The 71,260-nt window shown below is 38.4% G+C and overlaps 6 protein-coding genes across 8 annotated transcripts; 3 read left to right on the top strand and 3 right to left on the bottom strand.

The window, feature by feature from the left end:
- The first annotated feature begins 12,777 nt into the window (after positions 1-12,777).
- VAT1 (VALINE-TOLERANT 1) lies at positions 12,778-17,309 on the top strand. The gene is made up of 12 exons (XM_089600697.1): positions 12,778-13,100; positions 13,442-13,655; positions 13,735-13,818; positions 14,080-14,148; positions 14,618-14,701; positions 14,849-15,001; positions 15,189-15,272; positions 15,402-15,506; positions 15,583-15,705; positions 15,799-15,951; positions 16,409-16,474; positions 17,002-17,309. The coding sequence occupies exons 1-12, from the start codon at positions 12,853-12,855 to the stop codon at positions 17,089-17,091; spliced, it is 1,473 nt and encodes a 490-aa protein (XP_089456823.1). The 5' UTR covers positions 12,778-12,852; the 3' UTR covers positions 17,092-17,309.
- A 717-nt stretch (positions 17,310-18,026) lies between these two features.
- ROS3 (RNA-binding (RRM/RBD/RNP motifs) family protein) lies at positions 18,027-20,751 on the bottom strand. The gene is made up of 4 exons (XM_089601878.1): positions 20,470-20,751; positions 20,021-20,218; positions 19,559-19,924; positions 18,027-19,461 (listed from the first exon to the last, which is right to left on the bottom strand). Exons 1-4 carry the CDS (start codon positions 20,665-20,667, stop codon positions 18,442-18,444), a joined length of 1,782 nt encoding a protein of 593 aa, XP_089458004.1. The 5' UTR covers positions 20,668-20,751; the 3' UTR covers positions 18,027-18,441.
- A 10,392-nt stretch (positions 20,752-31,143) lies between these two features.
- On the bottom strand, positions 31,144-34,082 carry LOC149381147 (probably inactive leucine-rich repeat receptor-like protein kinase At5g48380). Of its 2 annotated transcripts, XM_089630686.1 has the most exons (3): positions 33,848-34,081; positions 32,835-33,704; positions 31,144-32,457 (listed from the first exon to the last, which is right to left on the bottom strand). In XM_089630686.1, the coding sequence occupies exons 2-3, from the start codon at positions 33,657-33,659 to the stop codon at positions 31,444-31,446; spliced, it is 1,839 nt and encodes a 612-aa protein (XP_089486812.1). In that variant the 5' UTR covers positions 33,660-33,704; positions 33,848-34,081; the 3' UTR covers positions 31,144-31,443. The 2 variants fall into 2 exon arrangements, with proteins under 2 accessions (XP_089486812.1, XP_089486814.1); XM_089630688.1 differs by having other exon boundaries at positions 32,835-34,082.
- A 7,902-nt stretch (positions 34,083-41,984) lies between these two features.
- Positions 41,985-43,389, top strand: LOC149381146 (uncharacterized). Its single transcript, XM_089601305.1, has 3 exons — positions 41,985-42,097; positions 42,410-42,740; positions 42,958-43,389. Exons 1-3 carry the CDS (start codon positions 41,985-41,987, stop codon positions 43,387-43,389), a joined length of 876 nt encoding a protein of 291 aa, XP_089457431.1.
- A 12,429-nt stretch (positions 43,390-55,818) lies between these two features.
- On the bottom strand, positions 55,819-58,072 carry LOC149381145 (Zinc-binding dehydrogenase family protein). 2 transcript variants are annotated; one of them, XM_089630489.1, is made up of 5 exons: positions 57,612-58,068; positions 57,344-57,524; positions 57,087-57,253; positions 56,667-56,749; positions 55,819-56,584 (listed from the first exon to the last, which is right to left on the bottom strand). In XM_089630489.1, exons 1-5 carry the CDS (start codon positions 57,849-57,851, stop codon positions 56,206-56,208), a joined length of 1,050 nt encoding a protein of 349 aa, XP_089486615.1. In that variant the 5' UTR covers positions 57,852-58,068; the 3' UTR covers positions 55,819-56,205. The 2 variants fall into 2 exon arrangements, with proteins under 2 accessions (XP_089486615.1, XP_089486614.1); XM_089630488.1 differs by having other exon boundaries at positions 57,344-58,072.
- Positions 58,073-64,831: 6,759 nt separating this feature from the next.
- Positions 64,832-65,813, top strand: LOC149381144 (protein VACUOLELESS GAMETOPHYTES-like). The gene has a single exon (XM_089630490.1). The coding sequence runs from the start codon at positions 64,950-64,952 to the stop codon at positions 65,556-65,558; it is 609 nt and encodes a 202-aa protein (XP_089486616.1). The 5' UTR covers positions 64,832-64,949; the 3' UTR covers positions 65,559-65,813.
- Positions 65,814-71,260: the final 5,447 nt, after the last annotated feature.

Here is a 71,260-nt window from a genome sequence, read left to right as displayed (position 1 = left end):
AACGAAAGGTTGGCTAAAACGAAATTGCTAGTGCTTTAGATGGTTACGCAGCCAATTATTTGTATTATAAATTACCCATTACGAGACCGCGGAACGAAGATAAAAAACATGACAGTGAATGTGGTAAAGGATAAGACTAGAGATGAATGTGAAACAGTGACAAACTTACCGATTATATCACGGGATCACCACCAACGACAAGTAGACCACAAACCACCGAGTCATCTCAAAGGTGTTTTTTTTTTTTTTTTTATGGGATTTTTTCGATTTATGTATTCCATGTAAAACAAAGATAGAGCAATCGCCGATATATTACGTAGTCACCGGTAAGGTGAATATATATTTTTTGCTACCATTGTCTATTGCTCATCGAAGAGGCTATTTTTGGCGTGCACCCAGTCAAACTGCCAAGCTCTGAGGGCCTTACAATATTCCCAAAAAAAATTGGGTGATGACTGGGCAAAAAATATATTCCGCATCTCTCAAAATTCTTAATGAAGGATAAGCATATCGTAGTTGAATAAGATAATAATCTCACTCATACCTAAGGGGGAGGAGGAAATGTAAGTCCAAGATTACCGACCCATAGTCCTTTGCAACTCTACAAGTTTGTATAAAAACTCTCGTGAAACGAAAGTAGCGGTCAACTTGGAAAATAGCACTGACTTAAAGGCCACTCGGCCCATAGTTCCAAGTTATTTTCGTGACGAGAATAGGGTATCTTATTATTATGGGATTATTCCTAAACTATTACCTCTACACTATTTTTTTGACCAAAATCCAATATGTCTAAATTAATCCAAATTTATGACTTTCATTTTGTTTAACTTACTCTTTTACCATTTTTTTACTCTCCCACTCATTTGTCATTCTCTCTCTCTCTCTCTGCTACAACGATTCTATCTTCTTCTTTTTGATGTGTGTTCTTCAATCTGTAGCCAAACCCTAAAATCAAAACCCAAATCCTTGCTGGAGAAAGCTGGTACTACTTGAAGAAGCTTATCAACAACGTCAGCGGTGCGGCTCGGCTTCCGAATCGAGCAGAAACCAGCTCGACGGAGACGATCGTCGAGCTCCAGCGCATTCGTTGCTCTGTCACGCTTGGCGGGATTCGAAACTCGCCGTCGCTCTCGACTCTTTTGGTTGGGCATGGGCGAAGAGGGTTCCGGTGCCGTCGACGGCGAGGTGGGAGGAGCTGAGGTGGGCCGGGGTCGAGGGCACGACAACGGTGGTCGGAGGAGGCATAGCTCGGCGACGTCGTTTGGGAGGCCTGGGATCAGCTCTTGATCTCCTCCTTCCGACGGTGATGTTTTTCTCATTGTTGCCATTTTTGTCTTCAATGGCTTCTCCGTTTGGCATGATATTTTTTTTTTCACCTTAGTTTGAACTGATTTGATTTTACTCATTTTCTTAGTTTCAATGTGGGCAAAGTTCATATTTTTTTTTCTACTGTTTTACATTTCATTGAGATTGATTTTTTTTTTTTGCTGCTATATTTTTGTTCTTCTTTATTTTGCTGCTGCGTTTTTATTCTGTTTGCTTTTGATTTTTTTTTTGTTATTCTGATGACCTTTTTTTTTTTCCTTTTATGTTCTTCTTTGCTGTGTCTCATGAGTATGATTACAACTTACAAAGGCACAATCATAAAATTTAAACGCCTAATATTTTGGTGATGCATTGTTGCGGATTCATTATAAATATCTATCAAGTGGATATAAAAGTCATTATTTGGTCTCAGGTGAGCAGCTCAAATATTTCATACCAACACTGTTTATAGTTTATATTGTTTTATTGAAATTTTTGTCAATTTATTGACATGAATGTCAATAATCTTCAAAATTCGGGAAATTTCTTTGAAGATTTATTGACATCATCGTCAATAAAATTTCTTCATGTCAATACATCTTCAACATACCAGATTCTTTGAAAATTTATTGACAACGATGTCAATAAATCAAATATATAATTTTGAAAAGTTTCTGAAAATTTATGGGTTTTCGTTGAAGATTTATTGACATTGATGTCAATAAATATGCATTTTTATTAGCATCAATGTCAATAAATCTTCAAAGGAATTTTCCAGAATCGTTGAAGATTTATTGACATTAATATCAATAAAAATGCATGTTTATTGACATCATTGTCAATAAATCTTCAAAGGAATTTCTTAGAATTGTTGAAGATTTATTGACATTAATGTAAATAAAAATGCATATTTATTGACATCAATGTTAATAAATCTTCAACAAAAACCCAGAAACGTGAGACGTGAGAGAAGACACAGAGACATGAAATACGCAGGAAAAGAGAGGGAAGAGAGAGGGACGTGAATAACCCATCCCGTTAATTCAAAAATAAAAAAAGAAAGTCAAATAATTAAATAAGAAAGAAAATCAAATGTTATTAAAAGTAAGGGTATTTTTGTATTTAGTGAAAATAGGTAGTCATAGTTTAGGATTTATTTGGGTTTAGTAGATTTTGGTCCAAAATCTTTGTACAAGTCATAGAATAGGAATAATCCCTATTATTATACCATCAAGTTACACATAAGCCCTTTGATTATGCTAATCGTATACAAAAATATGCGCAATTTATCACTTCTTAAATCAACTTTTAGGTGAGAAAACTATTAACTCTCTTTTAGGAGAGGCGGATTATGTATATAGAAATTCCATTCCGCAATGATTATATCTCGAACTCCCAAACATAACTAGTTAATCCGCGATTAACTATGAACAAATAAATCCAAAGAGCCCGATAATATGATCTATAGATTTAAGACCTTGTCTAGAGCATAGACAAACTATATGCATACAATTCTTCGACTAAGTGAATATAAACTTCATGTACTACATATGCGATTTTGAATCTATCTATTAGGGCATATGTATTCACCGATCAAGTTTAAACATTTTACTAAGGCTTAAACGTTTTATATTATAACTAATCATCTAAACTAGTTTGATGGATGCTATCATACTATGCTCTGAAATAACACTTCTAATTAAATAATAAAAAATGTAAAGTTATTATATTAATAAATCAACAATAAAAAAATGAATACTATTACAATTTTTGTGAGCAACATGCCTAACATTGATATAATAGGTTTTGCTGAAAATGGAACTTTTGGACTACATCATAGCAAAATAAGTGTCAATTGAGCAAAATTCGAGCATCATTGATGAATGCTCGATAATTTGTGGTGGAGTACATATGTGACAGAAAAACAATGGAGGAAAGAATGGAGAAGAAAACAAAATGATAAGGCAGTGTTTGGGGTAAGGAACGCACAAGTGATATAAATTGATGTTGCAAAAAAAATAAAAGTTAAAGAAAATGGAAGAGAGGTATTCACATATCTGTATATTGTGGTCGAGAGATGGAGGAACATGGTGTACACACAAGGATGAGCACATTAATGCCACCAACTCGTCGGGTACTATGAATAATATTACTTAACTTCTAAAAAACCATATAAGTTATCAAGTTTGTGACTTCTTTATAGGACAAACGTTAGGAAGAGATAGTTATTGGTGACAACGTGAGTTGCATTTGAGAGCTTGAAGCTCAATTCGTATGTGAATGCCTTGATACCGCCAGAGAAGGTCAATTTCGAATTTGCCATTGCCCGATGACCAAAATTCCGTATTTTTTTAGTTTTTGTTTAAAAAAAAGAGAAAAGAAAATAAGGGGCCTCACCAAAACATCTCCGTCTCCTAAAAAAGGTGCAGCGGAGAGGAAAGAACACCCTGAGAAAATCAATTAACATCAGCATCCGCCACAAATTTGTTGCGCACAAGGGGCGGAACATCCCTCATAACACAAAACCCATCATCTACGGAAATTCACACCCATTGGCACACACTATGAGCTCCTACATTCAGCTCTCTAGGAACCCATTTAAAATTACAAACAGAAAAAAACCTAGCCAGAGATACAAACCGCTCATAGATAGAAGTACAAAGCCAAATCGGACAATGATTTTTTTTACTGAAGAGCATCCATAATTACCGTATTATCTCCTTCAGTAATGATTCTCCGGTGGTTTTTGAAATTCCCCAACTGAACAACCATGAGAACGCCCACTAATTCTACCTCGATCGCTGAATTGACCCTAATCTTGCTCTGTTTGATCCATTAAGTAGCCGCGTCTCATCCCACGCCATTGATAGTTATACTTATGTCCGTAGTTCAAAATTACACAACTAATACACCATGATATATTTTGTCGGTATGTGAATGCTTAATAGAGAAAATTATAATTCTTTTCGTATATTATTATATGTATATATAAAGAGAAACGCAGTTTTACTGTTCACACAGACTCATTTTACTGTTACGCCTAAAAGTGAAGTGACGAATTTGCCCCTTAAAATTCTTATAATTACATAACTTACCATTTAGTGATATTACAAAATTGCCACTCAGACTATTAGATAAAAAAATGTCTGGAGACTTCCAGATACATAAAAATGTCTCAGATGCCAGAATGTCTTGAATTCTTATCCTGAAATTTCTGGATTTTTGGACTCTTGAGTTCTTATCCTGAAAATTCTGGAATTTTAACGTCATTCATTTTAGTCTATATAGAGTTACCAAACCTTACTCAAATCTATACAGAAAACAAAGCAAAAATCAGACCTTGAAAAAAAACCTCAGTTCATTGCCTACAAAATTAACCATAAAAAATCTTGCCTGATTCTCTTTGCCTGATACTCAAATATTCAATAGCTAAAAAAACAAATCAACATATCTGCCAACATAAATGTTTTCAGCAAGCTTTCATGTACATGTTAGGAATATTACCCACTAGAAGATGATGATTACTAAATAAGATAAGAAATTACTTTACTATCATCATATGATTAGTGGGTTGAGATCTGATAACTTTCAAAATCAATAACTATCATCCATAGTCTCCGTATCAAACTGAATCGCATGCTGGGCTTCCGAGATCGGACGGTGAACTAAAACTTGGTCGATGACTGATATGTGCCTGGAAAGCCTTATCTAAAGTCATATATGTGGAACACAAGTGAATGTTGATCACTTAGTGGGAGCATTCTGCACTTGTGGTAAGTGTACGACCCGGACAGACCTTGCCTGTAGATGTAGTCGTTTAAAGACCGTTACGACACACTAGCCAGGGTCACAAATGATGGTCACAGTGACGCTTGATCTTAATCCAGAAGTGATCATGGACTTCTAGGTCGTGTTTTCGGGTTCTTTGATTCATCAAATTAAAGGCCAATGAAGGTTGAATAAATGGATGTTTTGGAAACTCGGGACATGATTGTAGAAGAAAGTGGTTTACAGATATGGAATACAGCATTCATGAAAGAAGGTTAATGTTCTCTCACCTAAGGGTTGTTTCCAGAACCGATTGATTGTGCACACTTCCAAAGTTGGCTTACGTTCGGTTGAATCTTTCGCTGGGGAAGCAACGATGCTTAGGGCTTATATGTAACGAGAAGGGTATAACGGAACAAATTGACCTATCTCGATACGGGCAAAACCTGGAGGGTCTTGATCACGTACTGACTAAATCAGTGGACACTCGTTACGATGAGTAAATATAATTCTAGTATTAAAGGAGAGTTCAGTCTTAGCTTACACGGTGGAATATTGACTAAGATTAGACGAATCGATCGAAAAAGAGAAATGACTTTTTTCGTCTTTTTTATCGGATTTGTTAAGCTTCTACTACTAGGTCCATCTTCCCCGATTCGGCTTCGATAAAGGCGGATAAGAACGTTAATATAATAGTATGTATTATTATTATAATCTCACTTGCTGTAATAGTGATTGACAGCATTAAATTCCAAAAGGGTATTTTGAGAATTAAATAAATATTTATAGTAAAGCTGTTTATTTATTGCTAGATCAAGTAAATAAACTTATTATTTATTGTTGGACAAGTAAATAAGTGTTTAATGGGCTTAAATCTATTGAGCCTTAAAAAAGCAAAAAAAATCGCCTACCCCCTACGGTGTTGGACGTTTTTTGCACTGGTGTGGTAACCAGTATTTTTTCTGTTTTTTCAATTCCTAAAATATAGGAGAATAAATATGAGATATATTTTCATATATTCTCTCCTAATATTTAGGCTAAATATTAGGAGGATATTTAGGAGAATATCTAGGAGAATATAATTTCCTAGATTTTCTCAACAGAAAATATTTTATACTGTTGTATAAAATAAAATCCTAGATATTGATATGATGGATTAGAGGAAAAATAGGATTCACTTTTTGAGATCCAATGACTGAGATTTAATCCACTAGTGTGAACACAATAAAAATGAAATAATATATTTAAGAATATTCTGGAATATTCTTTAAAGATACCTTTTAAACTGCTATAAATAGAGGGCTGATGTGAAGCAAAATTGAACCTAGCAATACAGTTAAAAACGCCCACACCTCTTTCCTTGTGGCCGTGAGCTTCTTGCTTCTTTTTCCCCTCGGAATTGCTTCAATTCCATTCTTAGAAATAAGAGAAAAAGATCAGAAACACCCTGTTGCCAGATCTAGTGAGATATAACGAAGCCCACTCTTTTGTCTTATCTTCCTTGAAGATTACGTTTCGAAAGACTTTGCTATAGCTCCCCCTCAATTTTTTTTTCTTTGTATTTTTTGCCCATTTTTATTTATTTTTATATTTTTTTACCCTTAAAATTTACAAATCAACCCCCCCTAAATTTTTCCTTGCAAATTAGCCCCCCCCCTAACCTAAATTTTTGGCTTCGTCCCTGTTTGCTACATAATGTTTTCAACAAGCTTTCATGTACAAGCCTGATTTTCTCTTTGAAGAAAACTCAAATACTCAACATATAAGATGATACTCAATTATTCAATAGCTAAAAAAACAAATCAACATATCTGCCATGTTTTCAGCAGGCTTTCATGTAAAATAAAGAGCCATGAATTACAATATATTGAACAATGTTTAACATATTTCTATCACCAGGCACATATAAAAAATAAAGCATCTATTAATGAATCCGAATTCGTGAACTACTGGCTGATAAATATATAAATGCGGATGTATGACTAAGAAATCCCAATACCTGAAAAGCGCTTGCATTTCAACTAACCCATTTCGCCAAAGAATGTCTTTTTTACCACACATCAATCATATCAATACGAAATCATAACATGAACATAGAAACGAACACGAACAACTTCCAAATTGATTGAGATCTCGAGAATTCTGAGCTTTTTGAATAACACTTCCATACGCTTCCAAATATTAGAATACCTAATGCCCAAATAAAACATTTCCGATTTCAGAAGAACAATTTGAAAAAATGGGTTTCAATCTAAGAAGATGAAATCAATGGTTTTCTAACCTTTAACGAAGATGAGTTTCCAGCTTTCAATATCAAATTGCTAAATGCTATAACACACATAACAATTATCTATAAAAAAAATATTCCTTCATAATCATTCCAAAAAAAATTAAGTAGTAACAAAATCCTATCCAGTGAGAAAACATATCAAAAACTCTGATCAAAATATTTGCTTATAAATTGTCTGTTGGTGATTATTTCACCTTAAATAATCAATTAAATACGGAAAAGAATAATTACACTAACAAGAGCTAATTATTAACATGGTTATTAAATAAGATCTAGATTACTTAATTAATTAATCATAAGAAACTTCATCAAGCAACCATATCAGATAAAAGACGAGTTTAAGAAAACTTACAGTTTTTTGCTCACGAACTGAAAGCTTTCACAATCCGTCTTCGTCTTGCACGTACAAGCCTCCACACGATCAGATCTGGAACTCCTTCTTCAAGGACTCGATGTGATGACAGCAAAGTCTTTCGAAACGTAATCTTCGAGGAAGATAAGACAAAAGAGTGGACTTCGTTATATCTCACTAGATCTAGAAACGGGGTGTTTCCGATCTTTTTTTCTCTTATTTCTAAGAATGGAATTGAAGCAATTCCGAGGGGAAAAAGAAGCAAGAAGCTCATGGCCACAAGGAAAGAGGTGTGGGCATTTTTAACTGTATTGCTAGCTTCAATTTTGCTTCACCTCAGCCATCTATTTATAGCAGTTTAAAAAGTATCTTTATAGAATATTCCAGAATATTCTAAAAGATATTATTTTTTTTTTATTGTTTTCACACTAGTGAATTAAATCTCAGCCCTTGGATCTCAACAAGTGAATCCTATTTTTCCTCTAATCCATCATATCAATATCTAGGATTTTATTTTATACAACAGTATAAAATATTTGATGTTGAGAAAATCTAGAAAATTATATTCTCCTAGATATTCTCCTAAATATCCTCCTAATATTTAGCCTAAATATTAGGAGAGAATATAGGAAAATATAACTCCTATTTATTCTCCTATATTTTAGGAACAGAAAAAACAAAAAAATACTGGTTACCACACCAGTGCAAAAAACGTCCAACACTGTAGGGGGGTAGGCGATTTTTTTGCTTTTTCAAGGCCCAATAGATTTAAGCCCATTAAATACTTATTTACTTGTCCAACAATAAATAATATGTTTATTTACATGATCTAGCAATAAATAAACAGCTTTAATATAAATATTTATTTAATTCCCAAAATACCCTTTTTGGAATTTAATGTTGTCAATCACTATTACAACAAGTGAGATTATAATAATAATACATACTATTATATTAATGTTCTTATCCGCCTTTATCGAAGCCGAATCGGGGACGATGGACCTAGTAGTAGAAGCTTAACAAATCTGATAAAAAAGACGAAAAAGTCATTTCTCTTTTTCGATCGATTCGTCTAATCTTAGTCAATACTCCACCGTGTAAGCTAAGACTAAACTCTCCTTTAATACTAGAATTATATTTACTCATCGTAACGAGTGTCCACTGATTTAGTCAGTACGTGATCGTGACCCTCCAGGTTCTGCCCGTATCGAGATAGGTCAATTTGTTCCGTTATACCATTCTCGTTACATATAAGCCCTAAGCATCGTTGCTTCCCCAACGAAAGATTCAACCGAACGTAAGCCAACTTCGGAAGTGTGCACAATCAATTGGTTCTGGAATCAACACTTAGGTGAGAGAACATTAACCTTATTTCAGGAAGGCTGGATTCCGTATCTGTAACTTCCCTCCTACGATCATGTCCCAAGTTCCCAAAACATCCATTTATACAACCTTCATTGGCCTTTAACGTGATGAATCAAAGAACCCGGTAACATGAGCTAGAAGTTCATGATGACTTCTGGATTAAGATCAAGCGTCACTGTGACCATCATTTATGACCCTGGCTAGTGTGTCGTAACGGTCTTTAAACGACACATCTACAGGCAAGGTCAGTCCATGTCGTACACTTACCACAAGTGCAGAATGCTCCCACTAAGTGATCAACATTCACTTGTGTTCCACATATATGACTTTAGATAAGGTTTTCCAGGCACATATAAGTCATCGACCAAATTTTAGTTCGTCGCCCGATCTCGGATGCTCAACATGCGATTCAGTTTGATACGGAGACTATGGATTATAGTTATTGATTCTGAATGTTATTAAACTTCAACTCACTAATCATATGATGCTAAAAAAGTGAATTCTTATCTTATTTAATAATCATTATCTTCTAGTGGGCAATATTCCTAATATTGTCATGTTAATTAATAGGCTCAGTGGTGTAATTTTCTTGACTCCGGCATTAAAGCCCAAAACCTTTTCTATCCACGACCAAAAACACACAAATAAAAAAGGTTCAGATCCATAAATTAAAAAAATTCAGATTACTATCATTTTTCTTATCCTGAAAAAAAAGTTTCAAGTATTGCATTGAGCAAAAGATTCGGGCAGATGATTGAAAAACCAAAGAAAAAAAATGTTGAAGAGAGAGAGATAGTGAGGATGTGTGTTCTGATCTTCAACTAGGGTTTGGAGGGTTTTATATCAGCTCCAACACTGATTGTCAAGTGTATCTCAAACCACACGTTCAGTGTTCAATCTAATGGTTTGGACCTTTTTGTGATTTTATGTGGAATTGTTGGGCTGGGTTTCTGGGAGTTTTTTAAATGGGCTTTAAAATTATTTTTATAATTGAGATTATTGTGAAGGATTTTATTGCATTTCATATTTGTCCAGATTTTGCCTAATTACATTCCATATTTATTAATGGAATTTGAAATATATTTGTTACTTTAAATTTTCAAAATTGTAATGTAAATAGATTTTGATATTAAGGGACTTATATTAAAAAAAATATCTTTCAATTTGATAATTATAATGCCACAAAATAGTTCTAAGAGCTTTTCTTAACCATAATAATATTAAAAAAGTCCACAAACAATAATAATATTTTTAATATCTCTTAACTTATTGATATCAAAATATATGCAGCAACGCGAGATATTTTGCTTGTATCCGCAGCAATGCGTGGGATATTTTGCTTGTGTATATATCTTTAACACATTTTTTATACATCTTTTCTTTTGTGTATATTTTCCGGGGATGGCGATTTTTATTTTTTGCGGGGGGGCCAATCCGTGAACAGTAATTTGCCTATTTTGTTTTACATATCTAATACAATGTGTCGTATGTTTTGTCGGTGTGCTGTGAATGATTGGTTTGTTGGGATTTTTTTTTTCCCGCACTGCCACATACCATTTTGTTGGATCATGCTACATTTGCTGGGGTCGATCATGGATGCACTTATTTTTTGCTGGGGTCGGTGATGGAGTCTGGTTGAAGATTCTGCCCATTAACTTAAAAAAAAAGGATTTTTCCCACTATAAGTTAAATGAATAACGTGTTTGAAACTAGAAATTATAATGAAAAAGGATATCCCATATGACAAAAAGATATTCAATTCGTCAACCTCCAGAATAGCAACACGTGTTGGAGAGTATACTGTTTTATTTCACTATTTAGTTATATTTTTTGCTACAGCTGTTTAAGCTAGTCCTTAGTGTCATGGCAATTAAAAAACATTGGGCTAAATAATATATAAAAGAATAATATGACACTCCTGCCCTGTGATATGATATTAGTGTCAACTTGGCCTGTGATATGATATTAGTGTCAACTTGGAGGACCAACTCAAATTTGGTCGATTGGTGTTTGAACTTTAATATTTCTCTGTTTGGATCCTTCTGTTTAAATTTTTTCGAATCCGTTAGTTAAATGATCATGATTTTAGCACGTGATTGCATAAATAAGGAAAATTATTAAATTGCTCTGATCTTCCCCTCTTGTATCATTTTTATAATTTTTAATTTATTTTATCTCTCTCTTTCAGTCTTCTTCTTTTCTTCTTCCTCGATGGTACCTGGTACCCTGCACAAAACTAAAGACAAAATTGTACGAGCTAAATCAAACTCAATTTTGAATACTCACGTAAAGAACCCTAAAAACATTTGAAATTCCTTAGAACTGATGAACTTCGCAGGATCTCCAAATACCCCTCAAACATCGACATCGATCTCCGCAAGCTCTCCGGCCTTGCCGCCGCTTGAAATTTCTCCGACAAGTCGATAGTTCAAGAGGAAGATAAATTTGAGCTTCACGAGGAGGAGCGTGTCTTCGAGCTTCTCGGCGATCTACCCAAAATTCTTTAAAGTGACATTTTTTCTTGATGTTCATACACCAAAATATATTTTGAAAATGTATTACACAATGCCCAATCTTATAGCAACTAATAAATAAATAAAAATTAAAGCATACATCTTGAGATTAAGCTACAAATCTTATTTCTATGAAGCTTTAAGCTTTACAAAACAAAATGTGTTAAATATAAGGTTCTGTTTGGTAGTCATCTCCAAAACAATTTTTGACTTTTCAAATGACAAAAATAAAAAACAAAATGAAAAAAAGCTGTTTGTTTCTTCATTTAGAAATCTAAACTTGAGTTGTATTGCAATTGTTTTTCATTTTTCTTCATAAAATCTGAAAAGTGTAAAAAAGTGTTTTCATTTTTTTAACTCTTTTTTCCAAAACTCATCTTTCTCTCTCTTCTTCTTCATTCTCCAAAGCTGTTTTTTTTTTTTCTGAAGTCTTTTTTTTTTTTAATGTTAAAAAATGAAAACAAAATGAGAGAGAGAGAGAGAGTTACGGTACCAAACAACATTTTGAAAATAACTACACAAATATTTTTCACAACAATTATAGAAAACTAAAAAACAAAACTAAAAATGAATTGAGTAATAACCAAACAAAACCTAAGTTTTTGTAGTTGTTGTCGTTGGTTTTGTTGTTTGACGTAGCATTTCGAGCTGAGATTCATGGTCTTAGTGACGCCAAAGAATCCGCAGTTGTCTGCGTAGAGAAGGTGACCTTCCGACACATAAAAGTTGTTTTCTTCCGCCATTATCTTGGTTTGTTCTCCTTCGATCGATCTGTGAGATTTTGAATTGGAGATTGGAAATTTCTTTCCCACCCAAACACCATAAAAGAAGAGAAAGAGAGAGAAATTTGTATGTGATCATTTATTTTATAATTATTTTATTTTAAATTAATTTTTTATTATTATTAATAACATTGTTTATTGAAGATTACTTATTTGTCCTTTTTACACGACTCACATGATAAAAGTATGATCAATTAACTGACGGATTCTCAAAAAATTAGACGAAAAGATCCAAACGAAAAAAAATTAAAATTTACAGATTTTTAGAGTTTAGAGGCCGAATTGACACTATTTTCGTAGTACAGGGGCAACGGTGTCAATTTTTTCTATATGAAAAGTCCCCAGCTTTTACAAAAGAGACCACCACTACATTTGTTTGTTTCCCTGATGCAGTACACTACTCTCTCAATACTCTCACTCACTCCAATCTTATTTTGCTCTTTCCCTAACACCCTCTCTCTCTCAAACTTGCCATCCATGGCGGCTGTGCCCCCCCCTCCAATGGCGGCCAGAACACAACCCTCCTCCAAAAGCGATTTTGGGTTCTCAAAAAGTTTGGATTTTGGGCGGAACTCTCCGTGGAGACCCTGCAAAAGCCATTGCAGCTTCGAGTTAGGGAAGAAGAAGAGGAATAGGAGCGTGCATTTGGTATCAGCCACGGCGAATGAGAAGGCGGTCTCAGTCAGCAGCTTAGCCCCCTCAAAACCCCCGCCTTCTCTCTCCACGTCAGTCTCCATTGTTTTGACTTTCTCTTCATGACTTGTTTGGGAAATTTATTTGTTGTACGACCCTTTTTTTTTCAACTCATTTCAGCTTTCCCGATTCACATGTTCTTATTCATCGCGGTTAGTGTTTGTGTTGGGGTAAATGGATGACTCATGGGATGCTTAGTAAATCATTTTGTGATTATAGTCCGAACGTAAGTGTGTGCGTTGGCCTGGTGTGTGTGTGTGTGTGTGTGTTTTTTTTTTTTTTTTTTTTTTTTCATTTGGGTCGTCTTTGAATTTGAATGTGATAAATTATTCAGAAGAGTGACTTGTTCCGTATTTTCCATTTTTTTTAATAGGGTGAAACGACATACAATATCGGTGTTTGTTGGGGACGAGAGTGGAATAATAAACCGGATTGCTGGTGTTTTCGCAAGGAGGGGTTACAATATTGAGTCCCTGGCTGTTGGGCTGAACAAGGACAAGGCTCTCTTCACCATCGTTGTGTCCGGAACCGAAAAGGTTCTGCGCCAGGTCGTAGAGCAGCTGAACAAGCTTGCTAATGTCATCCAGGTTTGATATCCATTTCCTCTCTCTTCCCCCCCAAAAAAAAAACCCAAACGATGGTTTGAATTAATGCCCGCTTTATCAGGTGGACGATATCTCAAGAGAGCCGCAAGTGGAGCGGGAATTAATGCTGGTTAAGCTCAATGCGGATCCGAGTACCCGTGCTGAGGTATGATTTTTGTCTAGCTAAGCCTTTTGTGTGTGTGTGTGTGTGTGCGCTCGCACGCGCGATGGGTTCTATTTCAGTACATAGTCTAATTTGTGACACTCTAATCCAACTAAATAATAGGTGAAGCTGGTATACATGGTACCGCGTTTATGATTGATATATCTGTACCTTATCGTATGAGATCATCATGTGCTAATTAATTTGAACGTATTACCGGCTAAATACAGTGTTTCATTTGCTCTTCCGTTGCTTTGACTTCAGATCATGTGGTTGGTGGATATCTTTAGAGGAACAATTGTGGATATCGCTGAAAATTCGCTGACGATTGAGGTGACTTTTGGTACTTTTGCATGTACTGTTGTGTTAATGGACTTTTCACTTTACTTGAGTGTGAATTTAGTGGATCAACATATTCTGAAAAATTGAATCCATCGAATCCTTAGTTTCCTTGTACACCAAACGTTAAGTAGGTTCACTGAAAAACCTGTTATAGCACATATTGAGTTCCTAGGTATTATCTTTGGGGTGTTACTCGGAACTGGCAAGAGAGTTTTGAGTGTAAACAAGAGTGACACTTGTGTTGGGTAAAAGAACAAAAAAAGAAAAAAATTATGGGTATCTCCATAACAAGCTTAAAGATTTTTGTGGGGGCTCTGTCTTTGGAACTAGAATTTCTAGGACTCTTTCTCTTCTTGCATTGTGTTCCTAATTATAAGCTAAACAGAGTTGGAAAGCCTGTTATAGAACTGAGCACACTTATTGGCTTTATGAAAAGAACTGATTTGTGTGAATGTGTCAGGTCACTGGTGATCCTGGGAAGATGTTTGCTGTCCAAAGAAACTTGAGCAAGTTTGGAATCAGAGAACTTGCAAGAACTGGAAAGGTGAAAATTCTCGGTCAAACGCTATGCTACTGATATTTTCATATATAAATGAGGTTATAGAACCTTACGTTTGCTCAATGCAGCTCATGAATCTCTCAGTTCATTTATATTCTTTTTGACCGGTTTCAAATGTGTCTCTACTCTCAGATTGCTTTGAGACGAGAAAAGATGGGCGAGACAGCGCCATTCTGGAGATTTTCGGCAGCTTCTTATCCGGATCTTGAAAAGGAAGTGCTCGTTGATACACTTAAAGAGGCCACAAATGGTTCGGCTAATGTCTCTCCTACCTCCTCCTCTAGTGTATGTCTCTCTCTCTCTCTCCCCTGCCTTATCCACATACTCGTGCTGCTATTTATGATATATATATATATATATATATATATATTATTTTTAGTTATAAATTTTTTGAATTTTTGTGAAAACACACTCCTGTAAAGAAATATTTGTGACTTGTTGTTTCTATGATTGCTCTGTTTCATTATTGAAGGGAGATGTTTATCCTGTTGAGCCATATGACGACTTTGCGAGCAAAGTTCTTGATCCACACTGGGGTGTGCTTTACGATGAAGATGTAAGTTCTCTTGACCTTGCACGATCTTTTTTGCACTGTACAGATCGTAGACGTGTATGTAGTAAGCGGAACCGTAATGCATTGGAAATATTAGACCAAAATGCTAATCTATCATGGTCAATGTTACAGTCAACTGGTCATCGCTCGCACACTCTGTCTATGCTTGTGAATGATTGCCCAGGAGTGCTCAACATCGTTTCCGGGGTAATATCCAGAAGAGGGTATAACATTCAGGTCAGTTTGAGTTCGATTCGCGTGGTCCAATAACATTTCTTCGAACGGAAATGGAATGAGTGGAAATGTAACACAGAGTCTTGCTGTGGGGCCCGCTGAAGCCGAGGGGCTTTCTCGTATCACCACTGTCATTCCCGGCACCGACGATTCGATCAGCAAGTTGGTACAGCAGCTTCAAAAGCTGATAGATCTTCGCGAGGTGAGATTCAGAGTTCCACATCTCTAAACAATATTACCATTCTCTAAAGATTCAACTTAGTTTCTTTAATCTTCTCTTGAATTTGGTGTTCAGGTTAGGGACATAAGTCACTTACCTTTTGCGGAGCGAGAACTGATGTTGATAAAGATTGCCGTGAATGCTGTTGCAAGGAGGGACGTTCTTGATATTGCCGGTATTTTCCGCGCCAAAGCAGTTGATGTCTCTGACCACACAATCACTCTTGAGGTCTGAATCTCCCCGTTCCTATCCTAATATTTTGTGACCACGCCATCTTTGAAATTATTTTATGGCCCGCTCTACTTTCTAATGGGTCATAGTGTATGTGTGGTCAGTAAACAACAGTAACAGACTAAGCCATTTTCAACTGAATTATTGTTTTTCACTTTTAATTATAGAAAATAGAGAGTAAATGAGGAGAGGGCAGTAAACTTGACAATGCTCCAGATTGGAGCGAGTTAATTATGTGATATAACCATATTAGTAAAAGCTGTGTTTGCTTCCAATTCTTGTCCGATGTCTGATTCACCACCTGTATTCTAAACTGAATTCTGGATGCGAATTCGATGATAAAGCACCACATGTACATCGTATCATATGGAGTACCCGGATTTGGTTTGTGAGATGTTTTCATGTTATTTTATTATTTGAATGACATGGGACTTCTCTAACATTGATTCTCCAGCTTACCGGTGACCTGAGCAAGATGGTTGCACTTCAGAGGTTGTTGGAGCCTTTCGGGATTTGCGAGGTCGGTCTTTTCATTCTTTCTTTATCCACACATCATATACTTGAATATTATTATTATTATTATTAGGGTTATTAAGTTAAATAGCCAAACGGTTATAGTGAATTGAGATATAGCTCACCTTTCGTTAATTTCTTGTAAATAGCCAAGTTAACTTATTAACAGATTAGTAAAACACTTATTTAATCCAGTCAAACATGTAAAAATGGTAGTTAATAGGTTGCCACGTATGCAAGTTGGCTATTTACAAAGTATTTACCAAAGGTTGGCTAATTTACAATTCTTATAGTTTAGGTGGTTTACGTAGCCAATTTTTTGTTATTATTATTATTATTATTATTATTATATTATGTTTATCTTTACGTGATCATATGAATCATCAATGATCCGACTCTGAGCATAACCCACTCGCTGCGCGTGTGGAACAACCCAAATATACAGAGTTTTGGCTGGACGGTTTATCGCAATATGCTATATTTTTTTTTCTCTGTCGAAACTTTTTTTTAAAATTGTCGAGACTTCTGTCTTAGGTTGCAAGAACGGGGAGAGTGGCATTAGCGAGAGAGTCGGGTGTTGATTCAACGTATCTGCGTGGTTACTCGCTTCCATTGGATGCTTGAATTCCTTGGCCTTACCGAGTTCGAATGTCACCGAATACTAAATTCGGTTTGCAGATTGAACCTGTACACTAGTCATGATGTGTCGTTATGTTTGTTTTTTCATGTATCCTCAAGAACAATTTCTGGATGTTATTAGAGGTCGGAATATCTATAAGCCTGTTGTAACATAAGCTTCGTTTCTTATGAATTTGCACCTGCGAGAAGAAAACAGAAGATAATGGTTTATCCCCCCTATAAAAAGGTATATATAAAATAGGCTAACACATGAAATTAATAAGTAGACGGCGAAATCTATGCCGATAGGTGTTCAACTTTTTTCTAAGCTTATTCCACAAATATAATGAACTAACTTTATTATGGAGAGAACCAATAGAGCCACAGTCGGTAACGGTAACCTATCACTTTTTCTAGTTTACTTGCAGTTTACAATTGCGGTTTGACTGTAAATTCATAGTTGTGGCATGCTATTCGGTAATGGTATCTCAATAATCCTTTGTTTTTCGACATAATAGAAATAAATAGGCAAGATACAACATATTTCTCAACTCACGTCAATAATCATTCAAAAACACGATAGATATTGGACAAAATGAGAGAGAACGATGAGTAAATGGTGGTAAGAGTGTTTTGTTTTGTGTTTTTGCAATTAACGGTAATTGTGTCCAAAACGTTTTGGTTTAATCTAGTGTGTGTGTGTGTATATATATATTTTTTTTGATAAAGTGTGTGTATATATTTACTTTTGTTATGTTATTGTGTTTGTTTTAATAAACATTTCCCTAGAAATCTATGCCAATAGGTGTTTCTTTGTAGTTGAGCTTGAGCTCGAATTAAATAATTTACTTTATGGTTTACTTTAGCCAAAGTTCGTTTGCTGCCTAAGTTTGGCAATGTGATCATGGAAAGCAATATTCCAGCTCCTTCATATGCGTTTGATAATGTTCAAAACTCATCAGAGGATTCAAGAAGTTTAAACACAGCCGAAGTGCAAATACAACAAATTCAAAGTCAAGCTTCCAAAAGTCTATCAGGAATCTATGATACTTCATTAGTAATCATGGTTTTAGAATAAAATAAAATAAAATAAAATGATGGTTTCAGAGGCTATAACTGCTCAAAATTCCCGGCTTAATTTAACCTTGTACAACATTCTTAGCAATTGTATGCTGGTATTAGGCAAAGTTAAGCTAAAAAAAAAAAAAAATTTGAAAGTTTGTCTGGGGAGTAGCAAATTCAGGCATTGCTTCTTAGGTGTGCATTTTACAACATCGCTGTTTGTTTGAGGCTCGCACCAATGATATATCACTGAAAAAATAAGACGCAGCGCCGAGACATTCCCGAACAATGTCTCTACTTCTGATTACCTTTCCTTTTCGATGACCCACTCAATGCAGCCTTTGCTTTTGACCATTCTTTCAACGACGTGGCGCTTCTCATGAACGTGCACGTCTCGCTTACCTCGACTCTCACCGGAGATATCTGCATCGCCGCAGCATCACATTTTTCATCTGACAACGACTTCAAACACTCGTCGCCCGAAACAGCTTGTTCTGCGTCTTTCAGAGAACACTTCACAGCATTCTCTTTCGTTCGGGGACTACGAGGAATTTCGCTAGCTTGGTTCTCTCTCTCATTGATACTTGCATTGACCGAGCTCAAAGCATTCCCTTCATTGGGCTTTTCTGCTGCTTGTTGAAAGGAAGTAAAAGGGACACTCTGCGATATGCTAAACGAGCCATTATCGCCAACTAATTGTGTCCACGAGGATTTTTGCATCCACGAAGAGCCTCGCTTTGTCTGAGACGATACAGCAACGTTGGGCTTAGCAGTCTGAGCCTCTACTGGCTCCTCTGTATTCATTTCGGAGACTTCAACTTCACTCTCCTTTTCTAAGTTTTCATGTATGGAGTCAGAGTCTGGTACGTTTAGATCATCAGATATTGGCTCGGATTTCTCAGTAGAAGCCGGGACATCACTTTCCAGGTTCTCCTTTGTGCTTTCGGTGACTGGCCCATTGAGAGGATCTGATCTCGGCTCACCCACCTCGGTAGAACCAATGCTGAACGTACTGTTGACTTTATCACCAACAAGTTTCTTCCACGAAGATTTCTGAGACCACGACACATGAGCATTGGACTTTGGTTTACTCGTTTCTGGCTCAACCGACTTAGCTTCAACAATTTTTCTTGGCTTATTTGAATCTGTGTACAAATCTCCCTGGCCTTCCGGGGTTGCAGACTTAAACCCGTCCCCACCATTCTGTCCCCGAGCCATTGGCTTTTTCTTCTTGTTTCTAGGCTCACCGTCATTGCATTTTTGCTCTTCAGAACGTCCCCTTTTCGATCTCTGCTCCACGGTCCCACTTTCGACCTCAAATACGAGAATGCCGAGCGTTGTCAGATTCAAAACTAGTCAAGAAACACAAAGATGGCACGTAAAAGTACAGCTCACAGACGAAACAAAATACCTGATTTTGGGAGGCTTGACAAAGTTGTTTCATTTGTAGCAACGCAAACTCATCACCACCTTTGGAGGCAAAGTTAATGACAAGATCATCGTCATCCTCCTCTTCGATCTCCGGCTTGTTGTCGACGATAGCTTCGCATTTTTGCTTCTGAAAGAGCGTGTTCATGACTTTACTCATTATATCGAGCTCTTCCGGGTTCACAGCACCACCAACGCTCTCCGGCTCCGCATGAGAAGCTCGTGGCTTCGTCTCAGCAATGGCAGAGTGCTCTTCGCAGTCGCAGAAATACTTCGGGGGAGAAGTAATATCGATGCGCTGGAAGCTGTACTTGTGCTTCCCAGATCCTTTAAATGGCACCACTCTCACCTGCCACAATAGAAACCTCCATCGTAAGGATTCAGCGATCGACACAGCACAGATATAAAATACGCTAATTCAACAGTAAAAAGGGAAAATCCGGACCGTTCTTAATCTGGGAAAAAAGAGACGAAGATCTCTCCTTTCGGGCGGGATGAGATTCTGCGGACTCTTCGAAGATTCCTCTTCCGTAACTTGATCGCGATTTGCTTCTTCTTCCCATTCGCGCTCCAAGCGTTTGAGATAGTGTTCTTTGGCCTTCTCAAGCCTCAGCTTCCCTCCCTTCCACACACATCCATTATACTGCAAACCACATATTTAGTCTTACCTTACCTAACTAAAACTTATACAATCCATGTGATTATTATAAAAGCTATATGAACTTTATTCTAATACTCCTATATATATATGATGAGCTTATTTTTGCGAGAGGGACAGTAAAGGCAAAATTGTTAAAATGATCCAATTCTACATCTACTTCTTCAACAAAATTCTCTATCTACATTCCAGTCTAACTTGTTATATATTAATGCAAGTCATTGAAGAGAAGTGACCTTAGCGAAGAGTATGGAGAGGGATTTTTCGGTGGAAGGAGAGAAATCAACGTAGGCAAAGGAGCGTTCTTTGGAGCGGACAAACTCGAGCGCTTCCACGGAACCGCCGGACAACTCGAAAATCCGTCGGAGCTCGTCACCGGTGACGGATTCGCCCAATCCTCCGACGAATATTCGAACCTTCATTTTCTCTTCCATTGTTTTGTTATGTTGTCTCTCACTCTTCTTTTTTCTTAAACCCTATTTTTGTTTCGAGCTAATTACTTAAATGTCCCAGGGCAGTTCAGCGAAAAATTTGTCTTTGATTTTATTTACTTATTTATTTATTTATTTTTTTGCTGTGATATGATTTTGCATATTTTTTAAATTAAAAAATAAATAACAAAATATTATCGGGTGGTTTCAAACTATACAATAACAAGCAATAATTTTATTTGTGGAACGTTAGACTTGTGGAAATTAGTCTGGGTGGTGATGGAATTTGGACGGGTGATGAAAAATAGCAAGGTGGCTTTATTTATTTATTTTTTTTTGAATAGTACGGATTTTCCATTAAAATAGGGTAAAAAACCCATCAATACAGGAGAAAAACACCTTAGTACATGGATTACCAAGACCTAAGTCGAGGTGAATCTAACACTAAATTCCGGTAAAAGAACGATATGTGCAAACTTCCGACAACGGGAAGAATTACAAGCACCAATAGAGCACACAAGAGGCTCGTTAAAAAACCCAAAGAATGGCGATGAAAAAATCCAACCAAACTCGGTCCGATAACCACGAATAGAGTGGCTCTTTAACCTGCATAGATAAAAATCTAACAGGAAATCCACTACGGGAGATGCGACTACGGCTAATCCGAGTCCAAAACAAACCAAAACAAAACAAGCATAATAAAAATTAAAATGATCCATACTCCAACAGAGAACCCTGTAGCTAAACTGAAAACAAAAAACCAGCCACCTAAACAGTAAACCAACCACAAAAACCGATCCAAACAACCCAGATCTACAAACCTTCATCACTCTTCGAAGCGCCCCGCGAAACCCCCCTGGACCCCGCCGCAGAAGTCGGCTTCCTCTTCGACCACCGTCACGATCTCGGGGTTGAGCGCGCGCAGCGCCGCCACGAGGGCGTGAGGCGAGCGTGCCCTCCTCAGCGCCCCCGCGCAGCTCACCGCCAGGGCCTCCCCTTGGCGGAGCCCCCGGGCTCGGCGAACTGGAAGGACACTCCCATGAGCGTGGCGAACTTTTCCCTGCGGCGGCCCACCTCGGCGGTCATGGCGGCGCCGCCTGCGGTGGGATCTAGCACGGTGAGCCTCGTGACTGGAGCGTCCTCGTCGGAGGAGCGCGTGGCGAGGGCCTCGAGGAAGGTGGGCCACCGGGTGCAGAGGGTGGCGCCCAGGTCGAGCACGTGGAGGGCGGGGTGGTGGTGGAAGGCCTCCAGGAGGGCGGCGTTGGAGGCCACGTGGCCGAAGGTGGTCCAGGGCGGATCTGAACCGGCGGTGGCGAGCGGGCTCGGCGGCGAAGAAGCGGAGAAACGGCATCCACTGAGAAGGGGGTCACGTGGAGGATCGCCCTCCCCTCCGGACCGGAGCCGCGACAATGACGGCGTCCGAACCCAGAGGGGCGGCGGCGGCGATTCAAAATTAGGGTTTTTTTTTTCCCTGTTCTGTCCCGTACTTTTAAAAAAGAAAATAGGTGGCTTTTTTTTTAGTGGGATAAGGTCTAAAAGCAAGAGGCTCGTAAGGAATTTAAACTATGGTGGAGTTAGATAAAATTGAATGAAGTCTCACGTTTTGACAAGGAAATGGTTGAATTTGAGTCAAAATTAACCAATTATACGGATAGTCATGATTTTAGACTGGGGACTAATTTTGCTGAGGTAGGGGTATTTTTTTTACTATTTTTTTTTAATCATGAACGTCGTGATCAGGAAGATGAAGAAGAAGATAGAAGATGTGATGCGTGGGCATCATCTTTTTTTTTTTTTTTTTTTTTTTTTTTTTTTCAAATTTTGTTGTAAAAATAGTGTGAATTTGATATAGAAATGTGAAAAAAATAAATGTGTTGTTACGTTGGCTCATTTTTTACTGCAAGTTAATAAGGAAAGATGTCGGACAACATGAATCATGATTTGTAGAGATAACTTTTTCTTTTGTGCACATAATGTAATTCTGACAAGTTTTCTGTTTTGACAAATCTTATCGCTGGAGACTTTCCTTGATGATCTTCACGCGTTTATGGGTAAGGAAACCTTAGATTGACTTCCAAAACGTGTATGACTGCTATAAAAGCCGCAGGCTACCCCCTTAGCAGTTCTTGACGCTTTTGATCAAATAATCAAGGTTCCTAGACGTGCTCGACTGACGGATTGGGAAACTGGTTGTATTGATCTTCAGCGGTGCATACCTCTAAACACATCTTGAGATCTGAGTGTTTGAGAGATTGTGGGTTCTTGTGCATTCGTGATTGAATGTTTCACGGAAATTGACATTGAAGGCTAGAAAGCATCGGAGAGTGTTTGAAGAGTGGAATTGAGAGTGGTTTCATATTCAGAGGGAGTCCCTGTTTAGGTAATCAGTAGTAGTAATAGACTTAGGGCATTGATATTTGTATTGTTCAAATAAGTCATTGTTTGTACTATTGACCACATTATAGTGAAATCCTATCCACTGGTCGTGTGCCCCCCAGACATAGGTGACGTTATACCGAACTGGGTAACCGTATTGTGTGTTTTTACTTTTATGCATTGCTTTATTGATTATCCATTATTTTTGTTAAAGTAAGTTGTCGAACATATTGCTGCTACATTGTGTTCGACATCTTGCCTTTCATTCTAAACATATGTGTTAAAGCAAGTTGCCGAACATATAAATATGGATAGGAAATTACTCTTTTAAAGCTAAACCAATTAGATTTTTCATTGCGTGATGATGATTCATGAGAGCCAATGGTGATTAAATATAAACACATTTCTTTTGCCATTTGAGTCCAATATCGGTGTGGCATGTGTACTCTAATATACATGTGACTACTTTTCTATCATTTTACACTTTTGTTTTCAATTTTCTTTTTCTTTTTCCAATAGTATGTGATATATATGTGTTTATGTTTAGACTTTATTTGGATGTTTTTTCAATTTGTTACAAAATTGATATAATTATCAATTTTTTTTGGAAACTATTTAATTAGTCAACCAGTTGTAATGCTGGTGAGAGGAGACCAATACTTTTAAAATTTTAAAACATAATGTTTATGATTTGAAGGCGTCTTTTAAATCAAGCATTAGTTTTGATCATTATTAAAATGTAATCTAGTATCTAGAAGATATACACAGACTACAAGAAAATAATTAATAGCATTAATTTCACTGTAAAATTAATTAATAGCGGCATAATAGAGAATTTAAAGTTTATTGAAATGTTGTTTAATTTGATAAAAGTATATATTGGTTGAGTAATATATTATTTAACAAATTATGGTGCAAATATTTATCTTATAATAAATTAAAATACATGTGGCAACGCGTGATATATATATATATATATATATATATATATATTTTTTTTTTTTTGAGTAAAAACGCGTGATATATATATATATGTATGTATATGAATTTACATATTTTTCCCCTGAACTACGTCACTTGTAACAACTGGCGTGCGTATTTTTTCTGTCTTTTTTGTCCTTCACACTATGATCTTTGTCATATTAACTCCTTTTGTCTAATGGGTCGGCATACATTCTGTTATGTTCAGTGACCACGTATAATGCACGTGATTAGATCATAAAGGAGAAAATGCCCCCACTTATTATTAAATGTGTTTTATTGAGAAGTTTATTCTATTTATCCTGAATATTAGACTCCGGGAAAGAAATTTAAATACCCAAATGGTCTTAAACTAGAGTTCTTCTTCTTCTTAATTTCTTCTTCAGTTCGTCCGAGATTTTGCGATGGAATCGAGTTTCTGTAGTTCGTCCCAACGCCGGAAGTTGCGCATAATTGGAAGTAAGATTAGAACGGTTCATCGACGAGCTCTGACGTGCGGTCTTAGCGGCGTCGAGAGAACTTCATGGACCGCGGATAACCCTGGAAGGCGATTCCATGGATGCCCAGAGTATAAGGTTTGTTTGTATGTGATTATTATTTTTCGTTTTCAACATTAAATTGTATTTGAAAATAATTTGCAATGTGCATCGTGCTGGCTTATATCATAATAAGAAATCGAGAGTACGTGGGTTTTTGGAGTGGCTGGACCTACCTATGTGCTCATCCGGTCTTGCTGAAAAAAGATAAATTCATATGAAACCAAAACGCCAAATTTTGTTGATGAAGACTTCGAAGACGAAGAAAAAGTTGTAAACGTGAAATAATGTACTGAAGGAAGTGAATTGAAATAGTTGATTCTATCTGAATCGTTAAAGATTAAAATGTTGCTTCTTGTTGTTTTGTTTGTACTTGTTGTGATGTTATTCAAATAAGATGTTGATTTCTTAGCATATTTAAAGTTTTACTAAATGGCCTGAAATCGTAAATGCGTTTTGATTTGTATTCATTATAATATGGTATTGACATGTATCGAGAGTATGGAATACCTGTTACATGTGCAGATCAATACTTAATCACATAAACAAATATAATTTAGTCAGTCAAATAGTTTAGTGAGTTTAAATACCTGAGAGGTCCCATCACAATTTCAGAATCAGTATTCAATCACATGAACCAATATCAATTCTCAAGCATAATTACATAATACCTTTGTGAAGTTAACCTGTGTTCTCCCACATGCCACTTGAAGCTTCTACAAGGCTACTTTTCTAGTTTATAATGAAGGTCCAGTGGTGGTCATTTCCGATGTTAACATCTTCTTTCTTCAACTGTAGGAACCGGCTCCATGACGTTTTACATTTTGATTCAACAATAGCATACACAATAGAAATCATGTTGTTTTTAGCATAAATTCCTATTGCCGCTAAGAGTTGACCAATATGGTGCCCTTTAATATGGCAACCATCTAGACCGATGATAGACCGACAATGCAGAAAGTCAGACTTGCACCCTTGATAATAGATGTATATCCGTTTGAAAATAGGTATGTCATCAGACCCAAACTCAGTGTCGATCTCCACGGATGAACTTGGATTAGAACGTTTTAGTTCTGCAACATCGTCCCATAACGCATCATACTACTCTCTGAAAGATCCTTCAATGATTTAGTTGCAAGTTTTTTTGGCTCTATGTGCGTTGACTCTGTTACACTCCATAACGTAATCTTTTTGTACACGGTTCATGAAGTTTGCAACTGACCAGGACTCGCTATCTTTGAATTGTTGGGGATATGGTTTTGTTAACCACTTACTTGTTACAAACTTGTTCCGGTTGACTCTTGGACAAGTATGGTTAGGGTTGTAAGTCTTTATGATATACATCTCGGTATCCCTAGCAATGACGCATAGCAAACCCATTTGCATTTCAAATCCTCACATTCTGCTCTAACACGCCCTGGGTTATGTTTCTTGAAGTAGATGTCTTTTCCAACTCGAACTGCATACTCTCTTATCAAATTCTTGAAGATACTTGCATTTGGGAAACATAATCCCAACTTCAATGTGACATGCCTTAAGTCTGTGCCATCTCTGAACTCATGGAACTTAGGCAATTTTTTCTTACCATTTCTCTTGTTTCTAACCTGCTCAAGACACGAAGCCTCTTTATTTGATGAAGAATCCACTCTTGCGATGTCAGCATCAATATCGTATTCACTCCCTTATTAGAACTATCTTAGTCTTCACACATAGACATTTTCCCTTATATTAACCTTGCAGGACCCATGTCTACAACTTTACCATCCACATTGACTTCATCTTCACTCAACTCAAACCCGAACTCCTGCTCAATAGGTTCATCAGGTTGGTCTATAGTTTCAGCATCCTCATCTTCATTTATTGTATCCTGTGCGTGATAATATTGAGTATCAAGCTCTTCATATCCATGTACATGGTCCTCGGCTTGTGTCTCTGCTTCATCTTCAGGATCAACACAATGTTATGGCTCTGTCTCAGCATCAAGTTCAGCAACATCTTCTGGAGCTGCCTCATCAACAGGCTCAGATTCAACTTATGTCTTGTTCTCATTATGTTGCATTAGTTCATCTTGGTCCTGCTGTACAAGCTCATCATCACAAAATATGTCATGATCTTCAACCCCAATCTCCTCTTGAACATCGCCATCATCGGATGTGATAAAAATACCCGCTCCTCACTTGTCTCACTACGAACGAGGGCATGAATTGGGTGATCACAGAACATGTCAACCTCCCGACTGAGTTTTCAGGGTCTCAGACATGACTTCAAGTAGATCAATGTCATTATAAACACACTTCATCCTCCTATACCCTGGGGACCTCATGTAGTAAACTCCACCAACGGTGTAACCTATAAATCCATTATTAGTGACTTATCGATCTCATTAATAGACATCCTATCTATGTCTGCGTAATCAAAGTGTGCCATAGAACCGCCTACGTACTTGACTCCGCTATCAGTAAATGCTATCCAACCTCCATGGTATACCCTTAAGACGAAGTTGTTTAGCAGTTCCTCTGACAAACAAATACACAAATAGGCAAAAAAGAAAAAGAATTCATTAAATAACACCCACCAACACGAAAACTGTTGAATATGCTTTTAATACAATGTAATAAATTTGATATTCAAACCGAAATACCCCACACTTTGATCAATATAGGAATCACTAACAATGGGACCCATACACAATCCAAGAAAACTCATAAAGGTTTCACACAATCTTCGACAAACATAAATCGATAAATACCTACTTACCATAAGCACCACTTTGAAGAAGGGGTCCTATTTCTACTCCCATAATATTTTCAGAATGACGAGTTCCTTTCCAACGGTGATTTCGTCTTCTAATGCAATTCATCTTTCGGTCGACGCCATTAGGGTTCACCAAACTTTGAAGGAGTTCTATTTTTCTGTCCCGAGCAGTGTTCGAATGACATGATTTCGGCGGGTCTTCTTCAGTGGAGATTTCCCCTTTCAACTTCACCATTTTCAAACCCTAGAGTTCAAACACTCAATATTCTCGATTTAGGGTTTGTAGTTTTCTTTTCGATTTTGATTTTCTTTTCTTTTCTTTTTGGCTTATATACTTTGATTTTGGTTAAAAAATTTAAAACGTTATTAATCCTATTTGTTTTGTTTTCATTTTAATCTCATCGGTTTGAACCAAGGATCGAAATACCGTTACCGTTCCGAGCTTTCGAATTTACTGGTAACCCCCCGTACCGTAAAGGAATACCGGGGGAAGCGGGAAAAAAAGGAAACTGGTACCGTTGAACTTACCGTTACCGTAGAGGAATACCGTCAAATACCGTATTTACCGAGGGGAATTCAGAAAAGAAATATACAAAAAAACATACAAAGTACGTAGGATAAAATTCATAAAATTAAAAATAGTGTAGATTGTTTCAACACAGTATCAAATTACAAACACAACAAAAAGTAAATTCAATAGTACAAACCAAAATGATAAAGTTCAACACAATCCACCAAATACTATAGTTCAACAAATTCAACAGAGGAATACAAATGAAATGACTACTCAAAGCGATCGTACGCACCGGTCATACAGTAATCATACCAAGTCATATAATGAGCACATGCATGAAAGTACCTGTCCAAGTGATAGTCGTACAGCGGCCATGTGTGTAGCGACTCGAAATTTTAAGCTTAATGTTGTAAATTAAGTACGTCAAAAGGACGAGAAAATTATGTAAATTAATTTTCTAAGAATTATTTTCATCATTTTGGGTTTGGAATAATGAGTTTATCGAATTAATTTGAAATATATTAAGGTAAGGAGAAATCTCGGAATAAAAAAAGAAGGATTTATCGAGTTCGTCTCGAATAAGAAATTATTTTCCGATGAGATATTCCGGAATTTAATTTGAGAAAATAAATTCTCAAGGACGAGAATGAATTCCGAGAAACCTTAAATAAATTTGAATCAATCGAGAACGAATGAGAAAATTCTCGGTTCAATATCATTTAATTAAAAGTTCGATCGGTTACGGTTTTAGTCACAAAATTTTGTGACAAGGACGTGGTTGTAATGTTTTTCTGGGCTCAGTTGAAATAAAATGTGGAGCTCGGGGTCAGTTTACAAGCGGTGGAGAATTGAAGGTTTTCATGAGCAAATATGGAATTCTCATTTCATATTAAAAGGAAATTTTCTTTTTCTTTTTCTTTTTTCCTTATTTTCTTTTCTTCTTCTTCTTTCTTTTTCCTTCTTCTGGTTCTTCTCCTCCCTAAACGACCTGCATCAAAGAAGAACAGAAAAAAAAAATTTAAACAACCACAACAACTCCACATCACCGGCCGACCATCATCAACCTCACCTCCTTCACTCTTCCTTTTTCCTCGCCCGTGCTCGGCCAATAGCTCCAGCACTGAGCCATCACCACGCGCCTTGGCCGAGAGAGAACGAGTGCCGCGAGCCGCTGTGGACGCCGACCGGGAAATGAGGAGACCGGCGGGATCTGGGCAGAAATGGTCTTTGTTGCGTCGGGAACTAGGCGGGTCGGCGGGATCCGGTCGGGAAGTGGGAAGTTTTGGTGTGGGTCGCGGCGGTTTTTGGGCGAGCTCAATCCGACCCGGTTTTTTTTTATTTAACTGGACCGGACGGGGAAGTGGGAACCAGGTTCCTCACTGGTTCCCGGTCCGTTTCCCCCGGAACCACCGGAAACTTCCGGTTTTGGTGGTTCCGGTGCCGGGGAGTTCAAAAAAGGGGGAACCCAACCGGTTCCCGTCCGGTTCCCCCGGGATTTAAAACCCTGGTTTGAACAAGACTACAGAATGTCATTTTTGGGGTAATCACGTGCATTACCCGTGGTCACTTAACATAATATTTGACGACCCATTAGACAAAATGAGTTAATTTGACAAAGATTAGAGTGTCAAGGGCAAAAAGATAGAAAAAAGTACGCACGCCCAGTTGTTACTAGTGACGTAGTCCATGGGACAAATATGTAATTTATTATATATATATATATATATATATATATATATATATCTACGTATTTGAAAAGTTGGATTCGATTAATCGTAGATTTCAACCTTTTTTTTAATATACTTTTTCAATCAATTAGACTTTTTTGAATATATTTTTTCGATCAGTTAGATAGATGTCAGACTCTGACAGTCTCTCCAGCGATGCTTTGTGCAAAGTTCTTCATTTCAGGTTGGCTTCCACAGCCTCAGTGTTGGACGGTTGCGCGTGGACCTTGCTCGATGCCTCCATTTTTTTTATCTCGGTGGTGAATGGTAGGGGTGTGCACGGTCCAGTCCGGTCTAAAACCAGCCTCCAAATCAGACCAGACCGTTAAAGAAAGGGTAATCTAGCAACGTAGCCAATTTCAAACATAGTTTTAAGGATGTAGCCAACGTTTGGTAAATTTTACAATCTAGCCATTTACAGAAATAAACGGTTAGAAAATATCAAAAATACCCTTATATATGTAACATAAATCATAGAAACCAAATACTAGCCAACGTTTCAGCCAGCCGAAGTTTATCGTGCGTAAAATAAAAGGAAATTAACAGAAATTAATCCATTGTTAATGTAATAAGAAAGGAAAGAAATATTAATTGATTGTAGAAGTCAACTAAATAAATGCGTATTGCAAATTTGATCGGCTTGTGAATAACACCGTATTAATGCGTATTAAAGGAAAGGAAAGAAATATCAAATGATAACACCGTGTATTAACTTCGAAAATTTTGGTTGATCAAAAGTGGACTACAAGTTTTGTAAGCAAATTCTAGTAGAGGATTTTATAGTAATTAACATATTACATAATTAAGACACGTCATCATTTTTGGCTTGAGTGAAAATTTGGACGAAACGTTGGCTATATTACAATTTCAACGTTTCAGATGGCTTAGTTCGACTAATTTTTCTTAAAGAAATTTGGTAACAAAAGCAAAATAAAGCACATCTGCCAGCCGATTTATCGTCGAATTTTTGCAATTTTTATAATCCTTATTGTTACTTGAAATTTTACTTGATATATTCCAATAAATAATTTTGTTTACTAGAAAATAATTTTAAGAAGCTGAAATCATGATCCAGGTCACTCAAATGCTGGTTAAAAAACAAAACTTCTTGAAACGTCAAAGTTTGTATGTCTCTCATCTAATCCCATCCTAGATAAGCTCGTAATTTTTTTTTTTTTTTGTCTTGTAGTTAGAGCATTTCAGACTCGGCTACATTTAGAGGATTAGGTTGCAATGGTTTCCAATGCTACATCAACATCAATACGTATTCGTATGCTACATTATTATCAACAATTAGCTAGAGCAGAATTAGCTAGAGCAGTTGGTGCTATAACCATTGCAAAAGACTGGAAGATCGGCCACATTAAAATTACCTTTAGGGGAGGGCTTCGTCCATTAAAATAAATTAAACATCAAAAGAATTCAATAGTGGGGATGGTAACTCGCTTCTAATTTCAATCCTATAGAAGGCAAGCGCTTTGTTTCTGATTTAAGGTACAATTTTCACTAATTAATTGATAGTTTGACACGTGCTATTGCAAAAAAAAAAAAAAAAAAAAAAATCTTCAAACAAAATTATACGAGGGCGAAAGGGCAAAAGACAAAAACCTTGCAGTACTTTTCTTTGCACTTCAAAAGCCACAATCACAACAGCAAAAAAAAAAAAAGAAAAGAAGCATTTCCTCTACCATTCAACATCTAGAGCCAAACTAACCTCTTACTGATATAATACACAAGACTGTAACTAGATGTATTATTCGTCCAAAAATCACAGAACATGATACTAGATTCTTACGTATAATGACAATGGACATACATATGTATATATTTGAAAGCTTAGGCGTGATGAAAAGTGCAGGCTGTAAAAAAATATAGCTTTAGCTCATAGAGCCTACCTAGCGACGATGAGATCGTCGGGGAAGCTGACTTCGTCGGTCTGTACGGGGACTAAGACGTCGTCGTCGGCGGTGAAGTGGTACCGCTCACCGATGGCCCTCAGAAGCTGGTACACCTCGAACATGGTCGGCCTCTCCTTGGGGTTCAGAAGGACGCAGCGAGAAGCGACTTTGATGAACTGAGTGAGCTCGTTGTCTCGGCCGGGGTCGTGGCCCTCGAGCAGAGCCGGGTCGAGGGCGTTGCGGAGGAGAGAGGCGGCGGAGAGGTCGGAGACCCACTCGACGAGGCTGCCCTTGAAGCCCTCGGCGGAGGCTCGGGCCACTCGGGTCGGGGTCTCCCCCGTGGCCAGCTCGAGGAGGACCACCCCGAAGCTGTACACGTCGCCCTTCGGCGTGGCCACGAGCTTCTGCGGGTACTCGGGTGCCACGTACCCCAAGTCCCCGAACTCGCCGTTCACGAACGTGCTGAGATGGGTGTCGATGGGGTTCATGAGCCTCGCGAGCCCGAAGTCGCAGAGCTTGGCGTCGAAGTTTTCGTCGAGGAGAACGCACTTTGAGCTGATGTTGCGGTGGATGATTCGAGGGTTGCAGTTGTGGTGGAGCCACGCGAGGCCTTTTGCGGCCCCGATCCCGACCCTCAGCCTCGTGGGCCAGTCCATCGGGGGAGTAGAGCCCGGGTCGTGGAGGCGGTCGTAGAGCGTGCCGTTCTCCATGTAGCGGTACACAACGAGGCGCTCCTTGCCGGCCACGCAGTAGCCGAGTAAAGGGACGAGGCTGGCGTGCCTGAGTGTGCCGAGCGTGCCCATCTCCGCCGCGAATTCCTTCTCGAGGTGCCGAGAGTCTTGAAGCCTTTTCACGATCAGGTTCTGCCCGTCCACAAGGGTCGCCTTGTACATCGTCCCCGTTCTGCTCCCTCCGATCGCGTTGTCCTTGTGGAAGCTGTTCGTCGCCTTCATCAGATCGCTGAACCTCATTTTCATTTTCGACAGAGACTTCTCGAACGTCAACAACTGTAAAACACGGGAACAAAACTGTATCAGTACTTCAATCATGGAACAAAAGACAAGACCAGTGGTTTGTTTGTTGTTCTTATCAGTTACCCTATGTTTGGAAGAACCCAGAAAATCTTAAAAGAAAAAGAAAAAAAATATTCCGAGCAAAGCAAGTTTAATTTTTTTTTTTTTTTTTTTTTTTACATATAAAGGAGATGGAAACATAATGTCCAAAGAAATTTGCAATCAGTGGAAGATTATCAATTTCCTAGGTAAAAATGACCATGAAAACATCAACAAACTTTACCAATGGTTAGATTCATCGTCTCAAAACCAATTGACAATCAAATGAATAGCTCTAGCTCGTAAAACAATTGGTTAAGAAAGAAGCTTGCCTTGATTCCTTTAGTGCCCTTGATGCTCTTGGCCCACTTGTTCCCTTCCGGGTCATCGTCCTTCCTCTTCTTCATGAGAACCGTGGGCGTGAGATAGTAGAGGATGACCGCGATCACGACCGCGACCGCCACCACCGACCCGGCAGCGGCTCCGGCGATCACACCCGTCCGAGACTTCTCGGGCGGGCCCACGCAGGCCTTGAGGGGCTTTCCGCAGAGGCCCGGGTTGCCCGCGTAGTCGGCCGTGACCTGCGTCGCGTTGGAGAACACAGGGACCGGGCCCGAGAGCTGGTTCCCCGAGACGCTGAACGTGTTGATGCGGCTGAGCTGGCCCAGCTGGGGCGGGATCGTCCCCGTCAGCTCGTTGTCATCGAGCTTGAGCACGTTCAGGTAGGTGCAATTGGCCAGCCCGACCGGGATCTCCCCCGAGAAGTTGTTCGACGAGAGGTCGAGGTTGGTCACGAAGACGAGACGACGCGACACGTCAGCGGGGATGGGTCCCGAGAAGTTGTTGTTGGAGAGGTCGAGGCCCGTGAGGCTCGAGCAGTTCTCGAGCCCGCTCGGGAACGGGCCGCGGAGCCCGAAGCCCGATAGCCGGAGGTTCAGGACCTTGTTCTCGTCCGGATGCCAGCACTCCACGCCCGTCATCTTGCAGATCACGCCTTCCGTCCCGTTGGCCGAATCCCAGCCGTTCAAATACCCGTTCGGGTCTTGCACAGAGCGCTTTATTGTTTTGAGACAGTAAATGTCTGTGACCGTTGCGCTGATTAGGGTTAGACTCAGCAGCACTGTCACTGGAGCCACAATCCAAAACATCGTACCCATCTCTCTCTGTATCACACTCTTCTCAGAATTGCCCAATTTCAATTCCTAATCCAGTGTGCGAGGATAAAAAGGAGAGGGACACAATTCATTTCCAGTCAGAGAAAGAAAGAGGATAAAATTCTTGCTATAAAGATTTGAAATTTCCGAATTCAGTTCCAAGCATGAGAATTACGAGATTTGAGACATACCCAGATTATGAAATAAAAAAAAATGGTGTTATTGAAGCAGAAAGTGGAAAGAGGCGCAACGGAGATGCGTACAAGACCCTTCGAAGCGACGAGAGAGGTGTTTGATTGGAGAGGAAAGAGGAAACTTCAGCGAAGACTTGTTGTCCTGGGTCTTTGTTTCCAACAACGAACCCACAGTGCACAAAAGGTCAATGGGACAGAGAGAGACATGGAAAAAGGTGAAAAGAGAAGGGAGGAGAAAACTGAGAGCCTTGGAATTCAAGGCCAACTGTTACCGGTCAATTTTTTTACAAAACTTGGACTCTGGTGGGGCTCCAGATTTGATTGCTTTGCTTTTTGGGTGGGGTAAAAAATAAAATGTGAATAACCAAGTCGTTGGTCGTTGCTGATTTGGCGTAGTGGTCGTAGGCCCATCTCAGGAAAAAAAAATGAATGTTTTATTTATTGTAGCCTAGCCATGGTTGGTTAATAATTTTATATTCACACATGTTCACTCACGGACACGAATGGGCAATTCTTATTGTGCTTAGGAATGAAGAGAACCCGAAATGGGACGGTCCTAATAAAAATTACTTGTTACAAAGTCATTTTTCCAAGTGAAAAAATGGCACTTACTAAAAAAACGATCAACGTTCATGTCCATAGACGAAAACTACAAATCCGAATTTAAGTGTGATATGTCGTTTTTACTAAATTTTCTGCGTAATCGCAGAATGACTTTAAAAGCGATATGTCACTTTTAATATACATTTCTCGCGAATTGGACAAGGTCTTAAATGCGAAACTAGAAGCGACACGTGTCGTTGTAATCTTTAAAAGCGATTTTTTTTTGTCGATTCTAAATGACTTAGAAGCAACTTTTGTACCTTTAGAAGCGATTGTGTCATTTCTAAATGCACCATTTTCCTTTCGGCCGGAATCCAGACAATGCTATGCTTCCACTCAGAGTCGAGACGCCAAGTATTTTTTATTCCTATGATAAGTAACAAAGGTCTTGGCGCCAAAACCTCAAGACCCGTGCTATGACATCGTGCTCCCAACATCACGCCTCGTCTCATACTGCAGACTCCCCACGCGGCGCCGAAGACCCCAGTGGCAAGATACAGTGCACCTCCTGTCATCATGCATTCCCTTGCATGCCGCGCACTTCTCATGACAATGACTCCCCCACTCCGCGCACCTCACGTGATGAAGACCCTTTTACACACGCCGCAAACATCTCATGTCGTTGACCAACATGGCCGCAAACCCATTTTGTCTCCTCAATCCAATTGCTTCCAAGGTCCATCTCCCTCAATTCTCCAAGGCTCTCCTATAAATACCTAAATCCCTCACAAGTTTTGGGTAAGTTTTCTCAAATTAGATAAACTCTATCTATTTCTCACCTAATTTTTTCTCACTAATTAGACATACAGTTCTCTCTATACTCTTGAGACAAGACAACCACAACCTCACTTAGATCCCTGAACTAATGAGCATCGGAGCGTGTATCGGGGGAAATCTCTTCGTGCCTTATTACTTCATATTTCTTAATTTTTACATGTGATGAGGAACCAGAAACTACATCATGACTAGACAAATACGACAAGGCGCAAATTCTAAATATATGCGATTTTATGTGTTAATAAAAAATGATTTTAACTCAACGGGGGTAATCGGATTGATGGGTGAGAAATTACTATATCCGCTACCTTTAATTTAATTTTTTTGAATAAAAAATTAATCAAGTATCATGTGCGCCATTGATAAGATATTAAACATATTATTTAATCATAACAATCGACTAGAAAGACTATGAACTCAAATGTGATTCCAATTGCTTTGTATACCAACAAGGGCAAAGCTAATTACTGATTTTAATTGGGGTTAGCCTAGCCCCTCCTTTTGTTGAGGCTCACACATCTTACTCTGGGCAGGTGGTCAACATATACGGCAAGATGAGGCGATGCTAGTAGCGAGTAGAGTTATGGGGCTTCGCAATCCCGATCTCTTGGATTGACGCTATGACATGTGTGGGTGTCACTACTAAAAAAATGGACTTTAAGAGCGAAGGGAGTTTTAGAAGTGACAAGTCCCTTCTAATTAGAAGCGAATTTTCACTTTTAAAAGAGACTTGCCGCTTCTAAACTAGTCATTGAGATATTAAAGACACATTATTTATTAATTAATTTTTTTAGATTAAAAGCGACAATTGTTGCTTCTAAAAGTTATCTGCCTTTTGTAAACGAGAAGTCGTTATCGCTTCTAAACTTGGCAAAATTTAAGCGGTGCATTTTGCTCGCTTCTTATTTGATCAAATGGCGTAATATTAATTGTGTTTTACAATACTTCCCCATGTTTTACGTCCTATCACAAAAAAACTCAGATTTAATGTTTCCGAGTAAAAAATATTTCATATTTAATTATTTATAAAGAAATATACAAAAATTTCACCCCTTAACATTGTTATTTGATCCACAAGTATTTTTCATATTGCCAACAAAAATATTTTTTTTTGTTGAATGGCTAAATATCATATTTGAGGAAACTATATCAATTAGCGAAATGACTACCCTCAATTAAAATTATAGCCAAATTATTCAAAATTTTTTTTAAAAAATAGTCCAACGTATGCCTATATCTCTATTATATGGTGCATGCATCATAGGGCGGGGAAAAAAACCGGTAAAATCATAAACCGGACGGGACCGTTGGTTTTTAGACCGTTGATCCGGTTCTAAACGGTTTAAAATTTCACCGGTCCGGTTCGGTCCTATTTATACTTTTAAGCGGTCCGGTCTGGTCTAACAATTTTAAACTGTGGTTTAGACTGGACCGGACTGGTTAATATTTAAAAAAATATGTCTAAAACAGTCCGGTCTAAAACGGTCTAATGGTGAACCGCACCGGTTAATATTTAATAAAAATAGGTTAAAATAAAACGGTCCGATCTAAAATGGTCTAACGATCTAAAACGGTCCAGTCTAAAATGGTTTAAACGGTGTAAATCGGTCTAAAACGGTTTAACAGATTGACCGTTTTAACCGGTTAGGTTTAGTCCGATTTTTTTTCTTATTTGGTCCGGTCCGGTTTAATTTTTTTTAAATCGTTTAGACCAGTCCCGTTTGGTTTTTTTGACCGGTATTAGATCAGACCGGACCGTGCACACCCCTAATGTGTCACACCTTACTTTTGGCTACTTTCTTAAGTTTTTAGATAGTTTAGCTAGAATTTTAACGTAGTGGATTTGAATAGGTTATATGTCTAACTCCCCCTATTTTTAATTAAATACATCTACTTTAAAATTTTGTTGAGTTTTATTCGTAAGTATTTTTAAAATAGTAAAAATAAACATTATAAACCTTGTAATTTAAAAAACCTTAAACCTTAAACATGGACACCATAAACCTTATAAATTAGAAAAATCTTAACAATATTTATGATAAAAGTTTAACAAAATATTCGATAAGAGGCTGCTATATAAAAAATATGATTTATTGTTTTGGCTATTTGAAAAATATTTATGTATGCAAATCACACAATATTTAGGATTTTCTTAATTTATTTTTATTTATAGTCGTACAAGGATTTTTAAATCCCAAATAAAAAAATGGGGGTTTTTTTTTGTTTTTGTTTTTTTATAGTGTTATACACATAGCAAAATTGTGTCTTTGAGTTTTTTTTTTGGGGAATTGACACATATAATACCATCTCAATGTCACTTACCATATTTAGCCCAAAACCAAAAAATTGACACATATAATACCTATCCCAATGAGTAAAGACTATTATATCCCCAAATTTTATTTAAACGAATAAGAAAAAAATTCCCTTTATTTTATCTTCACTTCCCTCTCGCCTCTTCATCTTCTTCACCTCTCTCAGCCCTCTCCCGCCGAAAATCTCGCCCATTTCTTCACCCCCGATTTCGGCGAAGGGTTTACTCATTTCGGTGACCAAGGCTATTACCCATTTCGGTGACCAAGAGCTATTACCCATTTCTTCACCCCCGAGGCTTCAACCTAGATTTTGGTAGCGAGGCTTTATCCATTTCGGTGACCAAGATCTATTACCCATTTTGGTATGGAGAAATTGCTCAAACTACCACTATATCAATAATTTTTTCCAAAAATTCACCAAAGTATAACTTTGGCCAAAAATACAAGTTCCTCAAAAGTGAAAAACCAAATATACCCTCAACCTTATTTTTTCTTTCAATTTCACACCAATCTCATTTAATATCATTCCAAAATAAAATTTCTATTTTTTATTCGAAATTATTTATATCTCTCTCTCTCTCTCTCTCCTTAACCGTGTAAACCCTTATACCTCTCTCTCTCTCCCTAACCATGTAAACCCATTTACTCTCTCTCTCTCTCTCTCAGTCGAACTCACCCAGACCTCACCCAAACTCACCCAAAATCGCGACCGAGACCCACCCCGAACCCGAATCCTTCACGACTTCACTCACCCAAAATCGCGACCGAGACCCACCTCTCTCTCTCTCCCTGATTCGCGACCAGTCTCACTCACCCAAAATCGCGACCGAACCCGAATCCTTCACGACCAATCTCACTCTCTCTCTCTCTCTCTCTCTCTCATTCAACTTTGAGCTCACCCTCTGACACGCTCAAGGAAACACGACCAAAGCTCATAGATCCGGACTCAAGGTTAGTTTTGTTTTGTTTTTTGTTTTATCAAACTTTTCTTTGGTTTTTGGGTATGTTTATTCTGGGTATGTTTGGGATTGAAAAAAAAGAGACTCTTTTTGTTCTGGGCAATTTTTATTGTTTTCTCTTGTTTTTAGGCGAAGTTCATGAGTTGTTGACATCTGAAGTCAACAACTCATGACCTTCGCTGATAGTAATGTCATCGAAGTTCATCAGTTGTTGACATTAGATGTCAACAGTTGACGTCAACTGTTGACGTAAATTGTTGACATTAGCGAGATTTAGAGATCAACTGTTGACATCAACTGTTGACATCTGAAGTCAACAGTTACTAACTTACCTTTGTTTATTTGTATGCAGTGATGACATAAATTTATTTATTATTCAAGCATAGTGGTACTTGGGTTGAACCTGGTCGGTATCATGAGAAAGGATCTTTCGAAATTATGGTGCCGTCTGAAGTGAGCTTCGCTAGTTTGATGCAAATAATTTACGCGTATTTGCGCAAATCACCATCTACCCATACAATTGGCGTTTCATATGCGATGGCTGGTGCAATGATACCTGTTGAGATAACCAACGACGACACGCTGAAAGGTTATTTATACTTGAGAAGAATGAGGGAAGATGACACGGAGAAATTACAATTGATATTGGACATAAAAGAAAAACCATCGGGGCTCGATTCTCCAAGAGTTGGATCCACTCGCAACAGCCGTGATAGTGGTTGTGACGGAAATCCCCTTATGCCATCAATACCCGAGGAGGGGTGTGATTCGGTCCCAACTCATGAATCGGCAATTCGTTCTACATTAGGATTGGATGACAGTAGGTTGTCAGACAATGAGACACAACAACAACGATGAGGCTTCCTACCACGAAACCCAACTCCTCATCCACCACGACGAAACTCCCCTCCTCAACCACCACGAAACTCTATGTCTCCACCACGACGAAACTCCCCTCCTCAACCACCACAAAACTCCCCCCTCCACCACCACGAAACTCTATGTCTCCACTGTTGTCAATGGTGCCCACAAGAAGAGTTGTAGTCTTTATTTTGTACATTTGATGTAATAAAGTCTCATGAAGACTCTTGCTTGTAATTGCCTATCTATTCATTAATAAAGTTGAAACGTTCATTCATTCTTTCTTTGTTTGAAGCTTTATGATAAAACCTTAGTCTTTTAGTCCATAAACAAACTTAACAACTTACGAAGAGACAAATGTAGATTTGCATGAACAAACTCTTCGTAGTTTGCTTAAAACGATATATTCGCAATCTTAGGGTCAAAGGACTATTGACCTCAGTACGATTGTTAGAAGAATCTATGATGTCTGGTTATGAGACATTGAGAGTTGGGGACTCTATAGTTCTTCTAGGTATCTTCCGAAGATACTGAATTGACCAGTGCACTTCTAGAGACAATATAAGAACAAACCATTTAACCTCTTATGTCTCGAAGTCACTATGTATGAATTGCATCATGCTTACCTTAATCCTGAAATGAGACATGCCATTTCACACCTTAGTATTCTCATTTGAGAAAGTCAAAGTTCGGACTCACTATGTGATTCCGAACAAGGCCTATTGGTGAAGTACTAAGTTGTGAGTCTGTCATGAGTAACTTTGTGAAGTTCTCATAGTTATGGAATTCATGTACAAGATTGCTGAAATGCAATGTATGTCACCTCATGCTTTGTTCCTTGGAGTGTGAATAAATGAACTGGCCAGTGTCCAAATTGAGTCCTGACTCTTTTGGATGAAACAATGTGACTTGTTAGCTCCTCGTCAATACATTGTTTCTAACTTATTCACAAGCGACAAAGGAGTTGAGGAAATAACAGCTAGAAGGGTAAAATGGTAATTTAGTAAATCTCGACTAGCTGATGACATTCATGAAGGGTAAACATAGATAATATTCAGTGGATCCGCTCATTACAATTAGGTGAATTCTTGAGTAGAAAATAAATTCATTTGAACCGAGAGATTTTCAGTGTCAGCTCTTTAGTGGAGTCAGTTGGCATTAAGCTAAACTTGGAAAAGGTTTGTGAACTTTTGAGTCCAAGTGTTTAGCTCAAGCTTTGTTCATTTGGGTCCATGAGGTCACTGTCACGAATCACATCGATAGGAATAGTTAAACTGGAAGCTAAGTCAAAACAAGAACGAAAATAGTCAAAAGGGTATTTTTGTCTTTTGAGACAAAGGATGAAATGAATGTCAATAAATTTTTTGACAAGTTCATTTGATGACTTAATGTCACTCGGCCATGACTTGATCATTGGGCCTTGTGAATTAATTTCATTTCATAAGAATTTTATTGAAAATTCTTAATGGGCTTTTTCTTATGTTGTCATGAACAAGTGAAGAAAATTCTAGAAGCCTTTCTAGAAGTGTTGGGCGCCCAAATACCCAAGAGAAAGTGAGAATATTTTGTGCATAAATGTATCAAGATACTTGCCAAAAGAAAAAGAGGAAACAAATTTGCATAATGATGCTTAAGGGAATTCGGCCAAAGAGAGGAAACAAATTAGGAAACAAATCCCTTAAAGGAATTGAGACCTTGGGCGCATATAGGAGAAAAGGGCAATAAGGGATTGCTCATGAATGCTTGGAAAAAAGAGGAAACTTCTTTTTCTAAGGCCAACCATTCTCCTATAAATAGGGCTCTCATTCTCATTGTTTTCTCATCCCATACAAGTTAGAGATTGAGAGACTCTCTCTCTAGACATTGTGGCCGAAAATCCTCTCTCTGTCTCTCTAGTTTATTTTCGATTTTTTCTTGTCTTGGCACCTAGGTCCTCACTCGACCTAGTGTTTAGCTCTGCGACTTCGAGACTTGTTCTTAAGTCGTAGTGTTTAAAAGTGCCCACTCACTGATTCCTTCTTTTCGAGTGATTTAGTGATAGAAACTTTCGTGGTTGCTCGAGGTGCCGAGGAAAGAAAGAGAGACGTGCTGCGAGGGGAGACGAGCGTTGCAAACTTTCCACAAGCTTCTTCAAAGTTCAAGCTTCAAGAAAGGTTAGTAAACTTCTAGCTCATATTGGTTTTTAATTACATGTACTTGCACTTGTCTAGGTTAGTAAAAACTGTTTTTACTTGTAAAAGAAAATTTTTAAAATTCCGCCGCTTACCGAAGCGTTAATTATTTTCTCAAACCCTAGATCGATTCCAACATCCACCACGACGAAACTTCCCTCCTCAACCACCACGAAACTCTATGTCTCCACCACGACGAAACTCCCCTCCTCAACCACCACAAAACTCCCCCTCTCTACCACCACGAAACTCCCCCCCTCCACCGCGAAGAACAAGTCCTCCACCGTCCCCTCCACATAGTGTGCCAAGTTCGTCTACTACGAGAGAGGACACCCTTATTTTGGATGGTGATTCCCCTGTATTTATTGAGCGTTATGCATTGTACTCGAATAAAAAGACTTTAAAGAAACACTTGATGTTGTTTGCCATAAGCAACAACTTCTCGTATATGACAAAGAGCTCGGACAAAAACACCTTGCACGTTGTTTGTCCGGGAGAGCATTGTAAATGGGCTGTTCGAGCTGTGAGAAAGGAAAACACACCCATATTTCAAATTAGAAGGTAAACTCTTTGTTGAATTATGAATTAGAGTTATCAACTGTTGACATCAATTGTTGATGTCAATTGTTGACATCTGTGAGATATTTCCTCTCAGTCAACAGAAGGCAAATAAGTCACAGATGTCAACAATTGACGTCAACTGTTGACATCAATTGTTGACGTCGGTGAATTATTTTCCTTCTTTTGACTGAGAGCGAATATCTCACAGACGTCAACAATTGACGTCAACAATTAATGTCAACAGGTGATAACTCTAAAATCAACAGTTGACATTTGGGTTTTGAAACTAATTGTGTAATTTTCATATTTTAGATTTGACAATGAGCACGCTTGTCCCCTAAACTTAAGGCAAGGACGTCACCCTCAAGAAACAGCTTCGTTAATAGGAGAGATGGTTAAGCATAAGTGTATTGATCCAACCGTTGGAATGAGCAAACCAAAAGAGATAAGGAATTACATGCAAATGGATTACGGAGTGTCTATGTCTTACAAAAAAGCTTGGCGGTCCAGAGAAGAGGCTCTAAAGTCCATCTACGGCAATTCGAAAGACTCGTACAAGTTCTTGCCTAAGCTAAGGTACATGATCGAGACTAAGAATCCGGTTTCTTTTTTTGACCTTGTCACTGGTGATGGCGGTGTATTTGTAAGTTTTTTTCATGTCACTCGGGCCATGGAGAATGGGGTGGAAGTACGTAAGGCTTGTTATTATTGTCGATGGTACGCATTTGAAGAATTATTACAAAGGGACGTTATATACGGCATGTGGGATGGACGGAAACAAACAGATTTTTCCACTAGCCTACAGTCTTGGTCCTTCAGAATCTAACGAGGCTTGAATTTCCTTCTTTGAAAAATTAAAGGACGCAATTGGGGAACGGAAGCAACAAGTATTTGTATCCGATAGACATGCTGGTATAATCAATGGCCTCAAGACGGTATTTCCAAATTGTGATCATGGTTTTTGCATGTTCCATCTACACGGTAATTTGAAGACTACTTTCAAGGGGATCACGAAGGAGGTGAAGTGGAAATTTTACGGTGCCGCAAAAGCATACACTCAGCGGGAATTTGAAAGTTTTATGGTCATGTTGGATGCTGAAAATCCTGAAATACGTCGCTACTTAGCCAATGATGTCGGGTACCAAAGATGGGCAAGGTGTATGTTCAGGGCAAAGAGGTATGGTATCATGACGAACAACAATGCGGAGTCATTAAATGCATTAAATGTAAAGGTGAGACAATTTTCAGTTTCAAAATTGATGGATTGGCTGAGAGAGCGAAGTATGAGATGATTTTATGAGCGTCGGGAAGTTGCGGCAAATACACAAACCATTTTGACAAAAGAATACCAAGCCAGAGCAGAAAAATACACTTCATATGCTGTTTGAATGTTGGTAAGTGTTTATTTAAATGAGAATTAACTAAAGATGTTAACGATTGACGTAAATTGTTGACATTGACGTCAATTGTTGACGTTGATGTCAACAGTTGACGTCAACAGTTGATGTCAACAGTTGACGTCAACTGTTGACATCTGTGATGTATGAGCTCTCTGTTTGTTGACATTGATGTCAACAATTGACGTCAATTGTTGATGTTGATGACAACAGTTGACGTCAATTGTTGACATCAATGTCAACAATGTAAGAATTCTCAGTAATTAAATATGATTTTTTGTGCCAGGTGATGCCATCTTCAGTCGAGGAGTTTGAGGTAGTTGACAGAGAGGGCATTGTATATGCCGTTAACTTAGAAGAATATACATGCTCATGCCGGCGATGGCAAGCTCATGAATTTATTTGTCCACATGGAATTGCGGCTTGTCGTGAACGTAATCTTCCGGTTGAGAACTTCATTTCCAAGTTCTATTCAACCGAGTATTTGAGGGCAACCTACGCAGATGTACACCATCCTCATGGCGACATTTCGAGTTGGGTTATCCCCCCCGAGGTGGAGAATATCGTAGTTCTTCCGCCTGAACACGCAGCGCGTGCCACCGGTAGGCCGAAAAAGAGAAGAATACCCTCTCAAGGGGAGGAAGTTAGGAGGCGCAAGTGTGCGCGATGTGGAGTACTCGGCCACAACCGTCAAACATGCAGTAGTGCTACTCCATTGTCCACAGATTAGTTATAGCTTTATGTATTGTATTAATTATACTTTCTTCAGACTACTTTTGTTAGAGAGAATGTCTTTGTTTAAGAATCTCTTTGTTTAATTATACTTTGTTTAGACTGTTGGAATCGATCTAGGGTTTGAGAAAATAATTAACGCTTCGGTAAGCGGCGGAATTTTAAAAATTTTCTTTTACAAGTAAAACAGTTTTTACTAACCTAGACAAGTGCAAGTACATGTAATTAAAAACCAATATGAGCTAGAAGTTTACTAACCTTTCTTGAAGCTTGAACTTTGAAGAAGCTTGTGGAAAGTTTGCAACGCTCGTCTCTGTTGGAATCGATCTTTCTTGAAGCTTGATCTTTGAGAAGCTCTTAGAAAGTTGCAACGCTCGTCTCCCCTCGCAGCACGTCTCTCTTTCTTTCCTCGGCACCTCGAGCAACGACGAAAGTTTCTATCACTAAATCACTCGAAATAAAGGAATTAGTGAGTGGGCACTTTTAAACACTACTACTTAAGAACGAGTCTTGAAGTCGCAGAGCTAAACTCTAGGTCAAATGAGGACCTAGGTGCCAAAACAATCAAACGAAATTGAAGAGAGAGAGAGAGAGAGAGAGAGAGAGAGAGAGAGGATCGGCCAAGTCTAGAGAGAGAAGCTCTCAATCTCTAAAACTTTGGGATTAGAAAACAATGAGAATGAGAGCCCTATTTATAGGAGAAGGGTTAGCATTAGAAATGGGAGTTTCCTCCTTTTTCCAAGCATTCATGAGCAATCCCTTATTGCCCTTTTCTCCTATATGCGCCCAAGTCTCAATTCCTTTAAGGGATTTGTTTCCTAATTTGTTTCCTCTCTTTGGTCGAATTCCCTTAAGCATCATCATGCAAATTTGTTTCCTCTTTTTCTTTTGGCAAGTATCTTGATACATTTATGCACAAAATATTCTCTTTCTCTTGGGTATTTTGGGCGTGTAAGACTTTCTAGAAGCCTTCTAGATTTTTCTTCATTTGTTCATAACAACATAAGAAAAGCCCATTAAGAATTTTCAATAAAATTCTTATGAAATGAAATTAATTCACAAGGCCCAATGATCAAGTCATGGCCGAGTGACATTAAGTCATCAAATGAACTTGTAAAAAAATTTATTGACATTCATTTCATCCTTTGTCTCAAAAGACAAAAATACCCTTTGGACTATTTTCGTTCTTGTTTTGACTTAGCTTCCAGTTTAACTATTCCTATCGATGTGATTCGTGACAGTGACCTCATGGACCCAAATGAACAAAGCTTTAGCTAAACACTTGGACTCAAAAGTTAACAAACCTTTTCCAAGTTTAGCTTAATGCCAACTGACTCCACTAAAGAGCTGACACTGAAAATCTCTCGGTTCAAATGAATTTATTTTCTACTCAAGAATTCGACCTAATTATGATGAGCGGATCCACTGAATATTATCTATGTTTACCCTTCATGAATGTCATCAGCTAGTCGGGATTTACTAAATTACCATTTTACCCTTCTAGCTGTTATTTCCTCAACTCCTTTGTCGCTTGTGAATAAGTTAGAAACAATGTATTGACGAGGAGCTAACAAGTCACATTGTTTCATCCAAAAGAGTCAGGACTCAATTTGGACACTGGCCAGTTCATTTATTCACACTCCAAGGAACAAAGCATGAGGTGACATACATTGCATTTCAGCAATCTTGTACATGAATTCCATATCTATGAGAACTTCACAAAGTTACTCATGACAGACTCACAACTTAGTACTTCACCAATAGGCCTTGTTCGGAATCACATAGTGAGTCCGAACTTTGACTTTCTCAAATGAGAATACTAAGGTGTGAAATGGCATGTCTCATTTCAGGATTAAGGTAAGCATGATGCAATTCATACATAGTGACTTCGAGACATAAGATGTTAAATGGTTTGTTCTTATATTGTCTCTAGAAGTGCACTGGTCAATTCAGTATCTTCGGAAGATACCTAGAAGAACTATAGAGTCCCCAACTCTCAATGCCTCATAACCAGACATCATAGATTCTTCTAACAATCGTACTGAGGTCAATAGTCCTTTGACCCTAAGATTGCGAATATATCGTTTTAAGCAAACTACGAAGAGTTTGTTCATGCAAATCTACATTTGTCTCTTCGTAAGTTGTTAAGTTTGTTTATGGACTAAAAGACTAAGGTTTTATCATAAAGCTTCAAACAAAGAAAGAATGAATGAACGTTTCAACTTTATTAATGAATGAATAGGCAATTACAAGCAAGAGTCTTCGTAAGATTATATGACATCAAATGTACATAAATAGACACTATTACTCTTCTTGTGGGCACCATTGACAACATAGACTACTTTTGTATCTCTCTGTTTGTTGACATCAATTGTTGACATTGATGTTAACTGTTGACGTTAATTGTTGACATTGACGTCAATTGTTGACGTCATTTGTTGACATTGACGTCAATTGTTGACATTGACGTCAATTGTTGACATCAATGTCAACAGTTGACGTCAACAATTGACATCAATGTCAACAAACAGAAAGGTAATAAATCGCAGATGTCAATAGTTGACGTAAATTGTTGACACCAATGTCAACAATTGACGTAAAAACCATTAAAAAGATAAATACAGATTGATAATTGAAATATTGTTGATATTCATTAAATATGATATCATAAAATAAAGAGAAATGAAAAGTTTGAAAAGTTTCCTAATTATCATCTATTGTTAACATTGCTTCCTAATTTACCAAAAGATTAAGATAATAGTACTACGTGAACAACATTTTTTCCTAATTTTCATCTATCTCCATGTCCGATCCAACATGGGTAGCCAACTTCACTGCCCCATGCCTGTATAAGTCGATCGTGAGCTGTTGTCGGTGCATGTTCATATCTTCTTTTTTGACCCCAAGTAGATCTATGCCGTGTCTCAAAAACTATATAGCCTTGACGACAAACATGCCACAATCACCACTGTTTTGAAAAAATTTGCGATTAGACAACTTGTTCATCATATAAATACGGTATTATTAAATAATAGTTATATATGTACCCATTGCTCTGCTGTGGCATGGTGAACGACGTGGATACCGTGAACGGGGCTGAGCTCGTGTCTTCAATACTCATACGATCAAACGTGTCAATAGAGCAGAGGACTAGTGGGAGGAATTCTGCAATTTGTTGGACGTGGCATGTCACCATTTTTTTATGAGGCTTGTTGCTTGACATAGAATCATAGATTGTAATGGACCGTTCTCGAATCGATACAACCAGAAGCAACCAGTGCGTCCTTTCCTTGAAACAACAGGGCAAATAGACGTGATCGACGTCTACCCAGGGCCAAGAGTGTGTCAAGGACTTGTTGGTCGCGGTTATGTAATCATAGATCCGAGACTGCCTTGACCAATTAAACTTGTCCTTGTCTTTGCATTTCTTCCAAGCGTCATACCCAAGGAGGCAATAGGTGACAAAGAAAGCCGGCATAATTGTGAACGACTTTTGCAATTTCCCAGTCATTCTCTTCTTCCGGAGGTAGTAAGAGATGATATCAACATGCTGACACAAAATATTGAGGGATTAATATTAGAGAACAAAGAGATTTTAAGTCACAGATGTCAACAGTTGACGTCAACTGTTGACATCTGTGTCAACAAACAGAAAGGTAATAAATCGCGGATGTCAACAGTTGACGTCAATTGTTGACACCAATGTCAACAGTTGACGTCAATTGTTGACACCAATGTCTAGACTTCAAACCATTAAAAAACAACAGTAGAGTTGAATGTCGTACCTGATCGCTAAGCCATTCTTCTTCGGTCCAGAGGTTACGGAAAAATGTCTTTGATCTAATTTCAACTTCTGTGAAATTCCATCCCCATGGCAATTTATCTTCCAGTGGCTCGTACCAACGTTGTTCATCATCTTTCTTCTTCAATAATCCAAACTTCAGCCATGTCTCCATTACAGTGATGTCCTTAAGATTTGATGGAGTAAAAGATGGAGTCAATGGATTTTTGAATGGACGCGAAATTCCTTTCATAAACTTCGCGAACGGCCTCGGAATGGGTGTAGGAGTGTACCTATCCGGCGGTCGAGTGATTCTCACAGGTCTTTGCGGTGAATCGTCTATGTTAATCGGAATCATCTTCCATGAATCCCGATTTTCCTTATCCTTTGCGGCATTTAACTCGTCCTCCATTTCCTCGCGCGTTCGTCCATCCGGAACCGAGCCTACAAAGATGAGTTGACTATCATCATACATCTCATCTTCAAACTGCTCACAATCTAATTCTAGAATGCGGGCTCTCGATTGGGACTCAGTTAGTTCATGACTTGATTCTAACTGGCTATCTTTGATCAACCCTGAATTTAAAAAGATGAATGTCAACAATTGATGTTAACTGTGGACATCAATGTCAACAATTGACGTCAACTGTTGACATCTGTGTCAACAATTGACGTCAACTGTGGACATTGATGTCAACTGTTGACGTCAACTGTTGACATCAATGTCAACTGTTGAAGTGAATTGTTGACATTGATGAACATAGATAGACATCCAAAAACTTTTCAAAAACCACAAACCAAAAACTTTTCAAAAAACACAAATAACAAACTTTTCATAAAACAAAAACCAGAAACTTTTCATCAAACACAAACCAAAAACTTCAAAAAACACAAACCACAAACTTTTGATAAAACACAAACCAAACTCGACTCTTCAACCAATAATACCTTCTTGAGTCTCTTGTGTATCTCTTATGTCATCTCCTATGCTGACAACCGGCTCAACATCTCCTTCATCTTTTTTTCTCTTTTCAGCCTCTTCTTTGTCTTCGTCTTTCTCGGTCGAATCTTCTGGATCCTGTAGCTCTTCAGGTTGTGCATCTTGGACAGCTCCCGGTATCATCTTGGCCAGCTCCATCAACTTTTCATTCACACATCTAGTGAATTCTTTGAAGCTCTGTTCCATCTCCGTCTTGAACGCCGCGAACTCTGTCCTTATATGGGTGACAGAGGCTTCAATGGCCATCAACCGAGCCTATGTTAAAAGTAGACGTAAGCCAATGTTTTCTATTAATAAAGAGTAAATCATGTATGAAAGATTTACAAACCTCAGAGTTTTCTCCGATGCCAGACGGATGTGTTGTATACGGAGTGGATGTGCCTCCACTTGATTCCACCGGTGCCTGTCAAAATTAATGTAAACAAAGAACGACAACTCTCATAAATCACAGATATCAACAGTTGACGTCACTGTCAACAAACAGAAATGTCATAAATCATAGATATCAACAGTTGACATCAATTGTTGACATCAATGTCAACAATTGACGTCAACTGTTGACATCACTGTCAACAAACAGAAATGTCATAAATCACAGATGTCAACAGTTGACGTCAATGGTTGACATTGATGTCAACAGTTGACGTCAATGGTTGACATTGATGTCAACAGTTGACGTCAATTGTTGACATCAATGTCCACAGTAGACATCAATTGTTGACATTGATGTCAACAGTTGACGTCAATTGTTGACATTGATGTCAATAGTTGACGTTAAAACCATAAAAAAACACATAATCAAGATTAATCACCTTCTTCGGTTTCAGCTTCGGTTGGCTCGACTTCTTCATTGTCTTCAAGCTAACCTCTTCTCCTCCCACTGGCTTGAACACAAAGTTCTCAGATTGCCACGAAATGGTTGAGAACGTGTTGTCAACGACATGAGTCGTTGATTTCCACCGACGGATGAGAGGTACATCGGTATCAGACAATCTCTCGCAATACAAGAGTGTCGAGAACACGGGCATGGTTTCGTACGCCCAAATTTGAAGTGGGTACATGAAAGAAGGAAGGTTTATCTTTGCCTTGGAATCCTTCTTCTCCACATTCTTCACGTACTTACGGCATTTTTCAACGAAGAACTTCCAAACTACATTGCCCCACGGGTACGAGTTAAACTGGTCCAAGTCCTCTACCAATTTAACGTACGACCAATCTCGAATGGTCGTACCCAAAGGGGCACTGAGAAGTACGTTGAAGAGAAAATGAAGCAGCAAGAGCTTGACTCGTTTCTCATGCGGCCACCCTTGCGATTCCACCAATTTTGTTGTAAGCACGACGCGACTGTTGGTCGTCCCGTTGGAGAACAATTCACTGAACAGTCCACCTTCGGCCGACTTGGTATAATCCAAGGCTGGGACGTCCCCATGGCGCAGCCCTAAGATAGAACAAAAATCCTCTCTTGTGAACGCCCGCGGTTCTCCCCCGAGCTCAATAAAGAGAGTATCTTCCCTCTCTTCTTCACCGATAAAGTAACCGACCCTCATCAATAAATGGTTAATTATCTTAGAGGATCGGGTAACCTTCGGAACGTCCAGAAATTGGCCAAAACAAGAGTTGCTGAACATAGTCTTCACTTCTGGACCCATAGCCGCTGATTTATCGAACGTCTCCAACGTTTCATAAAAACTGATATTATGATCAACCACATTTGATTCACAAATGTACCTCCTCCACCCCTGAATACCGAGCACAATTTCACACAATTTCAAACACAATTTCACACAATTTCAAACATAATTTCACACAATTTCAAACACAATTTCACACAATTTCAAACACAATTTCCGAGCACAATTTCACACAATTTCAAACACAATTTCCGACCATAATCAAAGATTTTGCAACACATCAATTCACTACCACACCAGAATTCATTCACTACCCAAAACCATTTTCAAACACAATTTCATTCACTACCACAACAGAATTAGTTCACTACCCAAAAACAATAAATCTAAACCGGTGGGTTTACCTGGTCCGTATCAGAGGTGGGTTTCACGCCACGGCGGGGCTTCTTCGTAGCCTTCTTCGAGTTCAACTTGGGCGAAGCACTCGTTTTCCTTTTCCGGGCCGGAGAAGTGTTTGGCGTGGTCGCTCCGGACGCCTCCGGTTGTTTGAGCCCTATCATCTTAGGACTCTTTCGCGTTGTGGGTTCGAAAATAGGGTTGGGTGGGTCAGACATTGCGACTTGAGGGATTGGTGGAGTGAAGTCGAGTTCGGGCAAGGGTTTCGGTCGCGATTTTGGGTGAGTGAGACTGGTCGCGAATCAGGGAGAGAGAGAGGTGGGTCTCGGTCGCGATTTTGGGTGAGTGAAGTCGTGAAGGATTCGGGTTCGGGGTGGGTCTCGGTCGCGATTTTGGGTGAGGTCTGGGTGAGTTCGACTGAGAGAGAGAGAGAAAGAGTAAATGGGTTTACACGGTTAGGGAGAGAGAGAGAGAGAGGTATAACGGTTTACACGGTTAAGGAGAGAGAGATATATAAATAATTTTGAATAAAAAATAGAAATTTTATTTTGGAATGATATTAAATGAGGTTGGTGTGAAATTGAAAGAAAAAATAAGGTTGAGGGTATATTTGGTTTTTCACTTTTGAGGAACTTGTATTTTTGGCCAAAGTTATACTTTGGTGGATTTTTGGAAAAAATTATTGATATAGTGGTAGTTTGAGCAATTTCTCTTTTGGTATGTGATTGTTTTGTGTGTGTTTGATTGAATTTGGGTAGGGCTTTTGTGTTTTCTTGCATGTTTGTGTGTGTTTGATTGAATTTCGGTAGGTTTTTGTGTTTGTTTGCATGTTTGTGTGTGTTTGATTGAATCTCGGTAGGGTTTTTGTGTTTGTTGGATGTTTGTGTGTGTTCTAGATTTCGGCGACCAAGATTTAGGTATGTGTTTTGTTTGTGTGTGTTTGATCTTGGCTGTGCTTTAGATAGATCTCAGCGACCCATTTCAAATTTGCATGTTTGTGTGTGAGATTAATTAGCTCGAGAATTCTGGATTAATTTTTGTGAGTTGCATGTTTGTTTGTGTGTGAGATTAATTAATTTGTATTGTCGGGTTTTTTGCACTATAGGTTTTGTTTGAAATTGTTGAGTTGAAATTTGGTCTTGAAGTTGTTTCGGCGACCCATTTCGGTATTGTTGAGATTAATTAATTTGTTGCCGGATTAATTAATTTGTATGTGTTTATTTGTGTGTGAGATTAATTAATTTGTATTGCTGGTTTTCTGCACTGTAGGTTTTGTTTGAAATTGTTGAGTTGAAATTTGGTATTGATGTTGTTGAAATTTGGTGACTTGATTTGTTTTAGGTTTTATCTTAACTTAGTCTATAATGACGAAGTCGAAATCGACCAAGGCCGATGAGGAGGCGTCAAAAAGTGTCCGACGAAGTCCTAGGATGGCTTCGAAAAGGAAAATTATTTCGTCCTCCAAGACTTCCGATGATGACGACGTGTTCATGGTCGCACCACCAAAGATAAAAAAATGTATAGAATAAAAAGTAAGTGGCTTATTTATAGTAATTTTAAGTGACGGCTTGGTTTGTTTTGTGTTTGATATAGACTAAAAATAAGGCCGAGTCCTTGGGCGTTGCGGCAACCTCGAAAAGTCCTACTACTTTCATTTCCCGAAAGGTGAGTGTCACAAACCCATTTGGATCCTGGTTCGTGACATATTGGTAACGAACTGGTTGAGTTCGTGACCGATGTGTCACGAGCTCGCTGATTTCGTGACATATGTGTCACGGACTGGCCCACTTCGTGACACTGCTGTCACGAAGTGGGTGACTTCGTGACATTGACTCATGTGTGTAGGAGTGGAAACGGTGTATACTGGAGGCCAACGTCGAAGGTTTTTCCTTTAACTTCCACGGGGGATTGGAAAATTTCCTCGATCTCTTACTCAAGCCGCAGCGCCGAAACTCAAGCTGGCTTCGCCCAATCATGTACCGACAGAAGATGACCACTGAATTATACCGACACGGAGCGCTAAAACTACACACGCGTGGAAATGTCAATGTTGAGGCTACTTAAAATTATGTGTTTATGATTGTACGTATGTCAATGTTAATGCTACTTAAAATTATGTGTTTATGATTGTATGTATGTGTTTATAACTGTATATATGTGTGTTTAGAACTTTATGTATTGTCTTGACATCAATTTCTTAGTTTATTGTTTCGAAATCAATTTATGTGTCACAAAGTGTCCTCATTTCGTGACAGATGTGTTTTATAAACCATTCTTAACAATAAACTCAATACCAATAAAGTTCAAAACATTCAAAATGTAATACATAGCAAAACACCAAGGAAGTTCTAGACATTCAAGGATAAAACGTGTCGAATTACAAACCAAACCAATGACCTATCCCTGGAGCCCTCATTTCTGGTGGAATTGGGTTGCGACACGTAGCTCTATTGTGACCTACACCTCCACAACGAGAACATTTACGAAGCGGCGCATCAGATTCTCTAAGAGAGGGAATCCTTCTCTTCTTAGGTTTACCCGCCGGACGACCTAAGAAGTTAGGCGGATTTACTTTGATTTGCTTGATTTCGTCGGGAAAAGTCCATGACGATTCACTTCCTTGAGGATGAATAACACCTGCATACGCCAATTTCCAATACTCGGTCGTGTAGTGCTCTGCACAATAGCTCTCAACTGGTAGGTTGTGTAAGCGACAAGCCGCAATAGCATGTGCACATACAAATAGATCAGTTTGAAATTTTCGACACGAGCACGTCTTATCAAGTTCACTGTCCATGGTGTTCCATCTGTGTCTAAAACCTCGAATTCGTATACTGCAGAAGGTCGGACCTAAAACATAAGCAAAAAAAAAACTTTAAACATAACCACTCAGTCTGTGACACGTGTCACGAAATGACCCGAGTCTGTGACACATGTGTCACGAAGTGGATTCACTCCGTGACATATGTGTCACGGACTGAAGTCACTCCGTGACACAAGTGTCACGGACTCGGGTCATTTCGTGACATAATTTTAAAATTAAAAACACACTATAACCTGCATATTTGCCGAGACAACAAGTTTTTTTAACATTTCGGTATGATATTCCATTGACAACACACTTTGAGTTGATGACGCCTTTTCTCGTTGTTGGTAGAACCAAACTTGCATTCTCTCCCTCAACCAATCAAGGCACTTCACTATTGAAAATGATCTTGCTTTAACAGTTAATGCATTCAAATAGCTGTATACGTTCACTCGTATTATATATGAGTATTAAAAAACGGTTATTAACATCGAAAAACATTCAGTTCGTGACACCCTGGAAAAATCGGGAATTCAACAAAAAACACCATTTTTGACATACAAATCACACCCAAATACAATGGAACCTATTTCAACATGAATCAAAATAATTAAGTATGTTCTTGTATGTTAAAGATAGGAAGAACTTACCAAAATATGTTTGAAGAAATTTTGGATCTAGGATTTGCAGGAAGAAGAAACTTGGATCTTGAAGTTTTTATGAACAATTTGCAGAAAACAAACTTGAATCTTGAAGTTTTGATGAGCAACCTTGGATTGCAAAATGGTTTTTAGATGGGTTTAGCATTATTGCAAAATGAGTTTAAAATGGGTTTAAGAAACTTACCCTCGGCGAGCAAGAAGATTCCGGCGACCCAAGCGATGAAGATTCGGGCGACCCAAGAAGCTTCACTCCTTCACTCTCCAGCTGAGCCCAAGAGGAAGAAAAAGTTGAAAAAAAACGTGAAAGAAGTTTCAGATGAGAGAAGTGAAATGTAGATGTGTTTGAGAGGATATAGAAATAGAACTCTTGAGGGTAGTTGGGGAAAATTTAATTTCTCTCACTTACCAAAATTACTAGTTTTGTCAATTTTTTGGTTTTGGGCTAAATATGGTAAGTGACATTGAGATGGTATTATTTGTGTCAATTCCCCTTTTTTTGTTTTTTTTTTTTTTAAATTTTGATTTATTTTTTTAATTTTTTTTAATTTTATTTTTATTTTTTATGATATAGAATGAAGTACATGCTAATATTGTGTCATTCAGTTCAAACTTAGAGTTATTTTGTGATATTTTACCAATATATTTTAAGATAACATTTTATTATTAGATTAAGATCATATATATTGTTTCTTGCTATTTTATTTCACAATAAGATTTATATGGCATATTATATGGTGACTTACCTCTGTTTTTATTTAAACTATTAGACATTTATTTGGATAACAACAATTTTGTCATTGTGGCGTTTGTCAGGGGGGAGAAAGTTTACCTGACCAATTCGTAGTGATTTTATCTTATTTATTTAAGTAAGCGAGTGATTACTCGTATCGTATGAACGTAAAATTTGATAAAATATCATAAATAAATTAGCATGTCCTAAAAGTAATGGTTCCGTGACTTTGATTTTTCCCCTCCGCGTGGTCTTGAAAATGATTTTGACACGGAAGCAGAAGGAATTGGCAGTTGTGACATTAAAGATGGCGAGTGATCCAATGAGTATGATGAAATCGATGTGAATACAAAACCTGAATACTAGAAATAATTGGCATTTGAATTGGTCAAGAAAAAAAAAGGATAACTCTTTTATAGAGCCAATTATCATTTCACAATCTTCCGTTGTTGTGTGAGTCAACACGTATACGGAACAATCCTTTTTCATATTTAAAACAAAAGTGTTTTCACTTTCCTCTTTGGAAAAAAAAAATGACGATTCCCGATAATTAACTCTTTTGCATACGTGAGAAGGCAAAAAATCATTTTGAATTATTGGGGATGAGCTCACGAAAATCATGATATTAAAGCTGAAACTTTCAGCCTAAGAAAAGACAAATGACAATTTTCACTCACAAGCAACACAACAAATATATCAGTCTGCAATGTCTTCACTCATGTCCTCAATGTACACAGTCCTCATCGCGAACCGTGGAAACTATTCAAAGTGTTCACTCTGCTAGATTCCCCTGGATCCTGACGCACTTGATCACGATCAAGATCTCGTCCCAAGAAGCAGAAAAGTCTTTATAAAGCCAACAGCCAGTGACTTTTATTGAAATTTCAACTCTCTTTGCATAAACTAAAACAAGCACAAGTGTTATTCAGCTCTCAACACAACATAACAAAGTACATCTGCAGATATTCTCCTCTCATTCCGTGGCTACGCAAATGACTTGTTTTCCGACATTCTTACCGGAAAACAATCCAGCGAGAGAGGACGGAGCGGCGTCCAAGCCCTGGCTCATGTCTTCGATGTACACGATCTCTCCCCGCTTGTAGAGAGACGCGACGTGGTTGGTGAAGCGCGGCAACAAATCAGAGTAGTCGCTCTGCACGAACCCCTGGAACCTGATGCGCTTGATCACAATGTGATACAAGTTGCGCATCGGTTGGTAGTCCGACAGGCTGTTCATCGAGATTACCCCACAGCCTGCGATCCTGCCGAACACCCTCATGTTGCCCAGCGCTGCATCGAGCATGTCCCCGCCCACGTTGTCGAAGTATATGTCAATGCCTTCTGGGAAATGCCTGTAAATAAGTTTATATATATGTCAAAGATTGGCTGTGCCTTGATTTTGTTCGTCACGAGTGATGAAATTCAGAATTTGACCTTTTCAATGCCGCGTCTAACTCGGGCTCTTCCTTGTAGTTGAAAGCGTCGTCGAACCCGAGCTTGTTCTTTAACAGATCCACCTGAAAATGAATTACTTTTAGAGCCCGTTTCGTGAGCGCTAAAAAGCTGCTTCTCGTGTAGTTTGGACAGAGCTTCAAGAATAATGTTAATTTATTTACTTGTTCTAGTTCAACCGAACTATACCATTTATGTGAGGTCTCATCTGGCGTGAGAGCTTGATTTCAATCCTCATAAATGATGAAGTGTTATGAAGTTCAAATGATTTCGTTGAAATACGTGCTTTAATGTTCAGTGTAATAAAATTATACACACATGAAAAAAATATAAAAAATGCCCCCCCAAAAAAAAGAAAAGCAAAAACTGAAATGTGTTAAAGACTGAGTTTGGTTGGGTTACTTTGTGGCTTGAGCCGGCACTTCCAACAACACGGCAGCCATGGAGTTTAGCAAGTTGGCCGACAAGCTGACCAACCGCGCCCGAAGCCGCGGAAATAAAAACTTGTTCGCCTTTTTTCGGAGAACAAACCTCGAAGAACCCTGCATAGGCCGTGAGACCGGGCATACCTAGAGATCCAAAAAGACTCGTTCCACTGTTGGATTTATATATATATAAAAATAACGAATAAGATAAGAAACCGCAATGATGAGGACTACCGAGAAGACCCAAATGGAATGAAAGAGGAATTTGATCATCATGATGGATTTTCTTAAGCTGCTCGGTCCGAAGAATCAAGCTGTACTCTTCCCACCCGGTCATCCCAGTAACAATGTCGCCGGGCTCGAAATCTTGATGATGGGAGCTCACAACTTTGGCCACACCAAAACCTTCAAGTGCCTTTTTGAAAAGAAATAAAAAAAAAGTGAATGATTTGAATGATATTGAAAAACCGTGGAGGCATTTTAGGAGCGGATTAGATTTTACCTGACCAGGAACAAACGGTGGAATATATGATCCGTGAAAGTTTCTCATACGGCCTCTCATGTAAGGGTCGCAAGAGAGATATAGATTCTTCACAACGATCCCTCCGTGACCGTTTGGAGGGTTTAGCTCAATCTCACTCACTCTCACTTCCATGTCGCTCTCTTTTGGGATGCCATCCACATAGTTCTTCAACGTTACTTGCTTGTTCTTCATTACTGTTCTTGCTACTTTCTCGTCCATGTTCAGATTCGGACAGACTTAGAGAACCAATACAAAATGGAAAGTGGAACTTGTGTTGGCTACGAACTACCAGTCCAATTCCAACCTACCCACCTCTTAACTTACCTCAATAAAATACGGTTTGTTTGTTTAAACTTTGGACTTGTTCCATTCTTTAATCTTTATACAATATTAATTTAGAGATCATAATTTTGTTAATAACATTTTCTCAACGACTACTAAGGAATCTGATAGGGGAGAGAGAGAGAGAGAGAGAGGAGAGGAGACTTTCGCCTGAGCTAGCTCCCGGTATTTTAATGCTTCAAATTTATATTATTTGGTCAACAATAATATTATTTATATAACTTATCCTAAAAAATGAAAATATTTATATAGCAACGTTTAAAAAGAAACATGAGTTTTATATTTATCTACCTGAGACTAAAATCCTACCTAACTTTTAGTTAGGCCTCGTCTTCAATTTCTATTTCTGTACTATTCTCTGTCGGGGAAATTCCGTAATTACCTCTAATCAAACACACAATTCTCTAAATATTTTCCATTTAAAATCATTTCTGGCATACCTAATGAACTAAATATTTGGACAAAAAAATTCCATTGAGATTATACTTAATATCTATTACATAAATCTAAAATTTTCTTTTTTATTTTATTTTTTTTTATAAATTTTATCTTCTGAAAAGGTAAATTTTTATTTTTATTTTTTTATGTGTGCATCTTTTTCAGCAACTCTGAAAAAAAATGCACCCAAAAAGTAAGGTCGGAATATTTTTTTTAATGGAACGGATTTTTCCATTAAAATTGGGTAAAAAACCCATCAATAGAGGAGAATAACACTTTAGTACATGGATCACAAAGACCTAAGTCGAAGTGAATCTAACACTAAGTTCCGGTAAAAGTACGTTATGTGCAAACTTCCGAAAACGGAAAGAATTACAAGCACAAATAGAGCACACAAGAGGCTCGTTCAAAAAGTCAAAGATTGGCGATGGAAAAATCCAACCAACTTCGGTCTGATGGCCACAAATAAGATGGCTCTTCAACCTGCACAGATCAAAACCTAACAGGAATTCCACAACGAGAGATGAGACTACGGCTAATCCGAGTCCAAAACAAACCAAAAGAAACCAAGCAGAAAAATAAATAAAAGGATCCATACTCAAACCAAGAACACTAAAGCTAAACTGAAACCTACGCTAACAACTAGAAACCTGAAAGTAAAAACCCACAACAACCCACGCAAAGCAAGAAACCAAAAAAAAAACACAACTTCACACAACCGTCAGCCGCTTCCCGCATCAGCCATCTCACTCTGCATAAACTCGAATCCAGCCTTGACCACCCACTTCTCGCAGACGGAAAGACATGGAGAAGCCTAGGCACCGAGGCAGGGAGACTCGACCCAAAATAGGAGAACAAATCTCAATCAGAGAGTGGACAGATCAACCGTACCACACAACAACGCCGAGGGTAGGACGTCGCCGGAAGAAGTTCTCCGACCAAAAAATCGTTCCCTGTCTTGGATCGACTCCGGTTAGAGATCGATGAGCCACACCACGAGGGAGAACCGAGAGCTCGCTGCCGACTCCAGGGAGGAAAGATGCCGGGAAGACACCACACAACGAAGGTCCGATCTACGCCGAAGAGCTCCCGTCTTCGAGAAAGACGAACCACGCCGAGGCAGAGCCGCCGAGAACGGGGCGAGTGGGAAAAAAAAAACTCCACCGTGGTCGCACTCCGCCGTAGCAAGGTCCGATGTCCAAGAGAAGAACCGACGAGGGGAGAAGCTTTGGTTGATTTAGGGAAAGAAAAAACTGAAGAAAAAAAGAGACGAGAAGGCGGAGGTCCTTCCAAGCTTCCCCCAGACAAGGCTCACCGCTGATGGTTCAGGGCTGAATTCGATGTCTGAGGGAGGCGGCGGCGGCGCAAAGGAAGGAGGCTCCAAACCTTACTTGTGTACAGGGAGAGAAAAGGTCTCGTAAGGTCGGAATATAAATCATAAGTGACATATTATAAGAAAAATTTGGAAATAAGATAACTAGGATATTTTAACTTTTCCTTTAGAGCTATATAAATCATAATGAATATCATGAGATTCATGACTAAGCTACTTGAAGCGTATTATAGCAAAGCGAACTTTTTTTTTTTTTTTTAAACCTGAATAGCCATTCGAAATAACGTGGCCAAAGTTTCTCTTTTTTATTTTATTTTTTATATACTAAATATTATCAATAACTGTTATAATTAATTATAATTGATACGTGGGACACTAATTAAGAGAGAAAGGGAAAATAATTAGGGAGTCAAATATGATATTCCAAATTTATTACATTTACCCTTTATTATTGAATTTCTCTACCATTGCTACATAAAACAAAATTTGAGTCATATGTACAAGTTATTACATGGAGAACTTATGCACAAACTACCAAAAAAAAAACATTTAAACTTCAACCATAAATATATTCGACATTCATGAAATTTAACCCTTAAGAGACCTCACAAAAAATTGTAGTGTCGCCTAAATTTGATAATCGAGGGTGATCCGATCCAATCCAATCCAATAATTAAATGGCTCATTATTTTGAAATTGAACTATGATTTTGTAAGACATATCTAAACCATTATAATTAATATTATTTGAATTGGTATGTTCGTTGAGATGTTCAAGATGAATCATATTGCCTATATTTGTCCGTGTTCATTTTTAAAATACATCAACATTGAGAGATCTTCCCTCGGAAAACCTACTACTTACATTAAAAAAAAAAAAAACCAAATTTCACATAATTAAGTTTATAAATCATGCTCATACACGGTGAGGTGATGATGAGTACAATCAATAACCTTATAATATTAATATGGACATGTAGCATTACACAAAAAAAGAAAAGAAGATGATTCAAGTCGAATCCAAGAAGCATTAAGGCATATCTTCCCTAAAAAGAGTGCATAGACACAAAGACAAACTTTCTTATAGTAGTCACAAGATTTGCTTAGAGAAAAAAAATGCTGTCAATAGAACTGATGGCCGACAAAGATACTGAAGGGGCTTGTCAAGAGTTGGTACGGCAACAGTTGACGCGGATTCATATCCGCTTCCATCTTAAGCAAGGCGTTGTAGAAATGGCTCACGGTGCACGTTGATAAGGCAATCGGGCCGGGCGACAAGGCCCGATCCTCGAGCCCGTCCCGTGACTGGCATTCGATATCGAGGAGCTTTCTGAACACGGGATGGTTTGCGTGTTCAACCCTCATCATGACCCTATGCCCTTCGACTCCGACGCTCACCCATAGCCATCCTGATCCACCACCATCAAAACAACCCATATTGCACTTGCTATAATCCTCACAATTTACTTTTTCTCTCCCCTCTTTTGTTGCCTTATTTTCCAATTGAAACGCTACCAATTTTCCAAGCTATACTATAGGTTTGAGATGGTCACGTCTCAATCAATATGTTGTCACACTTACGATTTGCCTAACCCTTAATTTTCTCGAACATTTGGCCTATAGTCATTGGAATATAGTATAGAGAAAATATTGCTAGTGTATCCACTTGTGTTTCCTGCTGACTGGTCATTTCTTAATTACATATAAACAGACATGGTTTCTTACATAAGCAATCACACATTGTTACCTAAACAATAAATATTTATATGTGCAGTCTTCAACTTTTCTTATTAATATTTTTCCATCTGCTAGTCTCTTAGAATGAGGTGTGAATTAGGTCACAAGGGAAAAAAAAAAGAAGAAGAGGGAGTTATGTAAAAAGATGCATAATAAATACGCCCAAATTTTGCACTCACTCTGTTAGGATTTGATCCCCAAATTCGACTTAAATCAGAAAATGAAACACACAAATTACAAACACACACACACACACACACACACACACACACACAGTGCTTCACTTTCGATGTGAAAACTACTTCCACTTTGCTTATGCATATTCTCACTAATACACAAGCACTGGTCGATCCGCGAATCATCGTTGTAAGATCTTCATTCGTCAAGCCAATCGATTAGGCTCCCTCAATACACCAAAGGATTTTGACGCATTATGCCCAAATTTTCTTGGACTTGGGAAGGTCTGCATTGCCTGACCGGTGGCACAGGTTGGCGATTCGGAAGTCCTAGGACCTGGCCTAACATGTGGTGTGGCCTAGGATTTTGGGCCCCTACAATCAATTTGGAAGGTATGGGTTCCGAAAGTCGCGTCTAGGCTGCCGATCAGGCCGGTTGAGACCAAAAGTAAAAAATCAACCGAGCCGGATATGTTGAGGCCGATTCGTCATTGGTCCCGGGTTGGCCCATGATTGGTGTGGAGTTTTGACGTGGAGTTTAGAGTGGGAGCGAGGCTCGATTGACCGATGATCCTAAATTAGGGTTTGTTTCCTAGGAAAATAAAATGAGTGAATGGATTAAGTACGATGTGAAAGATAAAAATATGGAAAGTGATGTGCACTATAAATTTTTAATAAGTTGATCGGTATAACATGAGGAAGGATTAGAATTTATCTATTTGTTGTTTGATATAAATAAAAATAGAGATTAATATGGATGTTTAATGCACTATAATTACTATATTATGATTATCTTTACATATTTATTATGTAAATAAATGTTACATATATACATATATATATCTATATATATTCCGAATAATCGAGACTACTGCTTTTTTATATTAAAAAAACCGAAATACAATATATATATATATATATATATATATATATATATATATATTGTAATTTACTCAAGTTTTTGTTTCCCATCATTCTCAACTCATCCAAATTGGAAGGGATACATTCTAGTGCCATCGAAAATTAACCCCTCTTAATACTTTCATTTTATATTCATTCTTCTCTACCAAACCCTACAATTAATTAACAAAAAATTGGCTACGTAAGCCACCTAAACTATATGAATTGTAAATTAGCCAACTTTTGGTAAATAATTTGTAAATAGCCAACTTGCATATGTGGCATCCTATTAACTACCTAAAATATATGTTTGGTTGTGTTAAATAAGGCTTTTATTAATTTGTTAATAAGTTTACTTGGTTATTTACAAGAAATTAACCAAAAGTGGGCTATATCTCAATCCACTATATCCGTGTGGCTATATAACTAAATAACCCATTAATTAATTTTCACAAGTTAACCCCTTTATCTTAATCCATCCATCTTCTTTCTCTTATACAAAACAAGGCCTTAGAGATGACAATGGGTAAGGTTTGACAAAATCACACCATACAGTCAATAAAACTTAAAGTTCATACCCTACCAAAACTCATATTTTAATAGCTATGAGAATGGGTAAACCCTAGAGAATTTAGGATAAGTACTTAAGTATGAGAATGGGTAAGTATGACAAAATCACACCATACAGTCAATAAAACTTAAAGTCCATACCCTACCAAAATACTTGAAATTATGAAATGAGTCCACCACAATTCGTTAAAAATGTCTAGACTCAAGATCTACATATAATTTTATGGGTAGGTATAAAATTATTCCCTTCTTATTTGTAATTTTTTGCTGATAATATTCATATGTACCCTGCATAGATGGTCCACGGGTAAAATTTACATATGTATTCCGATTGTCTGTGTCATGTGTTAGATATTGTAGATTCTAGCTTAGGCTGCTCGCGCAAGGGATGAACCAAAAAAATCAAATATTTTGGACAATGGAACCAAACCGATTCAAACCGAACTGGTTTTTTGGGTACCATGTCAGTTACCGAACATTCACTTTGGTTAACCAAAACCGAATTTTCAGCTCACTTCGATTATCGGTTATCAAAATATTCAATTAGGTATTAATCGAATTGAATAAAAATATATATGATATGTGATTCGAACCTAGTACACAGTTGTGGAATACATAAGTGTATCTGTCCAACGAGTACTTTAGTAGTTTTTAATTTATGTTAATATATATTAGTTAATAATTGAATAAAACCGAATATGAACCTAATAAATTGGTTAACCGAAATTCGGTTTTAGGTCAAACTGAAACAGTTTCGATTTTGGATTTGGAAAATAAAAAATTCGGTTTCGATCTACAATTTTGATAAAATCGAACTAAATCGATCCATTTTCACCCCTAGTTGTCGGGCAGAGGTTGTGGGACAACTTTGTTTCTGGCCCATTGATGGAGGCATTTTTTTGGAATTGATTAGAAAAGCTGCATTTATAAAAAATGCGTGTAGTGGTGTTGCCCTATAGTCATGTTTGAGACTCATTTGTAACTAATGGATAATGTACATGCCAGAAGATGTACGATTGTTTTTGGTCTAATGATCAAAATGGTAAGCAGTTCAAAATTTTGATCAAGATTCCATAACCGCATGACCGCGTCCAAAATTTAGGTGGATCACTAAAAATTTGCATCAACAACTTGAAAAATGATGAGAGAGAAAACTTACGAGATAGTAGCCACAAGTGACGCTCTCTACCCCTTATAAACTTCTAGCCAAACCCATTCCGACAAAATCGCAGTAAAGTACTATACCTTAATTGGGATGGATGTTGACTTTAATTTATCAATAATAATTATGAACTAATCAATTATTATTTGTATTTATCTACTATAAGGCACATTATATTGGTATCAATAATACCACTCAATTAATCAATAATATTCTAACATGTAAATTCTATATAATCTGAATTTAAAACTTAAATTGAATAAGTGTTAATAATGTGATAAACTTAAAATGAGACGGGTGTTGACTTTCGTTTCTCAATTAAAACTATGAATACAAAAATCAATTAATTTAAATCGAATTGTTAACATTCACAAATATTATTTCAAAATTATCGACCACATGGATTATCACGGTAAAGCATAAATCGATGGGGCTTGTTAACTTGTTTTATATTTCATGACCCGCGATTGGTGCAACATGGTGATATGCACATTATATATCCGTTGACTAAAAAAAATGATTGATCTCACGAGAATATATATATATGATATCTGAACAAATATACATTGGCCAAGTTGATTGCCTTCATATGAGGTAAATAAGGCTTTCCCAAAATTTCCAAACAAGCATAGCTTTGACAGAGCCAACTCAAAGAAAGCAATGGCGATGATGAGGCATTTCAGCCACCAACATCCACTGAGTCCATTCCAAGTAGAAGATGAAGAGAAACAGAAAGAGCAAGCCATATGCTCGGGGTGCGAGCTAGAGCTAAGTCCGGACTCGGACTCGGGAGCTCTCCGATGCGAGAAGCCCGGGTGCGGGTTTTGCCTCCACCAGGAATGCTCGGAGCTTCCGAGGGAGATCCGACACAGCTCCCACGCCCACCACAGGCTCTCCCTCCTCTTCGAGCCCCCGCAGGGATTCTCCTGCGCCGCCTGCGCAGGATCGTCCGGCACCGCCTTCGTGTACGCCTGCCGGGCCTGCGGGTTCGGCCTCCACGTCCTCTGCTCGGCTCTCCCGGAGACCGTCAACGCCGCCCCCAACCGCCACCCGCACCCACTCGCCCTCGTCCCCGCGGGCCCCACCTCCTGCGGGGCCTGCGGCTGCGGCTTCGTGAAAGGGTGTTGGGCCTACTCTTGCTCGGCCTGCGATTTCGCCGCCCACTTAGAGTGCGCCGTCTTCGAAGAGGATGATTATGAGCCAGAATTAATTGTGGAAGAATCTTCTCTGCATCAGATTGGTAAGAGCCAGAAGGAGATTGCTGTGTGATGATGAATTCGTCATGGTCGATCATTTTTTTTTTTTTTTTGAGATCTGTGTTCTGTTTGAGTGACAATGTGAACTCAAAATGATGGTTTGTGTGGGTCAACGGGGCTTTTGTTTCTTTTGTTCTGTATTGCTACTTGCTAACGTGCAAGCTTTATATATAATTATGTACATGTGGGCGTCTAACTCTAAGTAGCTATAATATGACTTTATGAATGGACTGGGGTTTCCTTTCTTAATTGGAACTATTAATGTCAAAATGGTTAAATATTGTTGATCAACGCACTGTTCAAAGTGCCGGTTGTTGATCGTTTGTTGGTTGTTGTCCTATTTAGGAAGAAAAAAAATCATGGGAAAACCTCCACATTTTTTTTAATATTTATAATAAGTGTATTTCGTACATGTTAAACTCATATTTTTCCCGACTTGAATTTAGTTAGTTCTCAGGTCATTTTGATAGTTTTAGTGTATTTATAAGGATTTAGAGGTCTAACGGAGTAAAAGAGCTTATATGAGTTCTTAGGAGTCATTCCCCGGAAGAACAATGCAATCGGGAATCGAAAAGGGACATCAAATCGAAGTACGAGACGCGAAAGGGCAAAATTCAGCGTTACCTCGCACTGCGAGCTCCATCCGGCACGCCGCGGGGTACGCGAAAGGGCAAAAGCATTGAAGCGCACCGCGATCCCTCAATCGGGCGCCGCGACCAGCCTTCTGCGCGCCTCGAGTTCCCGTCAGACATAAGAGGAAATTAATGATTTTTTAATCATTTTGAACCGTCGGATCAGTTTTAGCCTTTTTTATTTGACTTTTCTTTTAACTTTTGATTATCGTGCTTGAGAGAGATAGAGATTGGAGAGCGTCTTCGTCAACACCGTTTCAGTTTTTATTCTTCTTGCTTTAATCTCTTGAGCTCCCGTTTTTATTAATCATAATTATTATGTCTTTTTCGTTTGTTTAATTTTGAGTTTTTCTTCTTCATCTTTTTGTGTTCTTCTTGACGTCATGCACTAATCCCCTTAAGGGCTATGGTTTAGCGAGTCTTAGATACGGTTATAGATTGAGCTATGGTGTAGCGAGTCTTAGATACGGTTATAGATTGGGTTATTGTGTAGCGAGTCTTAGATACGGTTATAGATTCCTATTAATATATTGAAGAATTTATTTTCATTCTCTATTGTTTTTCTTAATTCAATTCTATGCTCAATACTTGTATGAGATTCGTGACCTTGTGCTGATTTTTAATTTCAACTTGATGCTTGAGAAAGATTAGATCGTTAGTGTTTTTTGAATTGAATTACCGTAAAGGTAGAAGAGAATGAGCCGAATGAATAATTTCTTATTACTGGTGAATAGCTTAAATAGATACAATAGTTAGGAAATCAAATCAGAGAATAAAAACTAAATATCTCCTAGTATTTACAATCAATAAACAGATCTCCTAATATTAGTAATTACCCGTTTTCTAAGATTTCAATACTCCCCCTCAAGGTGGCGTAAAGATATAAATCATGCCCATCTTGGTTGTTAAGTCTTCGAATACTTGTCTGCATAAGCTTTTGGTGAGTATATCTGCCAACTGCTCCGTTGTAGGGACGTAGGGCATGCAAATTTCCCCATTGTCGAGCTTTTCCTTGATGAAGTGGAGGTCAATCTCGACATGTTTCGTTCTATCATGTTGCACTGGGTTGTGTGCTATACCTATTGCAGACTTGTTGCAAAAAAGCTTCACCGGTCGATCAACATGAATTCTTATCTTGTCGAATATCCTTCGCAGCCATATAACCTCACACACACCTTGAGCCATGGCCCGAAACTCTGCTTCCGCGCTGCTTCTTGCCACAACTTTTTGCTTCTTACTTCTCCACGTAACCAGATTGCCCTATACAAACATACAATATCCCGACGATGATCTTCTATTACTCGAACTCTCCGCCTAATATGCGTCAGTAAACACTTCTATCTTCCGATTCTGACATTTGGTGAACAAAATGCCTTTTCCCGGAAACCTCTTCAAGTAGCGGAGAATTCTTCAAACAACTTTAAGATGATCTTCTGTTGGACAATGCATACTCTGACTTACCATTCCCACAACAAAGGAAATGTCTAACCTTGTTTGCGATGGGTAAATAAGCTTACCTACCAACTTCTGGTAGTTCAACTTGTCCACCAGCGGGTTTTCTTCTTGATTTCCAAACTTTATGTTCGGATCTACTGGAGTGATTACCGGTTTGCTTCCGATTATCCTTGTTTCTTTCAAGAGATTGAGAACATACTTTCTTTGGGGTATGGCTATCCTTTAGTGGATCGAGCTACTTCCGTACCGAGAAAATATTTAAGCTTTTCCAAGTCTTTGATCTCGAATTGTTTTGAGAGATAAACCTTCAACTCCATTATTTCTTTCTCATCATCTCCAGTTATCACGATGTCATCGATATAGACAATAACCAGTGCGATCTTCCCTCCTAAGTGCTGTAGACCAACATGTGATCGGATTGAGATTGTGCTTCGCCTTGCTCTTTCACAACCTTTATGAACTGTTCGAACCATGCTCTTGGTGATTGTTTAAGACCATATAATGCCTTTTCAACTTGCACACTTTCCCATCTCGAGACATTTCTTCAAATCCGAGGGGAGCTTCCATGAAAACTTATTCCTCTAATTCTCTGTTAAAAAACACATTCTTCGCATCTAGTTGGTGGAGTGGCCAGTCGAGGTTGGCTTCTATCGATAACAGAACTCGCAATGTTCAACTTTGCCACCGGGGCAAAGGTTTCTTCATAGTCGGTGCTGTAGGTCTGAGTGAACCCTCGAGGTACAAGTCTTGCCTTGAATCTTTCCACAGAGCCATCTGCATTTTACTTGATGATGAATACCCACTTGTTGCTGACCTTGTGCTTTCCATCGGGAAGAGAAATCAACTCCCAAGTGCCATTTTTTGCAAGTGCCTTTATTTCTTCATTAACAGCCTCCCTCCACTTTGGAATAGCTAGAGCTTCATGTATCGATGATGGAATTTCATTCTCTATTATTCTTGCAGTGTATGCTTTAAAACTTGGAGAAAGATTTGTATAGGAAACAAAGTGAGATATTGGGTGTTTGGTGGAGAAATTATGAGTACCTTTCCTAATGGCAATGGGTACATCGAGGTCGCTAGACTCAGGTTATTTATTGGAAAAGGGAATCATTAAATCGGACGTACCTGGATTCATGCTCGGATCAGATAGGGGCAGTGATACGGGGGTCGATTTGTCCACTTTCTTGCGCCAAGTATGTTTCGTGTAAACACGTAGTTGAGATTTGGGAGCCAAATTGTTTGGTTTCTTATTTATGTTAAGAGTAGTAGATGGCAATATATGCTCAACAATCTCAGGATTAGTCATAGGAGTTTCAACGGGAATCTCAATGTTGGTGAATACAAGATTTGCTAAAGAATTTTTTTCACAAAACTAAGCTTCCTCGCTTTCATTCTCCCCCTGAAGTGGAGTTTTGTAAAAAAAAAAAGAATTTTGTTCAAAAAAGGTGACGTCTGCACTTATAAAATATTTTCTTGAAGATGGCTCAAAACATATATAACCTTTTTGTGTAGGTGAAAAACCAAGAAAAACACATTTACAAGCTCTAGGATCTAACTTGTTGCGGTTATGATCATGAATGTGAACAAAAGCTGCATAACCGAACACCTTAGGAGATAATTCTGTGAAAGATCGATTAAAGGGAAAACCAGATTTTAGATTCTCCAAAGGAGTAGTATTTTAAAACTCGTGTTGGCATTCAATTGATTAGATATGATGATGCGAGTATGGCTTCACCCCAAAACTGTTTATGGACAAGCATGGAAAACATTAGAGCTCAAGCAACCTCTAAAAGATGTCGATTTGTTCTTTCAGCAATACCATTTTGTTGAGGAGTATCGACGCACGAACTATGATGTATAATCACTTGCTGAGCAAAAAAATTGCCGAGAATAGAATTGAAATATTATCGGCCATAATCAGTTCGAAAAATTTGAATTTGTGACTGAAATTTTGTTTTTATCATAGCATGAAAAGTTTTGAAAACACTTGCAGCTTCCTATTTTTCTTTTAACAAATAAATCCATGTTGTTTGTGTGTGATCATCTATGAATGTGATGAACCACCTAGCTCTAGATATATTTTTAACTCTAGATGGACCCTAAATATCGCTATGCACAAGTGAAAAAGGTTTTGATATCACATATTTCAAAGATGGATAAATAGCACGATGTGTTGTCAATGGTGCCCACAAGAAGAGTAGTAGTGTCTATCTATGTACATTTGATGTCATATAGTCTTACGAAGACTCTTGCTTGTAATTGCCTATCTATTCATTAATAAAGTTGAAACGTTCATTCATTCTTTCTTTGTTTGAAGCTTTATGATAAAACCTTAGTCTTTTAGTCCATAAACAAACTTAATAACTTACGAAGAGACAAATGTAGATTCACTAGGACAAAAGACGTTATCCGGTGCGACGGATGTCGCACCCAATGCCTCAAATGTCGCACCTAATGGTTTATTAGGTGCGACAATAGGTGCGACACTGTCGCACCTGATAACCCGTCGCAGAAGGTATTGGGTGCGACATGTCGCACCTAATAGGTACCCCATTAGGTGCGACATTTTCAGGTGCGACTAATCGCACCTAATGCCCAAGTTATTTTCCTGCCAAATTTTGTAGAATTGGCGGGTAATGGCATATCGGGTGCGACATGTCGCACCTGAAAGTTTTCGCGCCATGGTATTCGGTGCGACAATGTCGCACCCAATACGTTTGTTTAATTAAAAAAAATACAAAATTAAAAAAAGTAAATTAACAAAATAATATTAATTAAACAAAATTCTAAATGAATTAGAAATAATATTCTAAAAATAGAATTCTTAATTAAAAATACAAATTCTTTACAAAAAACGAAAAAAAATTAATTCCTATTTTTTTTTTCTTATAAAACTTATCGATAGTAGAATTTCCTCTGCCGAATAAGTTGCCAGAACTTCGAGAACCGCTTCCTCGTCCTCGTCCACCGCTGCCTGACGCGCTGCCGCTCGTTCCGCCGCTTCCGTAAGGACGATCTCGCAAGTAATCCATAGAACCTGGCGTGGAACCTGGCGTGGAACCTGGCGTCTGCTGATCCGTCCCACCTGGTTGCGATGCAGGCGGAGGTTGAGGAGTCGTGGGAGGCTGGTTGTGCTGCTGGCTGAGGAAGGCGATCTGTTGCCGCATCAGTTGCAGCTCGGCTTGTTGGGCATCCATCTGAGCTCGCATCTCGGCAACCAATGGATCGGTCTGAGATGACGAACTTGACGAGCCTCCATCTAGCGTTTGGGCAACACCCAACGATGACCTTGGGATCGAAGGCCCTAAACCGACTTCCCAGTCTCTGCGCACTCCCAAAACATCGCGCATCGCGTACATCTCCGCATCTTCTTGGGAGATCACGATGTTTTGCTCCTCCGCTTGCCGCAAAATATCTATCGTCTGGGCGGTGACTTGATCCTTCAAAATAAAACCACAAAAAACTTATAAGATAAGAAGAAATAAAGTAATTAAATATAGTAAATAAAAAAAATTAACTTACGTATTGCGTCTTCGCGAAGTCCGTCGTCCACGATCCCTTAGCGTCCTGGTGTTTTTCTAACCATATCGCTAAAGCCGAGCCTATACTCCCATCTTCTCTTCGCTGT

The sequence above is a fragment of the Urtica dioica genome, chromosome 11 (assembly GCF_054948205.1).
Source record: "Urtica dioica subsp. dioica isolate 48M chromosome 11, U.dioica_male_clone48M_v1_H2, whole genome shotgun sequence".
NCBI lineage: Eukaryota > Viridiplantae > Streptophyta > Magnoliopsida > Rosales > Urticaceae > Urtica > Urtica dioica.
The sequence above is the reverse complement of the archived record's forward strand: the minus strand, read 5'-3'. Positions and strand labels throughout refer to the sequence as shown.

Bases quoted from the DNA above. Each gene is read 5' to 3' on its own strand.
- LOC149381144 (XM_089630490.1), top strand. From the start codon at position 64,950: ATGGCGATGATGAGGCATTTCAGCCACCAACATCCACTGAGTCCATTC.
- VAT1 (XM_089600697.1), top strand. From the start codon at position 12,853: ATGGCGGCTGTGCCCCCCCCTCCAATGGCGGCCAGAACACAACCCTCC. The intron at 13,101-13,441 runs GTCAGTCTCCAT...TTTTTTTAATAG, and splicing joins CCCCCGCCTTCTCTCTCCAC to GGTGAAACGACATACAATAT. The intron at 14,149-14,617 runs GTGACTTTTGGT...TGAATGTGTCAG, and splicing joins AAAATTCGCTGACGATTGAG to GTCACTGGTGATCCTGGGAA.
- ROS3 (XM_089601878.1), bottom strand. From the start codon at position 20,667: ATGGAAGAGAAAATGAAGGTTCGAATATTCGTCGGAGGATTGGGCGAA. The intron at 20,219-20,469 runs GTCACTTCTCTT...TGTGGTTTGCAG, and splicing joins TCTCCATACTCTTCGCTAAG to TATAATGGATGTGTGTGGAA. The intron at 19,925-20,020 runs GTCCGGATTTTC...CTATTGTGGCAG, and splicing joins TTTTTCCCAGATTAAGAACG to GTGAGAGTGGTGCCATTTAA.
- LOC149381146 (XM_089601305.1), top strand. From the start codon at position 41,985: ATGACAAAGAGCTCGGACAAAAACACCTTGCACGTTGTTTGTCCGGGA. The intron at 42,098-42,409 runs GTAAACTCTTTG...TTCATATTTTAG, and splicing joins CCCATATTTCAAATTAGAAG to ATTTGACAATGAGCACGCTT. The intron at 42,741-42,957 runs GTAAGTTTTTTT...GAAAAATTAAAG, and splicing joins CTGGTGATGGCGGTGTATTT to GACGCAATTGGGGAACGGAA.
- LOC149381145 (XM_089630488.1), bottom strand. From the start codon at position 57,851: ATGGACGAGAAAGTAGCAAGAACAGTAATGAAGAACAAGCAAGTAACG. The intron at 57,254-57,343 runs GTAGTCCTCATC...TTGGATCTCTAG, and splicing joins ATTCCATTTGGGTCTTCTCG to GTATGCCCGGTCTCACGGCC. The intron at 56,585-56,666 runs GTCAAATTCTGA...ACTTATTTACAG, and splicing joins TTAGACGCGGCATTGAAAAG to GCATTTCCCAGAAGGCATTG.
- LOC149381147 (XM_089630688.1), bottom strand. From the start codon at position 33,659: ATGGGTACGATGTTTTGGATTGTGGCTCCAGTGACAGTGCTGCTGAGT. The intron at 32,458-32,834 runs GCAAGCTTCTTT...CGTGTTTTACAG, and splicing joins AGGGCACTAAAGGAATCAAG to TTGTTGACGTTCGAGAAGTC.